This window comes from Vombatus ursinus, unplaced genomic scaffold (assembly GCF_900497805.2).
Source record: "Vombatus ursinus unplaced genomic scaffold, bare-nosed wombat genome assembly UNPS02014784.1, whole genome shotgun sequence".
Lineage (NCBI taxonomy): Eukaryota > Metazoa > Chordata > Mammalia > Diprotodontia > Vombatidae > Vombatus > Vombatus ursinus.
In genome coordinates, this window is record NW_020954562.1 from 25,574,036 (window position 1) to 25,646,124 (window position 72,089).

Genomic DNA, 72,089 nt, shown 5'->3' on the forward strand with positions numbered 1-72,089 from the left:
TAGCTGTTCTCTGAGACTGCTCTCCCTAAAGTAGTTATTGACTTCCTTTAAAGGAGCCTTTTAAAACATTTCATTCTTCTATGCACTTTTCGACACTATTGGCCATTCTCTCCTTTATAATGCTTTCTCCTTCCTTAGATTCTTCTCCACCATCGTCTTTCCTTTTTTTCTCCCCCTCCTGTGGTTACTTCTTTTGTAAATGGGTTTCTTGTTCCACCTCTTTTTGCTCCTAAACTTAGGTGAGCCCAAAGCTACTGTTTGTATCTAGTTTCAGTGCTCTCTCTATAAATGTCACTTGTTTTTTAAATTTCAATCATCCATTCTTATTTCCATCATCACCTCTATGTAGGTGATTCTCAAATCTTTTCCTGTATTCTCTACTCTATACTCCACTTCCACATTTTAAATTACCTAATAGACATCTTCCCATGAAATGCCCTGCCTCCCTCTCAAATTCAGCCTATAAAAATTGAATTCATTTCTCTCCCTCGTGAAATTTTGTGCTTCTTATCCATTTTTGCTGATACCACCATTCTCCTAGTTACCCAGACTCAAAATCACTGTCATCTTTGAGTCTTCCCTCTCCTGTACCTCCAGAATCACAACATAAGATCACAGGATATTGATTTCAAGCTTGAAGGGATCCTAGAGGTCATATAATCCAACTGCCTCATTTTCTCATTTTACAGATGAGAAAATAAAGTCCCTTTGAAGTGGAATGACTTGCCCACCATCACATAAGTAGTGGAGGCAGCTAGATAACTCTGTGGATAGAGCACTGGGCCTGGAGTCAGGAAGTTGTTGTTCTTTGTTGTTTAGTCATGTCTGACTTTCCATGACCCAATTTGGGATTTTCTTGGCAAAGATACTGGAGGGAGGAAAGGAAGGAGAGAGAGAGAGAGATAAGGAAAGAAAAGATAGGAAGGAAGGAAGGTAAGAAGGAAAAAAGGAAGGAAGAAAAAGTAAGTTGCTTTTATTTGAGAAAGAGAATAATAAAACTGAAAGGAATCTTGGATATCACTTAGTCAAAGCCTTTAATTTTTAGATAAGGAAATTGAGGGCTAGATGTAGATAAAGGATAGAGATAGAAATGATAGTGATAGATGTAGAGTCAGAAGACACATGGATATAGATAGAATATTAGGGAGGAGAGATAGAAAGAGACAGAGAAAGAGAGAATGAGATTTTGACAGTTTCAATATGATTTGAACTCTTGTCTCAGATAATTATTTTGTTTTTTTTTGTCTTGTTTCCAAGCAAAGTGGCATATTTCCTTAGAACCTTAAATGAGTGTGTGTGTGTGTATGTGTGTATAATGAAAACTTCAGTAGTATGCATCTCAAGGTACTAAGAAGAAATATTGTGTATGAATATATATATATATACACATATATAAAAGTAAATGCTAGTATTTTTCTGAAGCAATCTAATATGAATTTGAGCTATTCAGGTAGACTTGTGGCCATGTAGTTGTATATGTACTTTCTTTTTTAGATTTCCAAGTTCTTAGTGGTAATTTTTGATTCATTAAGCTAGATATTTTTATTATCTAGAATCAAAACACAGTATCAGTTAGCTCATTGTTTGAACCACAGGCTGTACACATGAACTGCTATATAACTATGTCTCTTCCATCTTACAAAGAAAATTATGAACCCAATTATAACACTTGAAGGTTGTTGTTATTAAAATTTATAATATTTTTCTAGCCAATTTTTCTAAGTTATGGAGATCTTTTCTTTAAATTTTAAATCAGTCTTCCAAAGTGTTATGATATTGACTAACTTTGTGTTCATGTGCACATTTGATATTCATATTATTTATGCCTTGAATTAAATCTTATACGCATGTTAAATAGTACAGAGCTCAGGCTATACCGTGAGATCTCTTACCTTTGAAGGTAGACTTGAAAAAGAGCGAACGGATGTTGAGGACTGAACTTTAAGCTCAACGGGTCCATAAATCCTTTTTATGACCATGATTAAAGACCTACTCAGGTACCAAGCTCATCATATTGTGGAAATAATTCTGGATTCTCAGAGACCACATCTATGGAAAAGAAGCTCTTTGCAGGTCTGTCAGAGATTTGAGTACAAGACCAGTGACACTGTATCTGTCATCTGAGGACAGAACTGGCTAATTTCATGAATGCTTATCAACAAGTTTACCATGGTATGATAAATGTTTTTTGACTTAACTGTGAACTAAGTTGCTGTAGTGAACTGATGTAGTTTACCAAAGCAACAAGTTGAAGGAGACATAATAAATAGCATTACTGAACATATCTTAGGCCATGCGAAGAGGTTGAATTCTGTTTCAGTGGAGGACCCACCTACTTTGATGAATTCATAAGTCCTTGATTGATTGATTTATCTTTTCTTGGATCTTTTATACCATCCATTTTTTATCTCTCTTATGATCTCCTGTGGTAATACAACAAACATCTAGTTTGGGTAACATTTTTTTTGCACAGAATTGGCTCAAAATATGTTTCCTTCTGCTACCAGGCAACCCCTTCCTCTATTAGAATCTTCTATTGCTGGAAACTTCTATCTTGCACACAGCCTTGACAATTGGTATCTCCATGCCTGTAATATAAGAGGTGGAGAAGCAACTAGATATGCCTGTATAAGATTCCCTCTCTTCCTCTTTCTTATGAAATCTGTGGAACACTCAAGCCTCTTTGGAATACTCAAACTTTCAAATGTATGGAGTGACCACTGACCTAGGAGTACCAAAACTTGTACCTGGGAATGAGGTGTGGTGAAAGCTTAGTGTAATGATAAACCCAAGGCCAGGTGGTAACCTCTTGTATCATGACTTCCACGTTTCTGCCATGGCCTGCACATCATTGATTCTGAAGCTCTGGTAAAATCTATGGTTTAACCTCTTCCATGACCTTCTGTTTCATTTTGGAAATACAAAATGCTGCCCCAGTTTGGAGCATTTCTTAGTGTTCATCCTTTGTTTCCTCTCTCCTCTTCCTTGCTTCCCACGGTCCCTCCTTCTTCCCAACTACATAATTTTGCCTTAATTGCACCACTTAAAATCACATTATTTTTAGTATATAATGAGAGATGTGAGTCCTCTTATGAGGTCCCCCTTAAGTTGCCTAAGCAATGAAAAACTCCTAAAATGTAATGAAAAACAAGCATTATTAATTGTCATTTAACTCTGTTTGAATCAGTTTTCTTATCTGTAAAATGTGCTAGAGAAAGAATGGCCATCCAGTCCAGTATTTTTGCTAAGAAAAGTCCAAAATTGGGTCACAGAGTCAAACTAGATGGGAAAAATGACTGAACAACATATTCCAGGCCCTGTGGTAGAAACTGGGAAAGTAAAAAAGGAAATAATTCTTGCCCTCAAGGAGACTGCATTCTAGTTGTGGAAGGCAAGTATATTGATATGTGTTTGTATCTACAAAATGGATTAAAAAATAGATGCATTGGGCCTTCAAAGGAGGAGATCATAGGAAAAGGCTTTTGTAGAAAGCAGTGGTGAGTGAGCTGAACTTTGAATGAAACTAGGAATTTGAAGTGATGCATATGAGAAAGAAATGCATTCCGGGTAGGGGAGAAGGGCAGTATAAAGGCCTGGACATGGGGAATGGAGTACATTGTATGAAGACCAGTTGAAAGGCAGTTTGGCCTGGTATAATCTATTATAAATTTTGTTGTAGTTATTTGTGCATTTGTTTTATCCCTGCTACTAGCTTATAAGCGTCATGAATGCAAGGGCAAAGTCTTGTTCCATCATTATATCCTCAGCACCTAGCACAGTGCACATACCAGGCAATTTTTAAAAAGAGATTTGTTGAAATGAACTTATTTAAATAATTATTTTAAACATTATTAATATGATATACTTGAGGGGTAAAAGCAAAATTGATTTTCCAAGCATGATTAAGTAATTTAAATATTTGCGTGAAGTCAATCACATTGGATCATGCAGACAGTATATATTTGCATAGTTTGTGTTTTTTTCACCTCCGAAAATGGAAGCTGTCAGGGAAGTCAACATTAACACTGGCTACTTCTGAGAGCATTTGCAGTAGATTGATTGTTTAGAAAAGCAAGTGTGGTATGTTGTTTGTTATGTGTTCTTCATATTGTCACCCCAAGGTTGCTGTCAGGGTCCTTGGAATGCACGATGAAAATCATTTTCCAAAAATGGAGACTCTTTCATGTTGTTAATACTCTAATCATTTGAAACTCAGAACAGCTCTTTAGACATCTGATGTGCTTGGGCCTCTTGTCCTTGTAAGAAACTAAGCTTAGGGAGTTATCCTTGTGCTTTTTTATCTGCTTTTTATTTGGGAGGTGGGGGAAAAGATGGAATTCATGAGGGCTGGAGATTGTTGAAAATGTAATTTTTTTGTTTGTTTCTGTTAACTTTTAAGTTTCAAGTACCTTGACTTTAATTATGTATTCATCTGTCTTTAAGTTTAAGTTTCATGGCATATTAGGAGATCATTGTTAGATATCTCCCTCTGATGTTTTCTGCTTGTGTGACTTTGAGAAAGTCACTTAACCTCTCTGTGCCTCATTTCCTTAACTGCAAAATGAAGGAGTTGGACCAGATAGCTTCCATTTACATTACTATGAATCTCCTTGTGCATATACATTTTGGGGTATATTTGTTTGTATTTCTGGATGTATAATTTCATTAGTATAGGGAGATATTGGTGAGGAATTTTCTTTATCATTGCAATAGGGCACCTTTTCTGCAATTTATAGTCTTAGAGAATTGCATGGGGCACTAAGAGATTATGTAACTTGCCCACTGATATATAACTAGTAGGTACTATTGGCAGGACTGGGACCCACATTGAGGCCAGTTCTCTAAGACCACCTTTCATATACCTAGAGGTCAAATAGTACATTCAAGAGTAGACTGGAGTTGTAGTCATTTAAATTACTTATATATGCTAGCTTAATTTAACAGACCCTATCACCTTGTATAATAGGATTAAAAAGTAACACATGGAAATTTAACACCAACCTCCTAACAATACAAAAGTTATTTTACAGTATACTTTATAATCAATAAAATCCTGCCCTGGGGCATTATCATGGAAGGGGGAAGTGGAACTTGGGTTGAGGAGGGATATGTGAGGGCAAGGTATAAACTCTGTTAGTTCTTTTCAAGCTAGAAAAGCTTTAATGTAGTCTCAAAGGCAGACTATGTCAGTCATCAAAGGACCGGCCTACCTCATTTGAAAGAGGTTCCTCTCCCAGTTGACCATGAGGTGATGAATGCTTTGGTCACAGCAACTCATGGACATCATCTTTTAAGTTGGAGTGCTTGTGATCTTGAATTGGTGGATGGATAACCTGCATTGACAAAATGATTGATTCTGGAGGTATTTATGTATGAATAGCAAAGAGGAAAACAGTCAGCCTTCCCAAAATAAATCATTCCTAGATGTATTCCTTTAGTGTGCACAGTACATGAAAGCAAATATTTAAACATGAGCAAAATTTAGATAACAAATACCCACATTGAAGTCATCTCCCAATGCCTCTTTATGCTATGGATATGACCCACCTTATGGTATGGCTTTTGCAAAGTTGGGAAGGATTTAAGTACATACCTAGCAAAAGACTGGGTTATCTGTCATCAGAAGGCAAGCCTGAATAAGTCTGGAGAGTCTCATTACCAGATTAGCTACAAGGTTATGATTTTTTTTTCAGCCACAAAAACTCTTCTGGACTATTTTTTTGGTAAAAGGATTGTAATGTGTCCAGCTGTAGAAGGTATCCACATAGACGAAAGCACAGCAGCTGAGCATTAAAAAGGAGCTCAAGGGCCATCTCGAGGAAGTGTGGTGCAGTGGGAAAAAGCACTGGATTAGGGATTAAAGGACTGGGGTTCAAAGTTTGTGTTAATTTCTTATTACCAGTATGAACATAGGCAAATTTATAACCTTTCTGGATGTTAGTTTTCTCATCTATAGAAATGAAAGTGTCTGACTAGATGACCATCAATCTATGGCTATGTGATTCAATCCATACGTGAAAAGGAATATGAATTATAACATTCTGAACAAGTATTCATTAAGCCTCTGTTTGAAGAATTTCAAAAAAGGAGTATGTCTACCTTTTGGGCCAACTCATTTGACTTTTGGGTAGCTTTAATTGTTAGGAAGCTTTTACTAATATCTAGCCTCAACTTTGCTCTTTGCAATTTTTTCCCATTGTTTCTGCTTCTGTGTTCTAGGGTCCAATAGAACAAAGTTAATCCTTTTTTTCCATGTAATAGCTATTCAAATACTTGAAAGCAGATTTTAGCACCTCTGAGTCTTCTCTTCTTTAAACTAAACATCCCTGGTTCCTTTGACATGGATTCTTTTCTTTTATCAAGATATTTACCCTTTTTTTGGTGGGGGAAACCCCATAACATACTGCAAGATACTACCAAATCTTTCCTTCTCTGGACATTTTAATGCCACCTTAAAAATTATTTCCTCTTCCTTTTTTTGTATTCCTCTCCCAATATAATCTATATATGCTATAATGGAAAGATGAAAAGTTCTATCAAGCTAAAGAAGCTTTACATGTATACTCAAAGACAAACCATATATTTATTATACTCAGACAATTAGGGTTCAAATCTCTGCCCTGCTACTTAATGCCTTTATGATTTTGGATAAGTTACTAAATTTTTCTGGACCTCAATTTTTCCATTTATAACATGAGAGGCTTGGACAAAGTTGACCTCTGTTTGTTTTTGTTTTTGTTTTTGTTTTTGCTTTTTTTTGTTTGGTTTTCTTAGCTCTAAATCCTTTGGTCAGATCAAAATTATATAGTGTTTGAAAGCTTACAAAGTATTTTCTGTAAAATGATTTTTGTTACAAAAATTATCATTCCCAATTCAAAGAAGAGAAACTCAGAGCTCATAGTTGTAGAATTTGGTGCTCACCATATAATTTATTCAGTTACATCTCATTGATATTGAGCTATGTCTCTTAAAGTCCAGCAGTTTGTCCCCTACATCACATCGCTTCTCAACAGCCATCCTTACCAAAAGAGCACTTTAAAAAGAAAGAAAGAGGGGAGAGAGAAACAAAGACAGAGAAGTTTTAATGATGTCTTGGTTTTTTTCAGACATTTCTAAATATAACCTTCCCAATCCCTAGAATCAAATCTAACAATTTAACAAAGAATCAAAACCAATGGATACAGTGACCATATTTGCAATTATATGCAAAATTCTGTGCCCGCTCTCACTCCATTTTTTCCAAGATTAGGGAAGTAAACTTAATATTCTACTCTCTGGGACTAATATCATTTTCTCAATTCCACAAAATTTGGCTCCTTTTTATACTGTTTTAGTAATTGTGTATGTTCTTTTGGTCCTGTTTATTTCACTTTGCATCTTACTTAATAGTCAATAAATACTTATTAAGTACCTACTATGTGCCAGACTCTGTGCTAAGTATCAATTCACATGAACCTTTCCATGTTTTTCTGTATTATTTATAATTACTGTATTACTTATAATTCTTTACTTATTTATAATTTCTTACTATAATACTTTACTTACTTATAATTCCTTACTATACAACAGTATCATAGTCAAACACTAGTATTTATTCAACTATTCTTCAAATTGAGCCTGCCTGCTTTGCTTCCAGTTTTTTGTCATCCCTCAAAAGTATTTCTATGAATTTTTTCACATGTATTGGAATTTAATGTTTTTGTATTCAACCTCCAGGGGCATATGTTCTGTGAAGAAGAGCAATTGCTAAACTATGCTTTTATGTTGCCACTTGTTTTTCTCTCATTTAATTTTAATGAATCAAAATTCAACCAAAGGCATATTATAATGTTTCATGATGGAATGGAGATGGCTCTAGATTCTTGAAAATGATTCAGGAGCACCACATACTATGTGTAATTCTACCTTGTAGGAAAGATGGTGAGTAAGGTTCTAGATGTAGATAGTGCATGCTAAGAACTAGCCTAGCTAAGTACAGAGAAGCCCATTACCAGTTGCACTAGGCCAGGGGTGGGGAACCTGTGGCCTAGGGATCATATGTGGCCCTCTATGTCCTCAAGTGCAGCCCTTTGACTGAATCCAAACTTCACAGAACAAATCCCCTTAATACAAGGATTTGTTCTGTAAAATTTGGACTCAGTCAAAAGCCTGCACTCAAGGACCTAGAAGGCCTCATGTGGCCTCAAGGCTGCAGGTTCCCCACCCCTGAAGTAAGGAATTCTTTGACTGTGACAGCCCCAGAAACAAAGAAGAATAAAAAATAGTATTTAGTTCTGTGCATCTTCCCTTTGCTTCTAGTGACAGTGGATTTATTTTACAAAGGGGAGGAGGAGGGTACTGAAAATTACATAGTTTTCAAGTCTACTATAGACATTTAGGGGCAGATAAGTGGTGTAGCAGATAGTGCCTGGATCTGCAGTCAGGAAGATCTGAGTTCAAAACTACCCACAGAGACCCTGAGCAATTCACTTCACCCTGTTTGCCCCAGTTTCCTCATCTGTAAAATGAACTGGAGAAGAAATGGCAAACCTTGAATGGAGTCATGAAGAGTCAGATGTGACTGAAATGACTGAACAATAACAATAGACATTTAACTATTGATACAATAAATAGGAGATGCTTGTCCAGCAATCAAGGTGATAAACTGAGGAATTCAGTTATAATAATATTAATTCAGTAGTCTGAGTTCTACCTAGCAGCACCAAGTTCTATAAGCCTTATCCTTCCAATTTGTCATTCTTCAAATATTTGAAGAGAACAGTTATGATCACTCAGTCTTCTTCTTCTCCAGCTAGCACCCACAGTTCCTTCTACTTCTGCTATAATATAATGATTTGAGTCTAGTCTTGTCATCATCTTGACATCCCTTCTCTGAAAGTTTCCAGCTAGTCAGTGTTCTTTATAAAATACATGATTCATAAATTGACATCTCTCAAGTCCTCAGTTTCCTCATTTTTCAGTTAAGGGAGTTGAATTATATGAAATCTAAGATTCCCTCTACCTATGAAATTCTATGATTCTAAAATCCTAGAGTAGTTAGTTTATGTAACTTCTTAAAACTTTCTTGTAAAATAAATCAGAGAAGATCTCAGCATGTGGGGAGATCTCAGAGGTCACTTTGTCTATCTTCTACCTGAAGCATGATTTTCTTCTGTTTCATCACTCTTTGAAAATTATTCTATCTGTTAAGTGGGGCAAAAAGTAGAATTTGCCTTTCCTCAATTGGCATATCCTCTTTGATAGCTCAAGATCTCTGTGAATCTGATATCTCACCAAAGAAGATTTTCCTCCAAAAATGCTGATTGTCATCTGATCTGTATGATTCTTGCTTGTGTCTCGTGTTCATGTTCACTTCTGGCAATTATCTAGGAAGTGGAGACAGCCCCAGCAGCCACTTCCTCAAATTGTAATGAAATTCTCTACTCTCCCCCCCCCCTTTTATCACATATGAAGGAATGGATGGCAGCTTGTGGCCTTGGCATTTTAAACCTGTCACTTTAACATTATTCTTTAGAAACACTTCCTGATCTCAAGGGTATGATTCTAATTGAAACTTTGACATTTTACACTAGAATTAACATATATACTATTGTTACCTCTACTCTGTAGTTAGGACAACCTAAGAGAGTTAAATGAAGGAGGGCTGCCTTCAGTGATTCTCCAGTGACTTAAAGCAAATGACTTATCATTTAGGAGTGCCAGAGGAACTACAGAGAATTGGGCATCTGGGGGCTAAGTCTTTACCATCTAAGCTAACTTGGTGAAATTCATTTGAGCATGGAGCATATGGATAGGATTGCCACCCAGTAGATATGAATAGGTTTTTAACACAACCCATCTAATCAGTTTATTATATGGTTAATCTGTTTACTATTAGGGCAAATGTAGAATTTAATGATTTGAACAATAAAAATCATTAAAATAAACCAGCTCATCCAATCTTCTTTCTCTCAATCTAACATCCTAAATATATGACACTCTTTTTTTTTCCCCTGGTGGCAATACTATTTTCTCCATACTCTTCTTTGTCATTTAAGCCCTAACTCAAGGCTTACTTATCTCTGCAAGATTTTTCCTCTCCTATAACTATATGGTTATTTTTTTAAGTGCTTGCCTGGAGTCTTTTAAAATACAGGAAACTTTTTTTCAAATAGTCTAAGAAATAGGTGGTCTTTTAAAGCATATTTTATGGATTTTCAATTACTTTCATAGAATTGGAATTGTAGAGTTTTCTACTGCTCTACCTACATTTTTATTCTAGAGGCATCTATGGTGCATAGAGTTCTGGATTTAAAGTCATAGTAAACTGGGTTCAAATTCATCCTCTAATACTGTGAAAAACTAGGCAAATCACTTAATCTTTATGAACCTCAGAGAGGGGCTTCATCTGTAAAATGGGAATATAGTATTTGTAATACTTAACCCCTTCCCCCAGTATTGTTGTAAGATTCAAATAAAATATGTATGTAAAGTATGTAAATAACTACATAAATATCAGTTTCTGTATTTTCAAGTATTTGTAAAAAAAGAAGAGAATTTTGTGAATATAACTCTCCCTTATAACAGGGACCTCAAACTAAATATTTCTCTATTTTAAAATTAGAAACAAATGCAGCACTTATGATGTTTCCACATGATATAGAAGTCCATAATCAGAGCTGAAACTGGCCTAATTAGTTTGAGAATATAACTCAGGCTTTGGAACTCCAAGTGATTAAAATATCTATTATTAAAAAGGAATGAAGTAAATAACTTTTGTGGAAGCAATATCACTGTCATGAAGAAAAAAATTCATAAATTAGGCCATCCTTCCGGGTGTCTGACATCATTAGAGGATTTCTGCAGCTCAAGATGTGGGAATAGACATACATATAAATAACACTTTACATTTGTTTAAAAGAAAACTGAAATCAAAGGAAATTTTACAGATAAAAACTTACATTCTAGCTGTTTTCATAGGATTATGTTTTCATAGATCAGACTTAGAGCTGAATGGGACCTCGGAGGTCATATAGTTGAACCCCATCATTTTGTAGCTGAGGAAACTGAGGCTAAAAATGGTTAAATTACTGGTCCAGAATAAAATAATTCATGTCAGGAGTGGGATTTGAACCTAGGTCTTCCAGGCTTCAGTTTCACTGACAAAAGCATCATCTCTCTCGCTCTTGCTCTCGCTCTCGCTCTCTCTCTCTGTCTCTGTCTCTCTCTCTGTCTCTCTCTGTCTTACATGCACACACACACACACACACACATTTTTACTCTTTCCTCTCTTCCCCTCTACCAGTCGTTGCTTGTGTAACCTTGGACAAATCACAAGCTTTTTGAGCCTCACGTTTTTCACCTGTGGAACAAAAGAGTTAAAGCAGATGGCTGAGATTGCTTTCAATTCTAGATCTAGGATTCCTTGAACTCACATTCTCTCCCTCCCTCTTTCTTTCCTTTTTTTTCTTCTTCCTCCCTTCTCTTTTCCTCTTTCCCACTTCTCTTAGAGAAATGAACTTTATTTAGAAGGTGGGAGGTCAGAAGTCAGAATCATCTATAGTTCTTGTTCCTTGGGCTTCCTTATTTCCCAGCCATAGCAGATTTGTTATTTAGAATGCATTCCTGGTTGTTAATAAATATTCAAGTTTTGACTTGTATTTTCCCTAAAAATTGTTTTCAATTTCTTCCTGGAGTGAAGTTTAAAAAAAGATGAATGAGGCATTTTCAATAGGATACTTTTGGTAGCATCATTATGTTGGGGCAAATCACATTTGAAATTGTCTTCTAGAAATAACATTCCTAAAAGAGGCTTTTTTGCCCTACTATTATAGCCAAGGACTTTATTTCTGTATCCCTCAAATGAGCTTGATGGACAAAGTTGTTCTTTTCATTTAGTTTTTGTACATTAATTGAAGAATCCTGAGTGCATGCCAAGCTTATTACTTTTTAAAGTCCTTAATGCTACAGTTAGAATATAATGAAAACATTATCCAAAATTACTTGGAATTTATGATACACTTTATGTACCTCTTGTTCACTTAATTAAATGCTGATGAAAATAATAGCTTATTATCTAAAATGTGTACCTTAGTAAACTTACACTGTTGCTATCATAGCTGATTTAAATATAATTTAATCATTTTAATAATATACTGAGAATGCCCTCCTATCTGAAAGTGAAGCATCTATCACAAAGACTTACTCAGAGCAGGCACTTGAATATCATTCTCCTCTTTATTCCCACTGCTACCAAACTAGGTCAGGTCCACAACTTCACCCAGAAGTTCTATAGTAGGCACCTAAAAGATTTTCTTCTTCCATACTCTTTCCCTACCAGTCCATGCTTTACATCACTACAAGACTTCCTTTTACAGTGACCTGGTCATGTTGGTCCTCTCCTCAATATTTTTCAGTCTCTCCTTCTTGTCCATAGGATATAGTGGCAGATTCTTAGCCTGGCATTCAGGGCCCTCAGCCATTTGGTTAAACCCAACCTTTCCTGCATTGTCACATGTAAATCCCATACAGACATTCCACTTAGCTACCCACTGTTCTTTGCTACTTCTATGACTTTCTCATGCTTTCCCTTATGCTTCCCACTGTTGAATTTCTATCCTTTAAATTCCATCTTTTATAGCCCAACACAAATGTTCTCTTCCATGAAGCTTTCCCTGATACCTATTTGGTAAATATTTTTACCTCCCTCTTGAGTTTCACTTACCACTTTGATTATACCTCTTACGTATTTCTTAGCTATTGTCGTGTTATTGTTTCTTTTGTTCGTGTTATAGTTCGTGACTAGAGAGTAAGTAAGCTTTTGGTGGAGACAGACTCATGTGATGTCCAAACTTTTTATTTTCCCAATCCTTTCTCACAGTGCTTTGTACATACTCTGGGCTTTGTAAATGTTTGTTGAATTATTTTGAATTGAATTGAATTGAATAAAAATGTTGAATGGTTTGAAGGTCTGTTCTTGGTCTAATTTCCTTAGTAACTACTTTTGTTGAGATGCTATGTTTGCTATTTATTGAGCTACAAGAAAATACTATAGCCAGGGAAATATAAAGGGATACTTAAAATTTATCTGAGGGAAGAGGACAGGAGAGGTAGGTAATTAAATTTAATTAGGCAAAGCCTTACTGGTAATTGGATTCTTGCTTGAACCCTTGCACAACAGACAGCATTACCGCTTGGCAAAAATCTGTTAATTGCCAATCAAAAGCATAAGCTCACATCATATCTTGAAAAAATGACAAATAAATTAAGCCTTGATCAGGGACCCCAGTCACAATGAAGAAGCATGGCAAACACAAAGTTTACCACAATAGTATGTCATGAGAATTGGTCACAGGAGCCACCAACTGAAGCAATAGAGGACTGAAAGCTTACTTCCAGCAAATATGGAGGGCCAGGGGAATTTTGTAATGAAGTATAGTGATTTTGCAGTGTTTCTGTTTATGTTGGTGCTGAATAACAGTTACATAGGCAGGATATGAAACTGTCTTCCTTCGAGAAACAAAAGTAAAAAGGGATAGACAAATACTGTTCTCCTCTTCAGGTTATCTGAGAGTATAAAAATGTTCCTGGAAGGAAAAGAAGTAATTTTGGGGGAAAACTAGAAAATTGATCCAAAGAAACTGAGGAAAATCCTAAACAGTGCCAAGAAGTTGCAGGGGCTTTTTTCTCTCTCTCGCTTTGGCCTCTTCCGGTCTGTGGAGTGCCTGTTAGCACAGGCTGTGGTGTAAAGATGGCTAAGTCTAAGAGCCATAGCACCCATAACCAATCATAAACATGGCACAGAAATGATATCAAGAAACCCAGGTCACGGAGATATGAGTCTCTGAAAGGGGTATGGAGAAAAAGATAGGTAGAATTCCTATGATCTAAAAGTCTATGGGAAAAATTAGGAAGTTCTCAAAAAAATGAAACTGAATATGCAAAAATAACGTATTTTATGAGAGGAAAAAGAGACATCTAAAAAGAACAATAAGTATAGACAGGGAAATTTATAAATGAACTGTATTTTTAATGTAAGTTGAATATTTAAGATGTAAGCCAGGCCATTTACCAAAAAAAATGATTTCAAGAAGATCTTGGTTCTATAAAAATAGTGCCATGAGTACCAAAACTAGATAATGGCATAGAATACTGAGGAGAGCAGTTACGGTAAGCAGAAAATTAGGGAAGGCATAGTATTCTTTCCTAGTGTGATGTTAAATGATGAAAGTCAATAAGTGATAGGACACCATTCCATATAAGGATTGGTTAAGAAAAAAAAAGAAAAAGTTCTGTGGAAGTAGAGAAGAAAATCATTTGTGTTAGAAAGTTGCAAAGTTTTTTTTTTGTTGTTGTCATTTGTTTGTTTTGCTTTGTTTTGTTTTTCCAAAAGAGGATCAGTGTAAACTTAGAGCTAAGATAAAAAGTTCTTTTTGACAAGGCAGGAGAAGAAAATTCTTGTCCTTTAAAGGAATAATGATATAGACACATAGGTGTGGTCAAGTGAAATATCTGCCAGTAAGGTCAGAAAAGTGGGGAATAAGGTCCCCTACTGAAGTACATTGAGGCAGTTATTTGATGAATTGATAACAATAAGCAATCTACTGTTTTCCAAGAGCATATATTTAAGAGGTGATGAAGGATTCCCAAGATTTGTCAAGCCAAATAACTTTTGTACACTTCCATTGATTCATAAAGGCAAAATGATACAGCCAGAAGAAATCTCAGAAACTGCTGGAGATGGCAAAGTCCTGGGGGAGAAACTGAAGACCCTGAGAACACAGGTGATGTTCTCATAACTTCAGTCCACTGAAACGGCTTCAGAGAAGAATGGTAGATTTGGGAAGTGAACATATGTTTAAGAGGATAGTATTTGAAAATGGAATCTTGAATTTTTAAACAATAACTTAATACTCAGAAATATGATCAGGCCCCAGTCCTGGGTAAGGGATGGAACGTCCCTAATGAAGGCTGGTAATTAGAGTAACTGATCTTGTTGCTGAAGTAGAAATTAAGGGGAATTTGGATGCAAGTATCTACCCAACTGAGAGTTTGTGATAGGAAAGCAAAATAAAATATACTCTAGACTTTGGTAAGATGTATGTATGCGTATATAAGTGCATATGTATGTATTGTAAACATTGTTTTATACTTTATTGTTTTATAAATCTATGTTAACATACATAATATGGATATTGTATGCATGCATATATGTATTGATAAAGTGATTGGTCAAGTTGATTAAGTTCAACTATAAGCACATTACTACCCTGAAGGAATCTTTCCTACCAATGAAGTTAAATATTGGTAAAGAAACAGTAAATCTTGCAAAAAGTGACACAGCAGGACAAGAGAGCCTCCATGCATTAAATACAATTTACTCCAGAGAAGCAAATGGAGCTATTACAACTTATTATATAATGGATGAAGATACACATTTCTATTTGTACATGTATATCTAATGTTTTACAAAGCTAATGAAAAGAGCTTTAAACTGGAAAGATGGAGGGGAGAAACCCTCCGTGTGTGTGTGTGTGTGTGTGTGTGTGTGTGTGTGTGTGTATTTCCACAAAACCAGATATCATGAATTTGTAAGGAATAGTAAGAACAGAAATAGAGTTGCCCAGAAATTCCTAGGAGACAAAATCTAAGAAGGGAGTGAGAAATAAAACCTAAAGCCTTGGATATCTATATACAAATGAAGAAAGCATCACTAACAGGAAAGTGAACAAGATATACTAAAGTAAAGAGGCTCTATGGGTATAGCAGAGAATTGATAGGATGAGAACTATGACTAGACATTTTGTCACTCAAGGCTTCATTTCTCTTTCAGTAGCTGTCCTGACTTTTCTCCCTTTGCAATCTCAATCTTATGTTAAACCAGCTCAACTACATATTGTTTACCCTGTAAGTCTTTGGGTCTTTGTCCTACACTTGTCATGCCTTGAAAAATAATAACTACAGGTTACCCCTACCTCCCTTCTTTGCTCCCACTCCCCTCTTACTGAAAAGCACCAGAGAAATCAGACAACCATATTAAGGGGCCATTACAAATTAAGTTCTTTAATTTCACTTAGTCCCTTACTGATGATTAACCATTTTTTTCTTTTAATTATTCAGAAATTTACCTTCTATTGTATAGCAGCTATATTAAATCTTCTATCTCTTCAAGTGGCATCCTTGCACCTCCCTCTCAGCCAAGGGCATTACTTCCTATTTTAATTCAATTCAATTGAATAAACATTTTTAAAGTGCCAATATAGTAAAACACCAGACGCTGTGCTAAGTCTTGATACACATAAAAAAGAAAGACAGTCATTACCCTCAAGGAACTTACAATCTAATGGGGGGGGAGGAAGGAGAAACAATGCACAAAAGGAAGCTGAAAAACAGAGCGTGGGCACTGGGAGGGGGCCTGGTAAGACAATCCCTCTTTAAATAGAGGCTTTGGGATTTATTTTATTTTATTTTATTTTTTTGCTCTGCTCTCCAGTTTTCTAGTCAGGAGAGCAGAGGCTACTAAGGGTCCTGATGAGGTGTGAGTGCTTCATGAAGAAAATAGAGACCATTAATCATAAACTCCCTCTTCTTTATTCTATAACTTAGAACCCTCTGACAATATTGCTCACTTTAGTCTCTGACAAAGAGGTGAGTCTTCTTGCTAAAGTCAGCCCTTCTACTTATGCACTTGATCTTATTCCCTCCAGTCTCTTCTGGGACCTTGTCTCTTAAACTATTCATTTCATCATCCTCTGTAAGAGCACTCTCCTTCTCTACCACAACTCCTAAAATCATCTCCCTAAATCACAAGTCTTACCATGTAACTTCCATAATCCTGGATGGTTTCCTATTGCTTCTGGAATAAAATATAAACTCCTTTTTTGTTGCCCTCACAGTTAGGCATTAGCTTATCTTTTCTAGTTTATTTTACTCCCTTTCACACAGTCTATGTTTCAGTCAAAATGGCTCAGTTGCTACATGCTTTTAGATAGTCCCCTATGCCAGGTAAAGGCAACTCTTGGAATTATTGGTGTCCTTGAAGGCTCAGCTCATGGGCTACTTCCCCAAGAAATCTTTCTTGCTCTGCCTAGTTATTGGTTCTTTTTCTCTTCTTAAAAAATTATACACTTTTCTGTGGTAATCTGTATCTCTTCCAGTTGGAGAAGGAAATCGCAAACCACTTCAGTATCTTAGCCAAGAAGACCCTAAATGGGATCACAAAGAGTGAGATATGACTGAAAATGACTGAACAACATCTCCTGTGGTAGAATATAAGTTTCTGTACACCAGGGAATTTTTTTTTTGTTTTTGTATTCCAAAAAGCTAGCTCAGTGTATTATGGACTAGAGATGCTTAATAGATGCTTTTCAGGTTAGATTGGATTGGATTGTGTACTAAGACCTAGGTTGGATCTTGTTTATATCAGCTACTTCCTCTTAGTGTTTGGAGCAATCACCAAACCTAAGAGAAAATTTCCTCCTGGGGAAGAAGGTAAAGTCCAAAGTAGGAACCAAAAATTGTGAGAACTAGAGGCAAAGTAGAAAAAAGAAACAGTTTCTCAGGGACATCAAAATCCAAGAGCTTTGATAGAAAAGTTGGAAGTGATGTGGAAGCTTTAAGCTGAGAGAGTCAGTAGGGAATCAGGATACTAATACTACCAAAGGTGACAGCAAAAGTATTGTTTGTCTACCATAATATTTTTCCTCAAAGCTCACTTTTATAGAAAGGCACTTTCCAACCCTGTTCTGACATTAAATCCCTCCTACTTTGCCCTGTGATTCTGTGGGGATCAAAAAATCAAAAGTTGTATGGGATGTAGACCCAGCCATCATATGGTTACTTTTATTGAGAAGACAAGACTAACATTAAGAAAATATTTGCAGCACTCTATAGCAGAGATGTCAAAGAGACCTCCCACCCACAACACTCTCCAGCTGCCTGAACCAAATTAAAATGTAGTTGGGGACTATGTAACAAGATGAATAAAAATACAACATAATATAGATAATGTTAATGTGTGTTTTTTTAAATCAATATGCAACCCCTAGGGATCTTCATATATGGTTTAATGGCCCTCATTCCTATTTGAGTTGGATACCACTGGTGTACAGGACTAAGTGTGTAGTTGTGGAGTATTATGATCTATAAGTGGCATAATAACAGCTCAAAATGATAAAGAACCTTTCAAGATATTTTGCTCATAATAATCTTGTCAGGTAGGTAGTCCAATTATTGTCATCTATATTTTATAGGGGAGAAAAACAGAGGTTCAGAGGGTGATTTTTCCATAGTCCTAAAGCTAGTAAATATCAGAAGAAAGACCTTAACTCCAGGCTATCTCTATAGGAGTTCAAAGAAAAAAGAGATTCATGTTGATTGATATAGTTAGAGAAAACTTTATTGAGAATTTGAGACTTATGCTGGGCCTTGGAAAAAGTGGTAAATTTAGATAGATAGCAAGGAAAGCAAAGACTATTTCAGGCCAAGAGAAACAGCTTCAGTGAAGGTATGAAGGAAGAAATAAAGACCATATATTGTAAGGACAATGAAAAAAATTTAGCTTGAATGAAGATGATGTCTGTCAGGAACTTGGGCTTCCTTGAGACGTTCTGGCTTTCAACTCATTAGGGTCATCTAATCATAGATATAAAGCTAGAAGGAATCTAGAAGCCATCTTGTTCAAGTCCTTCATTTTACTGATGAGGAAACTGTAATTCAGACACAGTAAATAACTAGTCCATGCTCACATATTTCATAAATGTCAAAGATAAAATCTGAACCTAAGTCTCCCTGACTCCCAGTGCAGTATTCTATCCTTTACCATGTTGCTTCTCTAAGTAGGCTTAAAGAAAAGGCTGAGAAATCTTTGGGGTATGTTGTGGAACAGATTAAACAAAAGGATATGTGTAAAGTGCAATTTTTATATATTAAAGGACTGAATAAATGTTTGTTAATCTCTTCATCATGATTATCAAGGAAATTTATAGTCAGTTGTGAGTTAGACTAGATGGCTTGTGAAAACCCTTTCCGACTCTAAAATTCAATGTCTCTGTGATTGTGTGACCATTGGGCACTAGGTTTAGATACCTAAAATGTGATTGGATTATAGGGAAGTTGCAAGAGTAGGGTGTGATTGGATTATGGGAGAGCTTAAAAGCTAGGTAGGTTTTAGATTTTATTTTGGAGGACCTAGAAAGCTCTTAAAATATCTTAGAGAGGATAGTGACATCAAAGGGATATTTAGGAATATCAATCAAGCAATAGCATGTGAGTAAATTGAGGGGAGAGAGACTATCATCAGTGAAAACAAATAAAAGTCGATTTTAGTAATTCAGTCAAAGGTAATGAGGGTTTAGACTAGTGGGACTGAAGAGGAAAGGATAGATATGACAGACATTTCAAATGAGAAACCCGTAGGATTTAGTAACTGATTGGATATAAGACATTAGCAAGAGAGATGAGCCAGAAATGACCCAAAGGATTTGAGTCTAGGGACCTGGGAGAATGATAGTGCCTTTGACAGAATCTGAGATGTCATAAGGGGAAGGAAGGCTGGTTTGTCTGAAAATATGATGAATTCAGTGTTTAGTTTAATTCAAGCAGCATTTATTTGGGCTGATGACATGTTTTGGACATTCTGAGCAAAATGATTGCAAGATATTCAAGTGAAAAAACCCACAAGGCAGTTGGATACTGGTCCTCAGCTGGAAGGTCAAGACTGCAGATGAATATTTGGGAGTCCTCAGCATCATGGTTTAATGAATGAAAAAGATGAGCTCTCTGATGGATAAATGTAGGCAAAGAACAGACAACTGAAAAATAATAGAAGGAAAAACTTTCTTAGAGAATTACTAAACATTAAATAATTCCTACCCCTACATAATTTCTGAGTTGGTTTCATCCTCTGTTTTGCACCCTGAACTTCAAATCTATTCTATTACTCCTCTTTGTGACTCTCCTCTCTGTTCAAACTGACCGATTTGCTGTTTCTTCTGTATAACAGTGCATCTCCCATCCTCATTCCTTTGCCCAGAGTCTCCTATGCCTGGGATACTTTTTCTCCTCACCCATACTTCATGAAATACATTGTTGTTGTTCAGTCTTTTGAGTAACATCTGACTCTTCATGAATCCATTGGGGTTTTCTTGGCAAAGATACTAGAATGGTTTGTCATCTCCTTCTCCCACTCATTTTACAGATGAGGAAACTGAGGCAAACATGGTTAAATGACTTGCCCAGGGTCACACAGCTGGTAAGTAACTGAGGCTGAATTTGAACTCAGAAAGATGAGTCTTCCTGACTTCAAGTCCAGCACTCTATCACTGAGCTGTCTTTCAAAGAATGGCTTAAGTACTACCTTATCCACCAGAACTTTCTTGTTTCCCTTCGTTCTTAGTACTCTCTACCTCTTGGAATTATTGATATATACCTTACATGCATTCACCTGTATATATATCACATCCTCCTCCCAGTTGAGGACAATATAAGTTCCTTAAGGATAGAGACTATTGTGTCTTTGTATACAAAAGATCCCTCAGTGAAAGTGGAATCTGGTACCCAGACTCCTAGATCTGGAAAGAGAAAAGAAGCTGAAGACAGCCAAAAATAGAGGGAGAGGGAAAAAGGAGGGGGAGAAAAAGATGGAGCAAGGCAAAAGCTAGACTGTAGAACACCAAAGGTCAGTATTATTGTATCATCATGCCTTCTGTGCCAAGCTTATAATGTTTCACAAACTCTTCATCTATTTTTTTCTCATGCCCAGATGGTTTATGATATTGGATCATAGTATCATAGCAACAGGATAACATTTGTTTCTTCCTCCATTGATCCTTACCCAAATGTTTTTCATTATGATTCTTGAATTCTTCACCAGATTTTATCTTCTTAACATATAATACCACTCCTCCACATCTTTTATATTTTTTCCTCCTTTTGAATAAGAGTACAGGACTTGGAGTTAGCAAGACCTGAGTTCAAATCCTGCCTCAGACACTTAACCAGTTACATGACCCTGGCCAAGTCACTTAACCTCACCATGCCTCAATTTCCCCATCTGTAAAATTGGGATAATATTAGCACTTACCTCACAGGGTTGCTGTGGGACTCAAATGAGTTAACATATATTAAGGGTATTGCAAACCTTAAAGTGCAATATAATTTTTCTTTGTTATTCAGTCACTTTCAGTCATGTCTAACTCTTCTTGGCCCCATTTGGGGTTTTCTTGACAAAGATATTGGAGTGGTTTGCCGTTTCCTATCTACCTCATTTTACAGGTGAGGAAACTGAGGCAAACAGTGTTAAGTGACTTGCTCAGGGTCACTTAGCTAGTAAGTGTCTGAGGCTGGATTTAAACTCATGAAGGTGAACTCAGGTCTTCCTGACTCCAGGCCCAGCACTCTGTCTGTGCCACATAAAAGCTATTATCATTATTATCATTATTATTATTATTATTATTATTATTATTATTATTATTATTATTATTATTACTGATAATACATTCATGCCTGGGGCACTGAAAAGTTAATTGACTTGCTCAGGGTCACATAAGCACTCATTAGCCAATACCATTTTTCCGTCCACTGCTTCAGTACCTCCAGCAAACTCTCTAAGATAACTTGTAGCACAGTTGTTGATCTGTATTGGTAGATGGAACCTTAGTACTAGTTCCTACACCAGTGAAATCTATGCTGAAAAACAAAAGCTCACCTGTCTATGGCTTTACTGTGGTCATGATGTTCCAATGAGTCCAGGTCAGTCAGTTCAGATCAATTCAATTCAATTCAGTGATGCAAAGCCTTGTTAAGTTTCTACCATGTATGTGGCAATTTGCTGGCAATAAAAGATAAAAAGGGAACAGTTTGTTTTTGAGGTATCTAGCTTTCTACTTGAAGACAGTAATCACCCTCTCTATATACATCCCTAATTTTCTTTTCTCTAGGTTAACCATCTTTAAATCTTTCAGTCAGTCCTAATATGGCAAGGATCTGAAGCCTTTCACCCTCCTTTGGTCAATCACTTTCCTAAAATGTAGTGCCCCCAAATGAGCATAAAACTGCCAGTATATACTGACCAGGGCAGAGTCCATTGTCACTGTCATATCTCTACTCTTAGACACTACAACTCCCTTAATGCAGATCTTTTTTGAAATGAATTACTATCTAGCTGTGCACCCTCACCTTGGATTTGTGAAGTTGATTTTTTGAACCCCAAAGTAAGACTTTATATTTATCTCTATTAAATTTCATTTTTATTCAATTGAGCTCAACATTCTAGTTTGTCAAGATCTTTTTTGAATCCTGACTGTCATCTAGTGTGTTAATTATCCATCCCACACCTGTGTCATTGGCAAATTTGATAAACATACCATCTATGCCAGTTCAGTTTATTTATTATGTATACACTGTTCCTTTGTGTATAGTATGCCAAGGACATAAATTTAATTGCTAGATTTTTTCCCTTATATAATGTTTCCTGTATATTAATGTTTCTTCCTCTTGCTATTCTTCTTCTCTTGTACCTGTTACTTTTTATGGTATATGTCTTGATATATACATATGTACATTTTGCTCTCTCTACATCATTTTAAAGTTTAAGGCCCTCATGATTGGATTTTCAGGAAGATAGATACATAGGTAGGTAAATAGGTAGGAAGAGAGAGACAGGCAGAGACAGAGAGAGTGAGACAGAGCGAATGGATAGCTATAAATCATTTATCATATTTGTACATGGCAAAGAGCTAGATCTGGGCTTAGAAAATATCTTCACAAATATAATGTGAGAGAGGTATGGTTAAACAGTATTTCATATAAAAAAGAACTGATTGAAAGACATATATAATATATATGCATAGAACTGTACAAAATCATGCATATATGTGTGTATATATATGTGAGAGACATATATCAGTCCTCACTAGGTTTACTTTGTCCCTAAGAACACCTCATTCTTCTAAGTGATTGTTCCAAACCACTTTTCTGAGAAATCATCTTATTTCTATGTCATGTCAACACAGAGCTGAGGTGGCCAACCTCTACATATCATCTTTTCATCCTGTAACCATTACTACGTAGCCTCCTTCATAATAACTGTGGATCCACATCTTCATTCTTATCACTTCAATAAGCTGTCCTCTCCTTAGAAAAATATCCTAAATGAGCCTCAGTCCTGAATCCCTTTCCCTTTTCCTATAATTCTTCCTCTCGGTGATCTCATTTGCTTTGATGGATTTGATTATTGTTGTTGTTCAGTCACTTTTCAGTTGTGCCCAAATCTTTGTGACTCCATTTGGGGTTTTCTTGGCAAAGATACTTGACTAGTTATATAAGCATCTTCTAAATCTACAATTCAGACTTTAATCTTTCTCTTCAACTCTGCTCCTGAATCACCAACTGCCTTGTTTTCCATTTCTACTTAGATATTCCATTAGTAATTCAAACTCAATATACAGTATCCTAAACAAAATTGATTAACTTTCTCCCTACACCTGACCCTCCTCCAAAATTCTCTCTTTCTCTTACCTATCACCCAAGTTTGTGATATTGGAGTCATTCTTGCCTCTTCCTTTCCATTAACCTGAAATAGCCATTTAGTAGTGGACTTACTGATTCTGATTCCTTAGCACTGCTCAGATACTTACCTCCTCAATTGTTCGCATCCTAATAGAGTTCCTTATCACCTCTCACATTTGCTGTTTTAATATCTTCTTACTGGGTCTCCCTGCTTCCATTTTCTCCCTTCTCCAGTCCATCCCCCACAAAACAGCCAAAGTCAGATCTGATTGCATCACTCTCTTGCTCAAAAACTGTTAATGGTTTGCTATTGCTTCTAGCCTGTCATTTAAGGCTTTCCACAATCTTGACCCGACCAACCTTTCTGGCTTTATTTCATATGTTCCAGACAGGCTGGATTGCTTGATGGAATTATATCTCCTACCTTCAAGCCATCGCATAAACCATCCAACCATGCCTAGAATGTACTCCATCTTCACCTCTGTCTCTCAGAATCCTTATTCTCTTTTTTTCCCTTTTCTGATTCTTTTTCTTTTTTTTCTCAAAGCAATCATTCCATACTTCAAAGGGACATTTCATTTCCCCTGATAACCTGGCAAATAGAAAAGAATTCCACAAGCCATTTCTCCTTTTCCTTTGGGAGAAAGACCAACAAGTACTTTGTGTATTTATGACTGTTATTTGGTGCTGGCAATAACACAAAATAGCAACACTCTCTGAAACCCACTGCAACATTCCCCTTGCTCTCTGAACTTACTGGAAGTGAAATCTTTGCCCCTTTACCATTCTTGTTTATTGCTTTCCTGATTAACTCTCCTAGAAACTACTATGGCAAACTGCCATACATTTATTGCATTAGGAGCTAGGTCAATAGGGTCTCTCAAGAAAAGCAAAACTAATCTACCATAAGCTTTCTGACTTTCTTGACAAAAATATACTAATTGTTCAACTGGTTAGAAATTAACAGATGCCTTAAAAACCTGATGCAAAAAAAAAAGAATCTCCCTTTTTCTATTCTCTATGGGAAGACCTCAAACAATAATCCAAGCAAAGTTTTATCTAATTAACCTAATTCTGTGGCTTTTAGGTACTTCCTTGTGCTGAATGGGTAAGATCAATGTAGATCTCATGCTCACCATATTCTTTCTTTTTTTTAGTTTTTCTTTATGTCTTTTCATGAATTCTGCCCATGATGATTTCCTCTAAATATTTTCATATCTTGTAGGTTCCAACGTAAGCTCATGTCTGTCAACATGACCATCTCTTCCTACTTTTTCAGTCATAAATGTTCTTGGTAAAGTATGGCATACCACTTTTAAGGTGGAAGTCATTTTTGGTAACATATTACAATGTATCTTCACCAGTCTCTCTGTCTACTGAACTTTAGATTACTTGTAATTTTGAATATTTCAAGATTCTAGTCTTCCATAATTTGCAGTCATATAGCATTATCAGTTAGCTATTTATGTTAAAGAGATGGGCTTTTGTGGCAGCAGGCAGTTTGGAATCAGTCCAAGTGCTATACAATTTTCCAAATGATATATAGCCTCATTGCCTACTACTTCATTCTGGTATCTGCACATTGTCCATCTGTAGCACCTGTTCAAGATATTTGCATACATATGTGTATGATATATGTGTATGTATATGTGTGTATACACATACATATATATCACATATACATAGATACACATATGTGTGTTCATTATATATACAACTATACATTTTGTATGTATGTGTATTATGTGTGGTGATTGTATACATATATACACATTTATACACAAAAACATACAGATATGGGGTATCTGTCTAGATTCATGTTATAATTTCCATAATATGCATTGTAAATGCACTATGATTTTCCAGTACCATTCTTAGGATCATAAGCTTATAGAATTAGAGCTAGAAGGGACATTCTTTAAAGTTACCTAATCCAAACTCTTCATTTTATACATGGGGAAACTGAGGCCCATTGAGATTAAGTGTCTTATTCAAGGTCTCTCAAGTAGTAAGTAACAGAATCTGGGCATTATCTAAGTTCCCGTGACTTCAGATCCAATCTACTGAATCATGTCACATTGCACAGTTTTCAGTGATTATAGATCAGTCTCTTTCCTAGTACTCTGAATATCACTTTGTATTTTTACTTTATATTTCAGGAATTCATGTAGTTCCTACAATGTCTGTTAATAGGAACATTTGAAGACCCTCACCATCAAAAAGTGAGGTATCATGCTATAGTCAGATACAGATAGAGAACAAAACAAGCAGCTTGGGTTCAAATACTGGGTCTCATACTTATCATATGTGTTCCTAAGCAATTCACTTAACTACTCTGGTACTCAGTTTCCTCATCTATAAAATAGAAATATAATAATACCTCCTTCACAGTGTTGTGAAGATCATGAAATGTAGTGCCTATAAAGTACTTTGCAAACCTTTGAGTGTTACGTAAGTACTAACAATTAGTATTACCATCATAAAATTTGATCACATTGACTTCAGGCTAGCATTCTATCCCATCAAAATAGTTTTGAATCTCATTTCTATTGCTTTTTCATATTGCCTGCCTCTTGTAGATTTATTTTATCTGCACATTCAAAAATGATCCCTCCTACCTCCTTAAACAGCAAACAAATTCCTTCTATAGACCTCTGCTTTACAAAAATCACTTTGGCAGCTCTGTTAAGAATGGATTGGAGATGCGAGAAACTTGAGATGGGGAAAACAATCTGAAGACTCTTCATAGTTCAAGCAAGAGGTTATAAGGGCCTCAAAAGTAGGGTGGTGGCAAACAAATGCAAAAGATGTTGTTGAAGTAGAGAAGGCAGTATTTAGCAACTGGTTATGGTTATTGCTTATGTGTGGTGAGTGAGGATGAAGAGTTAAAACTGACACAAAGACTGCTCACCTGGGTGTTGGAAAGCACGGCGATTCTCTCAGTAATATTAGAGAAGCTTAAAAGAGGGGCAATTTGGGAGGTGGAGAAAATATATTCCCTTTGTGACATATTAAGTTTAAAATAAGTATGAGACATCCAGTTGGAAATTTCCAATAGATAGTTGATGTAAGGTTAGAATTTGCAAGAGAGATTTGGACAGAATGTATAGCACTGGGAATGCTCATTATAAAAATGGTAATTTAAGCCATGGGAGTTGATGAGAAGTAAGAGAAAAGGATCCAGGGCAGAGGTTTGGGGTACATTCAGATTCTGGTGGTATGCTTTACAGCAAAGCAGACTTAAGCATAATTAGACAGATAAGAGAAGCAATAAAGAGCAATGGAACAAAAATCCAGAGAGAAGAGAGTATCCAGGAACAGAGCATGGTCCACAGTGGCAAATACAAGGTTATAAAGGAGAAAGATTGAGAAAAGTCCATTAGATTTGGAAATTAAGAGATCACCAGTATATAGGTTATGTGGCCAACAAGACAGTGGACTAAACATTTTCTTCAGTCCTCACCTCTAAAACTTCCCTAGAGTAGAAATTATGCACAAGTGATGAAATAATTTCAGCTATCTCCATTGTCTAAGATACCAAGAACCTGACTGTGGTTTTAAAAAAACATTGAACTAACAACAGAGAAGGCTAATGCCTAATCCTTAATAGACTCACCCCATATCCCACAACATCACCATGGTGCACAAGCAAATTGACAGGCTCATGAAAGGTCTGACCTTTACCCACATCCTTCTTCCCAGTGCTGTAGAAAACTGAGAGGCAAAAGTTTATTCTGGCTGGGACAAAATCATGGCAGCACTCTCGCTGCAACAGAACTTAGCCAGAGAGCTGAGGAATGGAAGGAAATGGGATACAACATGTATATGTGGCTGTGTTACACTTCATTAAGCCTGAAGGAAAGAATACAATTTGCAGGTGGAGCCAGTTTTTCCCCTCCTAACACTCTTACCCTACCCCCACAGGGAGCAGAAATGGGGCAGAAACTGAGGCCAGTGTGAAAGTAAACTGAGATAACTTTGAAGACCAGCCCCCAGAGAAATTGTAGTCAGTGGAAAAATAGCCAGCAAGTAAACAACAGGCAAATGCAAGAAAATTAGGCTGAGGGGCAGCTAGGTTGCACAGTGGATAGAACACTGACCCTGGAGTCAGGAGGACCTGAGTTCAAATTCAGCCTCAGACCAGACACTTGACACTTACTAGTTGTGTGACCCTGGGCAAGTCACTTAACCCCAACTGCCTCACAAAAATAACAAAGAGAAAAAAATCATGAGAGGTGCTAAAAAAAAAAAAAAGAAAAGAAAATTAGATTGAAATTTGCCAAAGATCTCAGGAGTAAGAAAATTCTGTCAAAAACCTTGATCTTAAAAATTACATGTAATAAAGGGCCATGGAAAGATCAATAATGAGACAACATACCAAAACATATGGGATGCAGCAAAAGCAGTTCTTAGGGGAAATTTTATTTTTTTTTCTTTCAGCCAAAGACAAGGTTTATTAGAACATCCACCATATTGGCCAGACTCTTAAGGAATCTGAACATTACTGAGCTATTGGCTAGATCATAAGAATCTTAGCAGTGGCTAGATTTTAAGAATCTGAGCACTTTAATGGAGACAAGATGGACCTGTGAGAGGGACCTAGAAGTGGCCAAGTAGTTTGGGGCAACTGGAGGAGGGGTCTCAGGAAGATCTGGAGGGGAGTGGCCAGTAAAGCTGGGGTGAACAGAACACCTGGGACCTGGACCACTTGGCCAAGGGAAAATAGAGTCTAGATATGATTAAGGGTGGGAAGTGGCCAGGAGCCATCTGGAGGTAATAGACAATGGAGAGCTAGGAAATAGAACTGGGAGAATGGGCATAGGTGATAATGAAAGGCCAGTTGCTAGGATTATAGCCTCAGGCTAATGCCAGAGATTTGGCCAGGTGGGAAAGTCCAGGGTTTTTCCTTTTTGGGGTCCAGATCCCATCCTCATCATTGCCCCCTTAAACAAATGAGACCCAGATTCTTTTGGGGTAAGGGGTGCAGATCTTGGCTTCTGAAACAGCTTCCTGCTGACAAGGGGAGTAGAGTTGTCCCTGACTCCAGGGAGTCCCAAAGAGGAGCTGACTGGAACCAAACACAGGCTGTATCCAGGGAATGATGGGGGGGGGGGGATATTGACTGGTACCCACTGTTTGCTACCAACTGTAGGTGAACGGCTTGTAGGAAAACTATCAGCATAATTGATCATATCAATAACAAAACTAACAGAAATCATGTAATTATCTCAATAGATGCAGAAAAAACATTTCACAAAATACAACACCCATTCCTATTAAAAACACTAGAAAGCATAGGAATAAATAGAGTATTCCTTAAAATGATAGGTGGCACCTATCTAAAACCATTAGCAAGCATTAAATGTAGTAGGGATAAGCTGGAAGCATTTCCAATAAGATCAGGGGTGAAACAAGGATGTCCATTAGTACCACTGTTATTCAATATTGTACAAGAAATGTTAGCTTTAGCAATTAGAGAAGAAAAATAAATCGAAGGAATTAGAATAGTCAAAGAAGAAACAAAACTATCACTCTTTAGAGATGATATGATGGTATACTTAGAGAATCCTAGAGAATCAAGTAAAAAATCACTTGAAATAATAAACAAATTTAGCAAAGTTACAGGATATAAAATAAAGCCACATAAATCATTGGCATTTGTATTAATAACAAAGCCCAAAATAAAGAGATAGAAAGAGAAATTTCATTTAAAGTTACTAGACATTATAAAATATTTGGGAGTCTACCTACTGAAACAATCCCAGGAACTATATGAACACAATTACAAAACACTTATCACACAAATAAAGTCATATCTAAGCAATAGGAAAATATCAGTTGCTCATATTATAAGCCAAGCTAATATAATAAAAATGACAATTCTACCTAAATTAATTTACTTATTCAGTGCTATACCAATCAAACTACTAAAAATTACTTTATAGAGCTAGAAAAAACAATAACAAAATTCATCTGGAAGAACTAAAGATCCAGAATATCAAGGGAATGGATGAAAAGAAATGCAAGGGAAGGTGGCCTAGCCAGATCAGATCTTAAATTGTATTATAAAGCAGCAATCATCAAAACTACTTGGTACTGGCTAAGAAATAGAGTGATGGATCAGTGGAGTAGGTTAAGTACACAAGACACAACAGTCAAATGACTATACTAATCTACTATTTGATAAATCCAAAGACCCTAGCTTCTGGGATAAGAAATCACTATTTAACAAAAACTGCTGGGAAAACTGGAAAATGGTTTGGCAGAAACTAGGTATAGACCAACATTTTACACCCTATACCAAGATAAAGTCAAAATGGGTACATGATTTAGATATAAAGACTGATACCATAAGCAAACTGAGACAACAAGGAATAGTTTACCTATCAGATCTATGTAGAAGGGAATACTTTATGACCAAACAAGAGATAGAGAACATTATGAAATGCAAAATGGATGACTTTCATTACATTGAATTGAAAAGTTTTTGCACAAAGCCAACACAAGCAAGATTAGAAGGAAAGCAGAAAACTGGGAAACAATTTTTTACAACCAGTGTCTCTGATAAAGGCCTCATTTCTAAAATATGTAGAGAACTGAGTCAAACTGATAAGAATACAAGTCATTCCCTAATTAATAAATGGTCAAAAGATATAAATAGGCAGTTTTTAGAGGAAGAAATTAAAGCTATCTATAGTCTTAATCAAATCAAAAGGTAATAATTAAAGTGTAATAATCCCTATAGTCTCTCAGGAGGAAAAGATCCTAGAGGAGAATGGATGAGGTAACAAAATGAAGGATTGAAACAGGAAGAAAGGGGAAAATCTTGTTTCAGTGGTAGGAGAGGATACCACTGATGAATACTCCCACAGGGAAAGAGAAATAGTCTGTTAAGGGAAAATAGGACCTTACAATAAGCATAACCTTCAAGGATTTTGTATTTAGAGAGACCATTCATTCTGCTTTAGGAGAGGGGGGATCAGAGTTCCTGGGGGCAAATGATAGCCAGGAGAATGGGAGGGCATGGACTGAGGGAAGATATTGCATAACAAATAAGGGGAAATTATTATGGGGAAAATAAAGGTTAATCATGAACTGCATAATCAAAGACATAGGAATATTCCTACCATGGGGCAATATCCTTTCTTTCATCTGCAGGAACTGGTATTTCTAAGAGTGAGGCACAACAGAAACTGGAGACTGGGGGTAGGTTCAAAATCTACAAGGCAATAGCATAGAAATTATTTAGAAGAGGGAAGCCAAAATATGTACCTTAGAAGTTTTAATTTCATGAAAAATACAGAAACTAAATAAGATATATGTAAAAACATTCCCAGCAGATCCCTTTGCAGAGATTGGAGGTCCATAAGTATATGTTGCACATATTTTTAAATGTTTATTAAAAAATCAGTTATGGGGCAGCTACGTGGTGCAGAGGATAGAGCACCGGCCCTGAAGTCAGGAGGACCTGAGTTCAAATACGGCTTCAGACCAAACACTTGACACTTACTAGCTGTGTGACCCTGGGCAAGTCTCATAACCCCAATTGCCTAAAAAAACTAAAAAAATCAGTAATGCTGATTTTTTCCACTTCTTTTTTTTTCTTTAAATATATTATTTGTCCCATGAAATGACTTTCTGGGAGGAGAAGGGAAAAAGATACTGGGAAAAATTGTGGTGGTATAAAAAAGAGACATCAATAAAAACTTATTAAAAATAAAAATCAATTAGAGGAGTGGAAGGATTGCCTTGCTCAAATAATAAGGGCCCAGTTGAGATTAAATAACACAAATGTGTAGTAGAACCATTCAGCACAATTTAAGAACTTTTCCCAGATCTGTTTTGCAGATGGCGAATAACAGCAGAGGTGATGAATGATATAGGAGTAATCTAGGATTGGGGTTGGCATTAAGTGGTGATATGATAAAAGAGAAAGGGATATAAGGATACAACCCAGTGTCAAGTTGAACTGCCTAAATAAAGGGTTGAGAATGAGAAGGAACAAAGGTGAAGCCAGAGCAAGTGTGATGGCCTGGGAGAATACTAGAGGATAGAAGGATTTTACATCACCGTGAGATAAAGGTTTAATAAGAATGTGGAATAGAGAGGGAATTATAAGAGGTTCTGAGCAAAATAAAGTAATTTCAGAGTTCTTGATCATGGAAATAGAACAGTTTTATGCAATGGCAAGATCAAGGTTTGTGATCCCTGTCCATAGCTGAGATGGAAAGAAGGAGAAGGTCATGAGAGTTAAGTACATTGAAGAAACTGAGATTTAGGATATTTGAGGGAACATGGATATCTATACTAAAATGCTCTATTATGAAAGCAGTAGTTGTGGAGGAGAGTTTGACTGTGAGTCAGATACCAAAATCCTTGAGAAAGGACTTAGGTGGCAAAGTAGCTAGAATGTTAAGCTGAGTTCAAATCTAGCCTCAGAAACTTACTAGCTATGTGATCTTGGATAAGTCACTTAATCTTTGTCTGTATGCTTTAGTTCCCTCAAATATAAAATGGGGATCATTATAGCACCTACCTCATCTTGTTCTGAAGATAAAATGAGATAATATTTGCAAAGTGCTTAGCATAGTGCCTGAAACATAGTATATGTTTTATAAATAATAGCTGTTATTACTGTGAGGATGTCAAAGTTAAAAGGAAAGGTTTTATAAATTTCCTTATATGTATGTATGTACAGCAATACTTTCTACAGTAGCAAAGAATTAGAAGGAAATGTGGTGTCCATCAATTAAATAATTACTGGATAACTTGCAGTTTATAGGTATAATGAGTATTATTGTACCACTAGAGAGTAAATATGAAGAATCTAGAGAAAGTTGGAAAAACTGGTGTAAACTGCTACAAAATAAATAAGAAAAATTTGCACCGTAGCCATAATAAAGAAATAAAGAAAGAAATAATAAAGAAAATTACATTGAAAACCTTCAGAATTCTGAGGTTATGCACTCAATCAAAAAGTATTTATTAAGAGTCTACTATATGCCAGGTACCATGCTAAATGTTGGGGATACAAAGAAAGACAAAAGATAGTCCCAGTTAACTAAGAGTTTATAGTCCAATGAGGTGACCAATTGTGACAATAATATTAATAATGAAGCATGTTTCCCATCTCTCATGAGTGAGGTAATAGAATACGGGTGGAAAATACATTATCAGATATAGCCCAATGTGTTGATTTTTTTTTATTAGTCATACTTCTTTGCTAACGGGGAAGATTTTATTTGTGGGATTGAGTCATCTTGGTGTTAATGAAGACTTTTGAGAGTCTGTAAGACAGCAAGGAGATCAAATCAATCTCAACAAATAAATTAATTCAGGTTATTCATTGGCAAGTCAGATACTGAAGCTGAAGCTTAAATACTTTGGCCACATAATGAGAAGATGGAACTTATTGGAAAAGACCCTGATGTTGGGAAGGATTGAAGGCAAATGGAAGAGGGGAATGCAGAAGATGAGGTGGATAGATAGTGTCATAGAAACAATGACCATGAACCTGGACAGACTTTCAGAGAGAATGGGGATAGAAGGGCCTGGTGTACTGTGGTCTGTAGGGTTCACAAATAGTTGAACACATCTGGATGACTGTAGAACAACAAAATATCTCCACCCTATCATGAACAAAACAAAAAATCATTTTCCCTCCAATCCTACCTCTATTCTAAACTTCTCTGTTCCTATAGAGAGCAAAAAAAATCCTTCTAGCCTTCCAAATTCCCTCCAAATGACCCACCCTCAACTCCTTGCTCTCTCTTACCCTTCATAAAGTGCTAGTTCCTGGAATCAGGAAGATCTTGGACTCAAATCCCACTTCCTACATGAATAAATCACACACGCATATATGTATGTATGTATGTACATGTATATATTTGCATATGTATATTTACATGTATGAGCAAGTATATGTACAGGTATGTATGTATATGTGTATATGCACATGTATACATATATATTCATATGTGTATATATATTATATATAGTCAGAGACAAATTACTTCTATTAGCCTCTGTTTCTTCATCAAGAAAATGGAGATACTAATATCGGCACGCCACAGAGATACTTTTGAGGCTCAAATGAGATAATGCATATATACATAGCAATTTACAAATTTTAAAGTGATATGTTATACATATGTATATATATATATGTTTGTATGGGTAGATAACATATATATATATATAAAATCAGTTATTATTGCTTGAAGTAAATGTGGAAGTTTTGCCTAAAGAAAAGCTTTAAGAAGGGCATTATAGTTGTCTTTGTGTATTTGATAGGCTGTCCTATGGAAGAAAGATTGTTTAGTTTTATCCCAGATGTCAGATCTAGAAGCAATGGGTAGAATTTACAGAAGTTACAAAGGGGCAGATTTAAATTTTAAGTAAGGAAAAACTACATAACTATTAGAGCTGTTTGAAAGTGGAATGGATTGTTTGAAGCAATAGTAGACCTCTTTCTCTAGGGGTCTTCAAGTAGAGGGTGAGTCAGGGATACAGTTGGGGAAATCATGTGCAGGTACTAGTTAGATTTGATCTCTGAGGTCCATTCCTACTTTGAGATTTTTTAATTCTAGGAGGATCCCTAGTGCCACGAGCAATGTATGTGTAAACCAAAGGTAGATGATGTCTGACAGAATAAACTTCATCCATTTCATGTTGGTTCTCATCACTGTCACTCATAGAAATTGACATTTTGTGACCTTACCTCTCAGTTCTGAATATCCACCATATTTGGGGTCTGCGGCTCTGTCTTTGCTAACAGCAACCTACATGAAGGTCATTATTGCAATTTCCTTGACTGTTATTGATTATGTTATAATATCCCACTATCCAGAGACTACCTTTCTTGTGCAAGCAACTTTATGCTAATCCTTCATCTCATCTTCTAGAAGAACCAAATGTCTTTCACAGCAATGTTAGTGGCAGTATGTTCAATGAGCATGACATTCTCCCTCTCAACTGTATCATTTGTCAATAACAAGTCTGAGCAGTATCTGTATTCTTTCCTCTATAACTGCTAGTGGCTTCAATAGAAAAGCCTCAGATTACACATTCGCAGTGTTTTTTCCCTTTTTTATGTGGTTCCCCAAAGCCTGATCTTATTATCATTGGGAAGTAAGGAAGTAAGGAAAAAGATATTCTGCCCATATAATGAATAAGTAGGCACGTTCTGCCCTGAAGACTGCTATCATCAACATCCAGTGTACCATTTTCCTCTGTTATTTCTTCTGTCCTCTCCTACTCCACTCTGTTATACTCTAGGCAAGCACATCCTCTATCTATTCACTTGTGCTCTCACTAAACTATAGCTGTTTTCCTATTCTTTTTTAGGAACAGAGTGGACCTCAATACACAAGACTCATTATCACAGCATTGAGTGTTTGTTGATTTCTTTTGCTTTTATTTATTTATTTATTTATTTATTTATTTATTTATTTATTTATTTATTTATTTATTTATTTAATTTATTTATTTATTTTCTGGTGCCACCAGTCTCAGTATCCCATGTGATAATAGGATGCATTCACATCCTATTGGTGGTAGTGGTAGTTAGTTGGTCGGGAGGGGCAGTTTGTGATTGCAAAGCAAAACATAGCAAATTGACTTTATGTCCTTAGGCTTTTAAGCCCTGCAGTCAAAACAACTGAACTACACAGTTTCCTCAAAACATGATTGTTCTCAAAAGCTTTTCAAGGTCCACTGTAGAAGTTCCTGATGGTGTCGATTCAATGCCCACTCTATCCTTATATTTTGTCAATTCATGCCAACCAAATAGACTAGAATTCTCTGAGAAGAGAGCATGTCAGATATGCTATATTTCAAATTGTATTTACTGAATTATGTTTACTCAATGAGTCAAATTCTCTCTAATTCCTGTAATTGCCTCATGTATGTCACTCTGTTGGAAAGGCAGCTGTATTCTTTAAGGACCCTAATTCATTTTATTATACATTTGTTAAGCCCCTATTATTTGTCAAACACTTGACTTGACTTTGGGAATACAAAGACAAAAATGTAAAAGTCCATGCCTTCATGGAGTGAATATTCTACTGGGAACATTGTGGTGTGTGTTGGGGGGAACAACATAAAAAGATACCATTATACCATATATGAAAAATAAATTAAAATGCATAAATTTTCACTTGGAGCAAATTGTAGACTCATTTGGAGATTCCCGCACAGAATTTAAGAGTTTGGAAGGGACCACCATTCTGTCCAACATATACTTATATAAAAATTTCTTCTACATTACAAAATGCTGTTTTGAGTGTTTATTCAGCCTTTGCTTACAAATCTCTAATGACTGGGAGACCACTACTTCCTATGGTATCCCATTGTACTTTTGGAGGGTTCTAAATTTTAGAAAGGTTTTCCTTAACTCATACATAAATATGCTTTCCTGCAACTTTCCTCCATTGCTTCTGGGTCTGTCCTCTGTGACTAAGCAAAACAAGCCTAATTCCCTATTCCATATACCAACACTTTAAATTCTTTAAGATGGTCTTATTCCTTCTAAGTCTCCTTAGTTTAGCCTAAAGAGATTCCATTCCTTCAACTGGTCTTCAGATAAATAGCATGAATTTTCATCATCCTGGTTTCCCTTTTCTGGTCACTCACCAATGTTGTTGTTGTTGTTGAGGTTTTTACTTTTTAATTTTGTAGTAGAGAACTGGTATAGTAGAAAGTGTAATAGATTTTTAATCAGAAGACCTGTTTTTCAATGCCTCTGCCACTTCTTTCCTTTGTGATATTGGGCAACTCACTTAACCTCTCTAGGTCTCAGTTCCCTATATCAGTAAAATGGAGTTGAGTATGTTGATCTCTAAGATCCCTTCTAGCTCTAAACCCTTAATTTTATAGTCCTACAATTCATCATCACCGTACTTTTCAAGTCTTATAGTCCAGTGAATACAGATTCTTTATAATACTTGCTTCCTTAATTAACCTCACCTACTTGAAACCATTTCAGGACCAAGGATAGAAGGGATGAGGTGGAAGGGCAGGTAGACCACCCTATCTTTTTCACACTCTTTCCTCCATCAACTCTTATTTATTTTACCCTCATCCCCTCCCATTTAAAAGATTGACAAGGGATGAATATGCTCTCCTGCCCTCTTCCTTTTCTCACAGGGGAAGAAATGGAAATCAGATAGGAAGACACTGGTATGAAATGGTGGGACAGGACTGATGATAGTGCTGACTTGGAAGATACCAGTTTGTTGTCTTCTAAATTAGTCTGTGTGCTGTAGTTAGGTGGTAGGGAGAGGAGCACTGGATTTAAATTCAGGGAGCTTGGCTTCAAATCCCAACTCTGATGCTTACTCTCTGTGAGATCTCAGACAAGTCACTACACCTCACTGAGTCTCAATTTCTCCTCTGTAAAGTATTTGGAATAGGTGACCTACTTAATTATTCCACTAGGAAGAAAAGAACAACACCTAAGATACTTTCTGTTCCCTTCTTTCTGCCCCCCCCACTTCATTTTTAACAAGTAACCCCATGGGACTCAGCAAATCAAAGCAGTATCACCCTGGATAGGTGCTCTATTCTGAAAATATTTAAAACCATAAATAAAAAACCCAAAAATCAGGAGGGTTTTCTGTATAACATTTTTGTACATTGCTCTAAATGATGTCTTCCTGGCTTGCAAAAGTTCCGGTCCCTCCGTAAGCAGCTAATTTATTACAGAGGTTCTTCCTAAAATAGAGCCCATTAAACATAATGGAATCCTAATGGAACTAACAACACCCACAAAAGTGTAGTTGTGGGAAAAAAATAATTAAAAGCACAGGAAATTTGTAAGATGAAAAAGCACAAATGAAATTCCATTCAAGGTGGCAGACTCGGAAGAAAGATTTTATCCACTTTAAAATATGCACAATTCCTAGTCTGAGAAGCCAGCCCTATGAGGTGGAAAGAACATTGGCCTGAGAGTCAGGAGACCTGGTTTATAGACTTCATTTTGCTACTGACTCTATGATCTCAAGTAAGTTACTTTCTACCTCTGGATTCCAGTTTTATTATCTGTAAAATGAAGGAAGGGGACTCCTGTAAGATCCTCTCCAGCTCTCCTAGTCTGTAAAACCTGGATGGTGAACCTGTTAGTGAACCTGATATTAGTTTGCCTTTCCTCCAAACTTTTCAAACTGGAACAAATGACTAACTTTTCCAGCCCCCTACCAGGTATCTTTCAAAGGCGTTGATAAGAAGTGAGTGTTAAATTGAACTGAATTAAGTAGAGACAAAGAGAATGGACCAATCCTCCTCCTCACCATCATATGCCATCTGTTGGTGACCCTCAAAGCCATCTGTTAGTGGGTCTGATGACTACTGTTGCTTCCCAACTTTTTGTGGCTGTTTTGTCAAATGGAAATGACTCCCCCATCTCCAACTCAACCCAACCTATTGCGCTATTTAATAGCCCAGAAAAAAAAAAAACCAAACATTCCCCTTTGGCTGAGAATGATTCATTTATAGCTTCCCTTTGAAGGGGACATTTGGACTAAGAATTTTGGCTGCATAATCACCATAAACATTGGCTGTGATTATGACACATGCATAACCATTTGTAAGCCCTTCAACCATTTATTTAACTTGGAAGAAAAAAACACCTTCTACCTCAATATCCTCTTGTCTTATGCATGTAACTCCCATTAAAGTCATTGAAAATTTCATGGAAAAGAGAATAAGACCTATTTTGCACTGTTTCTAAAGGCTCATTTTATCAAAGTAGGGTGATTTTCTTGTTTTAAAATAAATTAGGTTTCAACTCTGGAGAGTCAATATTAACTCTGAATTGCATGGATGGTATTATTATTATTATTATTATCATCATCATCATCATCATTATTACTATTACTTTTGTTATCCAAAGTCCCCTGCTTCTGTGACATGGTAGAAATTGAGGAGGGACTCTAATGTTTAAATCCTCCATGCCACCCCCATTGTAATTAGCTATAATCGAAACCTATGTGTCACTCAGGTTCAAAAAGGGCTGATGCTGTGCAAATTGCCAGCAGTTATTTTCACACAATTTGAGTGGGTGTGTTAGCCAGCAATATATGTGCAATCATTTCTCTGGCATTCAAAGCACCATGGAACCCAATTAAAATAAAAATGTTTTCAGTGCCAATGTTTTCAATTACCAAAGCCCCACACCCTTGCTAATATATTAATGAATTTTGTTATAATTGTTCCAATATCTCCTTGTCAACTTTGTAGTTCAAGAATATTTTAAATGTCATTTGAATCTCTATCTAGAGAGTTTGAATGATGCTTTATTCTACATTCACTTTGGTTATATTTTCCATTATGTAGCTAAGGCCAGCTAACCAGATTTTTAAAAAAAAATGTTTAAATTAGGTCACAACTTTCTGATTCTTCCTGTTGCTAAGGTTTTAATTCACATATTGGTATATTGTCCACTGAGTGGGCCATTTTAATTAGTTATTTCCTGAGCTTCTTGCTTGGCTTCAGTAATCTATATAAAAACTCAAGATTTAGTTCCATTATTTATCCAAGATCATGACCACCATGTAATGGTTGTTTGCCAGGATGAAGTAGTTCTAATGAGTTCAATTCTCTTGTCTCTCCTTGGTGTGGGGAGATGGGAAGCTGTCAGAAGGACAAGTAAGTCTGTCTCTGGGTCCCTCTGTGATATTTTAAGGGAATTAGAATTATTCTTCCTACTCACAGGCAGCAAGGGCTTCACATAAAGCAAGAAGATAAATAAGAGTTGATATAAGAAAGTAAGAAGGTAAAGAAAAAAGTAGGAAATGATTTTACTGGAGACTTAGCAATGCCCAAAGGATTGGTTGAAAGAAGTTATAATCTTATCAGGTTAATAGAACTAGCTGATGGCCTGGAGGCAACCTGAGCAATTGGTGTTGGGTTTCTTGAAGAATACTAGAGAAGGAACTTCTTTGGGAAATACAGGTTTGTGAAGTATTGGATTACAGTGGAAAGAACTCAGGCTCAGAGGATTATAGAGATAGAGCTGGAAGGGAAAGTCCATCTTGTCCAACCCCCTCATAGCACAGAAGAGAAAACTGAGGCACTTTGAGGTTAAGTGTATTGCCCAAGGCTCTGCTAAAGCAAGAGCCAGAATTAAAATGCAAGTTTTCTGACTCCAAACCCACCAATCTTTCCACTACATCATGCTACCTAACACTGAGCACTTACTATGTGTGAGACAGCATGCATTAAGTTAATGAAGAATTTTATTGATTTAATAATCTGTGTATCTATCAAGTTCAATGTATATTCTTCTGGGTGATTTTCTATTTCATGACCACAAATAGTCATTCATTCAATAATTACAGAATCAAAGAATTGGAAGGGACTTCAGTACCCATCTAGCTCAACCTACACCTGAAAAAGAATTCCCTCTCTAATGCATCTAACAAGTGGTACTCCAGCCTTTGCTTTCAGACCTCAAATGAAAAGGAACACACTGTTTTCTGCAATGCATTCCACTTTGGGGTAGCTTAAATTGTTAAGAAAGTTTTCTTTACATCAAGTCTAACTGCCTTTTCCCCCGCCAAGTGCCCTTCCATAATTGAGTGTCTATTATGTGCAAGGTATGATGCCAGGCACAATAATACTCTTGCCTTACCTTTACATGATTACAGTTGAATAGTTATTCTTCATAGTTTACAAAAGACTTTCACATATAATCTTATTCAGTCTTCACAACAACACTGTGAAAGAAGCAGGGTAGGCTTTGTTATCACCATTTGAGATATGAGGGACCAAGTTCAGAGAATTTTTCAGCTTCATAAAACTAGTAATTATCAGCAATGAGACCTGAAACAATGTCTTCTAATTCTAAGTCTGGAGCACTTTCCAGTTCCCACCTGCCTCCCTGTGCATCCTTATTCACAGACCTATTTTATTGGTGTGATAAGCTAAAACTACAAGCCATGTCTTCTGATTCATAGTCCTGGCTTTTTTCACTATTCCGCATGGACTCCATATGTCATAAATTTCTAACATTGAAGAAAAAAACCACTATTGACTTTGGGAAACAAACATCTCTCAAACTATATGAATTTGAGTGGGTCACTTATCCTCTCTGAAACTCAATGTCTTGTTTCTAAAATGAGGTTGTTGAACCAGATAATCTCTGAGGCCTCTTCCAGCTCTAAAATCCTATGATTCTGTGATTCTTATTGTGTGATGTTTTATAACAATCACAAACCTCAAGCCAACTTTTTTCACATTTGGGACCATTTCTTCTTTCATTTTCAAAGTTATAAAATTATCAAGGTCTCCACTAGCTTTTGAGAATTTGTTTTTTACAGTTGGGTTATAGAAGCAGTAAATGTGTTTTATGAATGTATCACAAACTTAAAAAAATTACTTTGGGGGTAAAAAGCTTATAAAAAAACAAAAGAAGGTGATATCTGCAAAAACAGTAGCTAGCTTACATGTGGTGATTATATCCTTGTGCTTTCTAAAATGTGATAAGTTGCTTGACAATGGCTACATTTATGAAGATAAATATAAATTCAAGGCAGAATAATTTATTCTTGCCTCTGAGGAAAATATCTAGCTACTAGTAACATATCTAGGTTAGGAATATTTTGATATTAATCTATTCAAGAAAGCCAAAAAACTGTATTTTAAATCACCTCTCCTAATAGTTAATATATAGGAATATCACCCCCCACTGACAAAATCAAATATGTCACATTTCTATGTACTCAACCTTCTAGAATAACCACAAACCTGAAAGTACTTTAAAATTTTTCTGAGCCCAACAAAAATAGCTTTCACAAAGCCCATGCATTTTGCTTCATTCTATACACAATAAATTATCCACTTTCACTTGACAATCTTCAGTTTTACCCCAGGTTACAATCAAAGATCAAATGAATAGGAGAAGTTACTGAGAAGAGATTAAAAGAGAGATCTGGGAGGGCAGTAGCAACATATAGACTCACAGCTGTGAAAACTGATAGCTGAGAAGTTAGGCAGCAGCCACAGTGGAGGACACAGCTGAACTATCAACTGGAACATCACAGTCTACCAGACTTAACATCTCTGGGCAAACAGCCCTCTACAATTCAATAGGCCCATAGGTCACCAGTGTTCAGAAAGACAGCCAAGAAGGCGATTTCACAATAAAAAAAAAAGTCCAAGGGAATTCAGTAAAATGGGAAACTAAGTCCTACAAATTTACTACAACTCTATGCCATCTCTTGAGGGATGAGAACAAAATACAATAACTGATGTTTATAATAATGATGCTGAGTTATCAAGAAAACCTTAAACAATGTTCAGTAGGTACTAGACTGGAAAGTATGTAATGCAATTATGAAGGTTTCCATTTTTTAAATGGTTAAAGCAAAAACAAAGTATTACATTTCAGTTGTCTGGAAAACCCATTTATCTAGAACATCTAATGTTAGATAACTGGATACTTAATAATGTTGGATAAATGAGGGGTGACTATAATTCCTTGGGACTTTGAAAGGGCTATAGATTTGGAAAAGACCTTAACAATTATAAAACTTATTAATTTCATTTTACAAATGGAGAGATTAAAGCTCTGAGAAGAGAAATACTTTGTTCAAGGCAGCATAATCTAAAAGTGGTAGAATTTGGACAAGAACTCACATCTTTGAAATCTTTGTCTAGTGAGCTTTTTGCAACATGAAGGTATTTCCCCTTAACTAGTGATTATATAGTGATATATACATTATATTATATATATGTGTGTATATAAGTATATATTTGCATGTATGTATCACATTTATATAACTCATTAAAGCTTTCAAAGCACTTTATATATAATATTTTGCTTAATTTTCACAACAACCTGAGGTAGGTGCTGTTATTATACCCACTTTATAAGTGAGGAAACTCGGGCTCAGAGAGTACAAATGAGTTATCCAGCTTCATAAAACTATTAAGTGTCCTAAGCAAGATATGAATTTGTAGCATCTTGATTCCTAGTCCAGCACCTTATCTGCTAAACCATGTAGAGTGAAGGCAGTTTAGAAACAGTTTACTATGACCCAAGACCAATTGAATGTGGTTTCATGAGGGGGAAGGAAAGGGAAGGGAATAAATATTTTATAGTTCCTACTATCTGCCAGACAGTGTGCAATATGCTTTACAAATATTATCTCTGACTTTTCCACATGATCAAAAGCAAAGTAGTAATCAAGACTGCTACTGCTAGTTGAAAGTCTCTCTGACTTTCTATAAGCTGTATAAAGTTCCTTAACTTCCATCTCTTAATAGGGAGAAGGTTGCAGTAAGGCTTTCTTGGCACCAAAGGTTAATGGAAAGAAAATTGCTACATTAGCCCACTGCTTCTACATCTTCAATAGGCAACATGAAGAGAATATTGGCCATAGCTAATCGTAACATGGAGTTGCATGGAGGTTTCAACAGAGAAGCACAGAATCTCAGAGTTAGAAGAGACCTCAAGACCAATTATTCCAACTTGCATCTGAATACAAATTCCCTCTAGAACCTCCTTAACAAATGATCATCCAGTCTCTTTCTGAAAACCTCCAGTGTGTGAGATTCCAGTACCTCCAGTCACAGTCTACTCCAGTTTGCATAGCTCTAATTGTTAGGAAGTTTTTCTTTATGTCATTCTGCAATTTCCATACAGTATTCTGGGTCTGCCTCTGGGAACTAAAAGAACAAGTCTGGTCTCTCCTTTATCTGACCACCCTTCAAATACTTGAAGATAGCTATCTTATCCCCACCAAATCTTCTCTTCTCCAAGTATTACATACTTAATACCTTCTCTTCTCCAAATATTACATACTTAATACCTTCAACTAATCCTTTTTAGATTGAGCCTTACCAATCCTCATCATCTTCCTCAGGATACACTCCAAATTTTCAATATATTCCTAAAATATGACATCCAGAACTGAACTCAAAGTAGGTTGGTAGCAAGGAAGAGCACAATAACTTCATTGTGGACTCTGTACTATGCCTTAACACAGCTTACAATCAAGTTAACTTCCTTGGTTGTAGAATCACACTGTTGACTGAAAAGAACTTGAATATTCTAAAACTTACAAGTCTATTTCACATGAACTCATTTATCCATTGCTTCCCATCCTCTACCATTGTGGTTGATTCCTTGAACTCAAGTGTAGGATGTAACATTTATCCACATTACATGTCAGCTCATAGGAACCCTCCAGTCAAGATAATTTTAGTCTCTGATTCTCTGATCCTACAGATGTTTCCTATCATTTAGTTTCATGTCATTTGCAATTTTGAGAAGTGTCCAATCTATCTCTTCATCCAAGTCACTCACAGAAATGTTGAACAACACTAGGTGAAGCATAGATCCCTAGCACCCAATCCAAATAGACATCAACTCATTAATGACTACACTTTGGGTCTTATTTTACTAATAGTTACAAACCCATTTAACAAAATGCTCTTCTAGCACTTATCTCTCTACCTTATCCAGATGGCATGAGAAAAATTGTCAAAATCTTTTCTGAGTTATGTCTCTTCTGTGTCAATAGCATCTACCTAGATCTATAAAACTATTCTTGCCAGTAAGAACAGAAAAAGCATTGCATGTTTGTATAATTAATTCCTGTTTAGTTAGTTTGGTTATCCAACAGGTTTTTAATCTACCTATAATTTTCTGAGATGTCTCAATGCCTTGAAATTCAGCCTTTTTTTAAATTATGGAGATCTTTTGTTTTTATGTCTTTTTTGTTTCCAAATCTTCCCCCTTTCTATCCTTGTCCACTGAGCCATCTCTTGTAATATAAAATGAAAAAAGGGAGGAAAAAGCAATTCAGCAAAGTTAACCTACACATCAACCATGTCTGACAATATACACAGTGTTCCAAACCCATAGTGACTCACCCTTTCAAAGGAGGGAAGGGAGTGCCTTCTCTTGTCTCTTGGCCAAGGTTGGTCATCACTGGAATTTAGTCTTTCTAAAATATTTCCAAATGAACAAAAAAACTTCATCTTATTGTTTATTAGAATTTGATCCTCGGTACATTATATTGTATGACATGTTATATTTTAGTGTAAGATAGTGTAGTGCAGCGGATAGAATTCTGGATTTGGAATCAAGGTTACCTGAGTTCAGTTCCTGAATCTGACATTTAATAGATGTGGGATCATGATTGGAAAAATCACTTCACTTCTCTGAGTCTTAGTTCCTCATCTATAAAATGGGAACAATGTAACTATAGTATCTATCTGAAAGGGTTACTGTGAGCTTTGTGTAAGATGACATATCTAAAGTGTTGTATAAAAGACTACTTTTTATTATCATTTAGTGTCCTAAGTAATATAACACAGCCACTGCTCTGGCAATCTTTTTTGCCTCTTTTCTACATATGTATTTTCTTCAGACTAAATGTGCCTTTGAAATATGTCATTTTCTGGGACCAACATAAAGCTATCTGATTCCTCTCGGGAAAATGTATTATGTGATTTAAAGGTATTTTTCTTTAAGAAACATAGTAAGACTTTTTTGCAGAGTTTGTTGACTTAGAAAAACAATATACCACCTGATTTAATCAAGTCTGTTTTTAAAAGGTTAAATGTCATTCTGAACTGTGCTCTTCCTGCACTGAATTATCTTATTTTGAAGATGTGGGACTAGCATCGATAAGCAGGTTTTCATCAAGCAGCTTATAATACCCATGTAAAGCTAGAAGCACAGGGATATGAACTGGGCTGCTTCTGGGGAAAAGACAATTCAACTTGTGAGATGGCCAGCATATCACCTCAGCTTATGTGCAATGGGAAAATGACAGCTATGTACCACTTTCACTCTACATAAAGAGTATTCTTGTTAGTAACAATGATAATCTTTACTTTGGGGAGGGGTGAGGAATGAAAAGTAACCAAAGCATAGTCCAGACTTCAGGGAAAAAAATCTCATTTTGTCCAGATGCATTGAGAAACTTGGTTATTTATACATATGAGGTATTGATAAAAGATCAGGCAATGTTCATCCCTTATGCATCTCCCTCCCTGTCTCTGCCCCCACCCCTCAGGATTGAAAATGAAAAACCAATGTTGCCGACCACTCTCACAGTTTCTTATTGGTTCTGTATCTCGGTGGGGAAGCTGAAATGTTGCTCAGCTGAAATCCTAATAATAGCTTCTAAAAAGTAGTATGTGCAGTGGCAAGTGGCAGATTGCCTGAAACCTGTGGTGTCTTTGCCAGTAATCTGATGTCAGAAATATTAAGGTGATGTTTACTTTGATAGGTAAGGGTAAGACACAGTTTGGTACAGAAAGCTTCTTTGAATCTCTGAATCATTCTCTGTAGGGATTCATAATTGTTTGCAATACTCTACCTAAGAAATCACTGTTCCTTGCAAAGTAGTTAAGAAATCCCATTTTAATAAAAGTGAATTGGGGAGTTGGGTAGAAGTAGGACAAAAATGCTTTTCTTTTTTTCTCCTCTTTGTGAAACAGGATGATTAGAATGGAAAGTGTGTGGATCTTCAGGTAAAAAAGAACCAGATTGAAAGTATGCCTTTGATATTTTCTTTTAGTTTTGAGGTCATAGGCAAATCATTTAAACTATTTGAACCTCATTTTTCTTTTTTTTTAATAGATGACTGGGAGAAAGATCTCTGAGTTCTGTGATTTCCAAGTGTGGAAACTCTCTCTACCAGCAAAAATCTCAATCACTCCATCTCCCTTCTCCATGCCTTTCATTAGGTTCTTCTTCATGTGTGAAATTCACTCCCTTCTCACCTACACCTCTCTAAGTCCCTAGTTTCTTTCAAAATTCAGGTTAATAGTCACCTTTTCTAATTAGCTCCTGCTCCCAAATACTAATGTTTTCCCTCCAAAAAAACATTTTGTTTTGATGTCTTTATTGTGTCTATGTTATATTTATACCTATATGTGTACAGGCCATCTCTCCCAAAGAAGGTAAGCTGCTTGAGGATGGAGGGACATTTCTTTTTTTGTTATTATGTCCTCAGCTCTAACACAGATCCTGGCTAAACATTTAAGAATAAATAATAAAAAAACTTGTTGATTACTAGACCATGACTTAGTAGAATCAGGGCAGATTATAGAAGTTAAATGAGTTGCCCACAATCCCAAAGCTAGTTAAGTGTCAAAGGCAGGTTTTAAATGCACATTTTCCTGACTCCAAATCCAACATTCCATCCATGACATCAAACTTCCCCATCATTCAAATAAGGTTAGTAATATCTGAGGGTACTCATTCCTCAGACTTTTAATAAGGACCAAAACAGGTAATATAGATAAAACATTTTGAAGACTTCCAAGTGTTTTGCCAACTTTCAAACTTAAAATATCAGCTATTGTTATTCATTATTGATGCCTACCCTGATTACCAGAACATATGTACCCTATCATTCCATCATTGAAAATTATGCACTTGAGAACATATCTGGTGTCTGTGGTTTTGCCTACAGTTTTCTGCCACTGGAAGGGGAAGGAAATAGCTTGGAAATAAGCAGGAATAGTTTAGAGAATTGGAGCAAATGGGAGCAAAAAGATCGTTAGGGATTCTGAAATAGTCTGGGATAACCTTGTAGGTATGTATCCATTTGTTCATTCTTTAAAGAACAACAAATTTTTGTATCAACTGAAGATACAATGATGAATGACTTCAATAAGAATTGTTATTTATATGGCACTTTAAGAACTACAAAGCACTATGTAAACTCTCTTTGAGTGGGCAATAGATATATTATTACTCCCATTTTACAGCTAAAGAAAAAAGGTACCATTACTTAATAGAGTTTTGGAGTTAGAATCAGGAAGAATTGAGTTCAATTCCTGCCACCCCTGACCACATTTAAGTCATTTCTATTTCTCTGAGCCTAAGCAACTCTCTTAGATTGTCTTGTAAACCACAGTGCCGGGAAGGAATTCCCACATCAAGAAAATTTTAAATCTTTGAAACAACGGCTCAAGAAGTTTGAGGGATTTTTCTATGGATATTCAGTTAATACGTTCCAGAAGTAGAACTCAAACTCAGGTCTTCTGATTCTGAAACAATGATCATTTCCCTAAAACATATTACAGTGTAAAGTCATGCACAAATAACTCTAACCCTAAGAGAAAATAAAATTATTTACAGGCTCTTTCAGAGGTCTTAGAATCCTACCCATACCATACCAAACAAATAGTCATTCACCCTTGGTGTAAAGACCTCTAGAAAGTGAAAATTTACTATCACTAGAAGCAGGCCATTTCATTATTTTTTGTTTTATAACTCTAATATGGATAACTTTTTCACTTATCTAGCTTAAATCTGAATGCTCTGGTTCTGCATTAAAAACATTATTCTTGATTGTATAGATTGCCTGGAATCAAGCAACACAAAACCTTCTTCCACGTGATAACGCCCCAGATACTGTATATACAGCTGCACTGCCTCTCTGAAGTCTTCTCAGTTTTAAGCATTCCCAGTGCTTTCAACTAACATTGCATGATATAGGAGCACTTCAACATTCTGGTTGTCTTCCAAAAATGTCTCTTCATTTTGTCAATTTCATTCCTAAACTGTGTTTCCCTGAACAAAATATAGTGGCCCTGTAGGGCTACCACCTCCTTCTTTGTAGATATTTTTTCAGGGATTTCTTTTTTATTTCTTTTTTCTTTTTTTTTTTTTTTAGTTAGGCAATGGGGTTAAGTGACTTGCACAGGGTCACACAGCTAGTGAGTGTTCTGTGTCTGAGGTCAGATTTGAACTCAGGTCCTCCTGAATCCAGGGCCAGTGCTTTATCCACTGTGCCACCTAGATGCCCCAGGATTTCTTTTTTATAAGAAACCTCCTATGAAAAAACTCCCAATTAACAAATTGGGAAATTAACAAATTGGTCAACAAGTATTTATTACTTTTTATGCTCCAGACACTTCACTAGGCACGAGGATACAGACACAAAGACTAAATAATCTCTAATTACAAGATTACATTCAAATAGAGGAAGAATTCAAGTACATATAAAATATATACAGCATAAATATAAACTGGATAAATACAATGTGTCCCAAAAGTCTTAGTGCAATTTTAAGCATTAATAACTTCAGAAGTATGTTATAAACTTCCAAAAAACTAAAATTTGACACTCAATTACTGAATTTTTAAAATTCTTGATATGTTTCTATGAGAATCCTCTTTCTTATAAGGGGGATTTTCTTCTTCCTGCTGTTGTGGACTTGAGGTTAGCTAACCAAAGAATGCAGTTCACTTTCAATGTTTCCCATCTTGAATCAGAAGTATTGGGAAAAATTAAAATTAATTTTAATTCAAAATTCATAAAACTAAAAAAGTATACAAAAATTACATAGTTAAACTTTCAAATGATGTTTTTAGGTTTGTAGAATTTACATTTCTGAAGTTATTAAAGCTTAAAACTGCACTAAGACTTTTGGGATACCCTTCCCATGTACAAAATACTTAAATATAAGGTAGCTTAAGAGGACATGAACAGTGAGAGATATCAGGAAATGTTTCATGCAAAATATGGTTCTTGAGCTGCATCACAAAGAAGAGAAGGACTCTAAGGTAGAAGGAGAGACTATAATCCAGGTATGAGGGAATGGTCAGTGCAAAGAAACTGAGGCAAAAGATGCAGTATCCTATGAGAGGAACAGAGAAAAGGCCAATCTGGATATTACATTATATAAGAGAGAAAATAATGTGCAAGGGGGGACTTTTGGATGGGATCAGGTTTAGATGTTCAACAGAGAAGTTTAAATTTTATCCTAAGAGGCAATAGGAAGACATTGGAATAAGTTGAGAAAAGGAATCATATAATCAGATCTGCATTTAAGAATAATTACTTTGGCAGCCAACATGATGGACTAGAGTGGTGAGTAACTTGAGGCAGGGAGACCAGTTAGGAGGTTCTTGCAAAATCTAGGTGAGAAATAACAAGGGGCTGAACTGAGGTGGTAGCTGTGTGAGTCAAGAGAAGGAGTAGGATGAAAGAAATGTTATGTAGGTAAAATGTAAGATTTAGCAATTAATTGAATGTGTAGAATGAGGGATATTTAATGAGTTGAGAATAATACCGATATTTTAACCCTGAGACCCTAGAAATAGACTTAATGGGTTCTAGAAGGTAAACCCCGAGTAAAAGGATAAAAGGGGAAGCCAACATGGGGTCGTTATTCCAGTGGAAGTGGGTGTTCACGTTAGCCCACCCATAATGAGTTCTGGGACAGCCTAAACCTGGCCAGGGAGTAAGGAGGAAGAGTTAAAAGGGAAAGCCTCTAGGCAGCTGAAGATAATGAGCTCTGGTATGGTTTAGGGCACAAGGGGTGACAGGTAAAACAAGAAGAGAAGAGTGCTTATCTCTACATTTTTCAAGGAAACTTATATGATTTTGACATGCTCATAAAACCAGCTTGTTGGCAAGCTTTTAAGATGGCATTTCACTGTAATGAATATAGATAGATAGATATAAAGATATATAGATACATACACCATAGTTAACAAACAATAAGCACAGCAAAATCTCATATATTCTATATCTTTCAATCAATTATATACTATAAATATGTATTCTGCTTTTGAATACAATTTGCAACAGCCTGATTATTCATTTCTCAATGGTCAAGGATGTTCTCAATGCTTATCCTCTTAAAGATGTTGTTGAGATAGGAAGGTAAGTGTATTGGTTGATAATATATTCTGTCACCATTTTGCCAATAACAAGGGCCAAAAAAAAGTTTTCCCCAAGACTTTTCTGTGCCTTTCTCATTCAGATACCTTAAAAATAATTTCCTCAAAGCCCAAACAATTTTGTCATGGGAGGTACAGACTTCCTGTGTATACTTGGTCCATTCTAGCTGCTCTTTGCATGTTTGTTTTCTTTAATGACATTTTCACTTCCTCATATAGCCCATATGAGACTGTGATGTTAAAGTCCAAATGTGGTGGCTCTATGACATTGATGGAAAAAAGGCATTTAGTAAAAAAAAATCCTTACAAATCTTGCCCATTTTGCATTCATTGTCCATCCAGTTTCATCTTTTAATACCCCTGGGAAAACTCTGCTTAGTTTGGCCTCTTGCCAAGCTTTCTCTAAACTTATTTTCTCACCAATATTTCTTACTATTTTATGGGACATAGTGTCCATAATCTCCCACCATTCTCCTCTGTCAGATTTTTAAACTGGTTAAAATTCTAAATTTTCATTGCCATTGATTGCCATATCTCTCTGCTATATGAGCATATTGAATGTTTACTGGATTATTTGGTTTCTGGGCTCTTTTGTTCTCATTTGTCATTTCTTTTAAGTGGGTTAAACTCAAAAAATTGTCATAGTTTGTCTCAGTATCAGTCCTTTTCTCTATTTCTTGTTTTTCAGTGCAAATAACTTGTAGGTCAGTTTGTAGTCGCCTTAATTTCATAATCTATCTTCTAACTTTCATTCTTATTTCTAATTTGGTCTTGATTTTGATCTTTGTTTTTAAAAGCAGGTAATTTTACTGAACAAAAATGGCTGATGTAGATATGATTTCTCTATCAGTAACTTGTTATTTCCTTCCATTAAAGTGGAATTGAATTCACTTAAATGATGTCTTTTGGTGATGATGATGATGAGGATAAATAGGTGAGAAGCTTCAGTATCATCTATGAATCTTTGGTCTCTCTAATTATCCTGAATTGTATTTTCTAGTATTTTTTCCCACCTTCCCCTATGCCTCCCTTGCATTGAGGCCACCAAGTATTAAATTGTATCTAATATACTTTGGGTTATCTTTCCTAGTTCTTTATAGAATTCATCTACCTATTCATCTCTTTCAAATTGCATTGGTGCTTAAGCTTCAGTTATATTCTTTGTAGTCTTTTTTAAAAATACTTATTATGAGTACTATTGTACAAGATGTACAAGTGTCCCATGAAATTCTATTGCCTTTGTATAAACGGTTAAATATATTCAACCAAATGCCTTACTTTCTAAAGCAAGGAAAATCTATAAGCCATTCTTTCAATTAAAAAACTCCTTTTTTCTATATTAATTTATTGCAAGAATGTCAGATTGATATGATTCAGTTCATCCAGTAGTTTGTCCTCTCATTGATCAGTGAATAAGCATCTCCCATTTAAAATACCAAAGGCTCAATTAGTGTTTACATATGAATTAAAAACAAGTAATTCTTAGCACCTTCCTGCCCCCATTTCCATGGCTTCATTGTCATCATGCAGAAGTAAAAGGGTAATAACTAGCTAGCATTTATGTAGAAATAAAAGGGCACCACAGAGGAAGGCAGTCTAGTTAGTACTTTTCTTTATTTCACGGGTTGTCATGACCTAAGAATTCTTCACCAAATGGCTAGCCTAATGATGATGTTTCTCCATATTTTAAAAATAAAATTTTATTGATATCTTTTTTCTTTTATCACTTAAATTTCCTACTGTATTCTTCCCTCTACAATCTCCCATAGAGGCAGCTCACACAATAAAGATGTATAAAAATAAGAGAGGAATAAGAGGGGGGGAAATCACAAAACTGATAAATTTGCAGTAGTCCAGATGTGAAGTGATGAGGGCCTCCACCAGAGTGCTGGCAGTGTCAGAAGAGAAAAGTGGACATATACAAGAGCTATTTTGAAGGTAAAATCAACAAGCATTGGCAACAAATTAAATATACTCTCACAGCTGGGCAAATATGACTCCAACTCTATTTACTCAAGCAGAAAATTAACTAATTGATATTGTGGTAAGGAAACTTTTTAACCTTATTTTCACTTACCCTCAAAAATGTTGCTCTATTCTATGCAAATAGCAGTGGTTGAGCTGGCTAGAGAAGGCTGAAAATTCTAATAACTTTGTCCCCTTTTCTCCCCAAAATATGTCATAGTTTTTTTCTCTTCTAGGTCTCTGCATTTCTATTGTGTTTTTCATTTGATTTTCATGGAAAGTTTAGTCTTAGGGGATATTCTGAGAGTGAATGCTATAAGTTGATACTCCTATTCTCTTATCTCCATTGGACATCAGTACCCTAAGGAGTTTACAGGCAATGTCAGAAGGGTCACAGAGATAGGAATTATCCACTGGCCATTGTAGAGAACTTTCTATAATGATTTCAAAATCCACAACACAGCTCTTTCCTCTTCCTGGTCTCCTATCCACTTAAATAAGAAAATTAAAAAAAGGGCTTTTTGTGGGTTAACTCTATGTTGTTTACATAGGATCAGGAATGTACTCTAAATAGTTCCCATTTCTTAATAATATCTTGTGGATCAATTAATCAATTTACTCTTAAACTCTTTAAAAATCTATTTAGATTTTCAACCTCTACATTCTCTTGGCATATTAGCCATCATTGTACTCAATTAAGTCCAAGAAATATTTATTAATGCCTTCTATGTGCTTGGAATACCATGCCAAAAATGAGAGTACTTGCTCTCAAAGACTGACATTCTGGGGGACAGAGTACAACTTGTACACAAATAAATATACTGTAAGGAAATTGAGGAGCAAGAAGGATTCAGTAATTGCAATGGGGAAGAAAGGAGAATTTACAAAGGAGTTCACTCCTGAACTGAGTCTTCAAAGAAGACAAGGATTCTGAGAACTGGCTAGGGCTACACTTGCTCTAAAGTGCACCTTACCTCCAGTGGAACCTGCCTCTTCCCCTTCTTATCATGGGACCAATCTGCTAGACACCTAAACTTTCTCTTTCTTTTGCTCTCCTAGGCAGATGATCTGAGGAGAAAACACAACCTACTACATTTGGAGCCTAGGGAAATCCCCTAGTTATTCCACTCTGGTTATAGCTCTAGGTATACTCCTTACTCATTACTACAACTTCCAGACTTTCTCTTTATTAACATGCTATACCAAAAATTTAAAGACTTCAATCATACCACCTGTCACCTTCTTATATTTTTCTGTCACCTTCTATACCCTCTTAACACCTATTCTCTATCTAGTCTTTCCTATCAATTTATTACCTCTTCTCTAATGAACCTTGGATATTCTCTGGCAAAAGAAAGAGCCTAGTTATTTATGAAATAGGAAGAAACAAAGGAAAGATATTAGAAGATCTAACTTCATTTCAATTGAACAAATATATGTTGATAGTCTGTCATCTACATTACAAGATGTTTCATGGAATACAGTGATTTTAAAAAAAGACATCATTTGTGCCTCCAAAGGACTTCCAATCAAATAAAAGGAATTACACAGGTACATAGATACATAATGTGAAATAGAACATAATATATTAGGTGTGATGTGATAAGTGGTACAAAAATGTCAAAAATTTAATTTGAGCTAACTGAAAACTATCCAAAAGTGAGATAATCTGCTATGGAGGTAGTGAGTTCCCCATCACAAGAGGTCTTCAAACGGAGGATGAATGCTCACTTGTCAAGGAGAATACAGTTTTCCTATTCAGGTACAATTTGAACTGAGATCTTTTCAAGCTCTGATTTGCTATTATTCAATGTATCTATATTTGATGCAAACCCAAGTTGCTTTGCGTGATTTGTGAAATTTTGTTTTTGTTTTTGTTTTTTAACAGAGCTGACTTTCTTATAAAGGAGCTTCATTAATAGCAAATATAGAGGATTCATTAATCAAAGTATCACAGTAACAGAGAGGGATTTTTGTGTTGGCAGGGAAATGACAAAAGGAAATGTGCTAAGCTATGACTTCCAAGAGAGGGGGATTGCTGAAATGTTGTTTCTGGGTGCAGGAGTTCTCCTGGTTCCTCAGGCAGTCCTCCCTCCTGCAAAATTCTGTTGATTATTGTTGTCAATCTTTTGATTGACTTCAGTAGGCTAGAAAGTTTGGTGTGTTAAATGGGATAACTACAGACAAGGGAGACAGAAGAGATGTTTTGAAAAATCTCACAGACCAACTTCAAGCCTTAGCATATTCCTTTTGTGCTGGGAAGCAATAAACAAAGAAACATGGTATGTGGTGATGAAGAGTTAGGTAGCTTGTTTTAAGCAAAGGCATCAAGTAGCCTTGGAGGGAAAACATTAGGACTCTCAGTAGTAACTAACCCTGCCACAAGTGGTTAACACCAATAATTGCCTCATGACACCAGATCAGAAAATTGCAGAATTGGAAGGGATCTCAGAAGTCATAGATTTCTACTTGGTCTGGAGGCATGAATTCTTTCTATAATATGCCTTCTAAGTGGTCAGTAGGCTTCTGCTTAAGAAACCTCCAGTGTCAAAGAATTTATTGTCTCCTAAGGCAGACCATTTCACTTTTGAACAGCTTTAATTATTAATTCCAATTCTGTTTCCCAAATTCTGCCTCCCTCTAGCTTCCACCTGTTGGCCTTACCCTCTTCAACATGGTATCTCTTCATGTATTTGAAGACCAATATCATGGTCCCTCTAAGTCTCTTTTTCTCTAGGCTATAAATTTCTAGTTTCTTCATTATATATAAATAGAATGTATAATTTTTTTTTGTCCTCTGACTTCTTTGATTCCACATATAGCACAATGATATTTTCAGTTGAGGACAAGTTGAATTTGAGGTGTTGGAGAGATAGCCAAGTAAAGTTCATTAGCAGGTAGTTTGGAAGTCAAGTAGGAACTCTAGAAGAGTGGCCAATCTGAAGCACCAATGTTTAGCACCAATTAAAACCATGTATAGTTGAAAACACAGGAATGGATGGTATCTACATAGTAGAGAGCGTAGAAGGTTTGAAGAAGATCAAAACAAAATCTTGGAAGACACCTGCATTTAGGGGGCAGAAAAAGGATAAGTAGCTAACAAAAATGAAAGGAAGATCAAGGAAGAGTGCTCAGAGAGTAGAGAAGAAAACCTACTTAAGTGCTATGCTGTAGAAGCCAAGAGAGACTAGAGTTACTTAAATGTTTCAGGAGTGAAAAGAAAGTTCAAGAAAAGGCCATTGAATTTGGTAATGAGGAAGTGATGAGTAACTTTTCAGTGATCAGTGTAAATGAAACAGAAGGAATGGAAACCAGATTTTAAGTACCCAAAAAGTGAATGGGTAATAAGCATGAGAAGGCAGTGAGTTTAGATTACTCTTTTGGGGAAGTTTATCAATGAAAGTAAGGCTAGAAATAGGGTCATAGTTTAAGATTATAGCAGGTGAATGGAAGACATTTTAAGGATAAAAGCTTTAAACATGTCTGTCAGTATAAAACAAATCTGCCTTCTTGGAGTAGACATTGAGGATAGGAAAGAGAGAAGTGATCTGTTAAGAAGTAAAAACTTAGAGATGGAAAGGGATAGATAGGGCTTAGAATCTGGACCTTGGGTTGTGGGGGTAGTTAGCATTGGAAAAAAGAAGGGGTGCATTTTCCTCTGAGAAAGGAAAAAAAAACAAAGAAATTATCAAGATACAATGATACAAGATACAATGGGTTACATTTGACAGTCGAAGTTAAAACAGAGCCCTAGTCCATGAGTATGTTCACTCCTTTCTTTTTGTTATCTATAAGCATTAGTCCATCCATTTAATAATAACCAACATTTGTCTAGCACATTAAACTTTATATGTTTTCTTCAGAATGCCCCCTCTGAAGTAGGGACTACAAAGATTATGTGGTTCTTTAAATGATTTTAGAACTCAATTGTTCAAACATTAAGCATTTATTAAATACCTACTATGTGCCACATACTGTGTTAGGTGCTGGGGATACAAAGACAAAATAAAATATTCCCTGCTGTCCAAGAGCAGACATCAAGGAAGGCAACATGTAGACATTCAGTAGGTCCCCAAAGTCTTAATGTAGGTTTTAAACTCACAAAGCTCTAGGGAAATCCTCAATAAATATAAATAAAAGAAATATGCATGCATGCATGAGAGAGAGAGAAAGAGAGAGAGAGAGAGAGAGAGAGAGAGAGAGAGAGAGGCAATATAATTACAAGGTTGTTTTGAGATGGAAGCACTAATACCTGGAGGGAGCAGAAAAACTTTGTAGAAGACAGCATTTGAACTAAACTTTGAAGGAAACTAGGAATCATAAAAGGTGGAGATGACAAGGTGGTGAATTCCAACTATAGAGGACAGCTGGTACAAATTCATGGAAGCAGAAGATGGAATGATGTCTGTTTGGAAAGTGCAAAAAGCCAATTTGGCTTGATCATAAAGTGCACAAAAGGAAGGAATGTGTAACAGTGCTATAAAGGTAAACTGGTGCCACTGCATGAAGAATTTTGAATGCCAAAAAGGAAAAGTTGTATTTTATCTCGGAAATTATAACAGGAAGTCATTGGAGCTTATGAAGCAAGGCCTTGATAAGATCAAACTTCAGGAATTCTTTAAGAAAATCACTTTGACAATTTTGTGAAAGAGGGAATGGAGGGAGGGAGAAAGAGACAGAGAGAGACAGAGAGAGAGAGAGAGAGACTTGAGGAATGGAGACCAACTATTGTAAGGCTAATGTAAGAGTCAAGGAAAGAAGTGATGAGGGTCTGAATGAGGTTAGTGGTATATTTAAATAGGGAAAAGTGATATGGTATTAGAATAGATAACATTCTGCAACTGTTTGGATATGTAGGATAAGAGAGAGAGTGAGGAGTTGAGGATAGTTCCAATGTTGTGAATTTGGGTGAGTAGAAGGAAATAGAAATAAGGAAAATTGAATGAGTAATGAGTTTTTATAGAAAGATAATGAGATTGGAAATGTTGAATTTAAGATATCTACAGGACATCCAGTCTAAAATACCCAATAAGTAGCTGGTGATACAAAACTGGAGCTCAGGAGAGAGACTGGGATTAGATATATAGACCTTTCAGGTCATCTGCATAAAGATCATAACTATACCCATGAGATCAGGTGAGGTCACCCAGAGAGAATATGTAGAGAGACAAGAGAAAAAGCTCTAGGACAGAGCTTTTGTGTCGACTCACAACGGTGGCAGGTTATGGATAATAATATTGCAAAGGAACTGATGAATGTTGGAGAGGTGGGAGGAGAAGCAAGAGGAACCTACATGACAAATCTCAAAGAAGAGAAGTGGAGCCAAGATGGCAGAGAAAAGGCAGGAATTCACCTGAGGTCTCCCCCAAACCCCTCCAAATACCTTTAAAAATGACTCTAAACAAATAGAGCAAAAGAACCCACAAAAAGACACAGTGAAACAAATTTCCAGCCCAAGACAACTTGGAAGGTTGTCAGAAAAAGTCTGTTGCACGAAGGTGAGAGAGGAGTGCAGTCTGCAGACTGGGTCCCAGCAAATCTGGAGCAGTCCTCAGGGCTACTAAATCACAGGCAGCAGTGGTGGTTTCCAGACTTCTCAGCCCACAGATGCCAAAGATAACTTAGAAAGTCAGCAGGAAAGGTCTGTCACACCTGGGTGAGAGTGGAGCACAGTCCAGGGCAGGCAGTTCCAGCATAGCCTCTGTCCCAGGAAACTAGGAGCAGGCCTTGCGAGTGACTGAATCAGAAGTGGCAGTGGCAGTGGCAGCAACAGTGGGTGCTTACAGATGGTAAGGGGGTCAGAAGGAGACTATAGAGGTCTTTTTGCTAGCGCTGAGGCAAGATTCTGTTGCTTTGGCCATACTCAGAACCGAGTCCCAGTGTGAGGAGGAACATTGGCATAGCAGAGCTTGCAGCAACATTGGGGTTGGGGGGACCCTCCTCACAGTTCTAGGGAAGAAAAGTGTGCCTGTAGTCACTCACAGACCAGAGCACAGGCCAGGGGAGTGGTAAACACCTCTCCTTAGATCATACCACCTTGGAAGAACTAAAAACTTACAGGTCCCTAGAAATATCCCTGGAAACAGCTGCACAAAACCCTTGAAGTCTGGGACAGTATGCCTTCCACCCTTGAAGCAGAGCCCTACTTTAACAAAGAGTTAAGAGTCAAATAATGGGCTGGGAAAATGAGCAAACAACAGAAAAAAAAACTCTGACCATAGAAAGTTACTATGGTGGCAGGGAAGATAAAAACCTACATTCAGAAGAAGAAACAAAGTCAACTCCTACATCCAAAGCTTCCAAGAAAAATATGAATTGGTCTCTGGTCATGTAAGAACTCAAAAAGGATTTTGAAAATAAGAGAGGTAAAGGAAAAATTGGGAAGATAAATGAAAGCGATGCAAGTAAATCATGAGAAAAGAGTCAACAACTTGGTAAAGGAGACATAAAAAAATACTCAAGAAAATAACACCTTAAAAACAGACTAGGCCAAATGGTAAAAGAGGTCCAAAAAGCCAAGGAGGAAAAGAATGCCTTAGAAGCAGAATTGGCCAAATGGAAAAAGAGGTCAAAAGGCTCACTGAAGAAACTAATTCCTTAAAATTTAGAATAGAGCAAATAAAGTCATGACTTTATGAGAAATCAAGAAACAATAAAATAAAACCAAAAGAATGAAAAAAATAGATGACAATGTAAAACACCTGGGAGAGATAATTTTAAAATTATTGGACTACCTGAAAGCCATGAGGTCAAAAAGAGCCTAGACATCATCTTTCAAGAAATCATCAATAAATCCCAGAGAAGAAAGAATACTCAGGAGGAAGGCATGTCTAATGGAATAAAACCCTTCAAAGGGGTCAAGAAGGATGAGAGATCACTGGTAATTTTGAAGAAAGCCATTTCCCTAGAACGGTTAAGTCAGAAGCTAGAATTCAAAGAGTTGAGAATTAGTGAGAGGAAAGAAAGTAGAGACCATGGATATAGAAAGATTTCTCTAGGAATTTGGCTGAAAAAAAAAAGAATAGATAAAGAAAGATAACTTGAAAGGATAGTAGGATCAATTGAGAATGTTTTAAGGATGAGGGAAATATAGGTGTATTTTAGGCAACAATGAATGAAGAATCAAATAAAGAGAAGTGTAAGAAGAAAGAGAGGGAATGAATAAGGAAATAATCTTCTGAGACTAGAGAGGATGAAATCAAAGATAAACATGGAAAAGGTGGCCTTGGCAAGGAGAAAGGAAACCTCTATATCAGAAACTATCATAAAGGAGGAGAAAATGGGAGATAGGGATGTCAATGGGTTTGTAAGATGGAGAATAAGGGAGAAGGAGCTCCCAGGATAAAAAGCTTCTATATTCTTTATGAGAGGTGGTCCTTTGCTGAGAGAGTGGTTTGGGAGGCTTGAGGAGAGAAGAGATTTGAAACAGCCACTTTGGAGAGAGGGACAAAGAATGCATTGTTGTTGTTCAGTCATTTCAATTGTACCCAATTCTTTGTGACCCCATTCGGGGTTTTCTTGGCAAAGGTACTGGAGTGGTTTGCTATTTCTTCTCCAGTTCATTTTACAGAGGAGGAAACTGAGGCAAACAGGGTTAAGTGACTTGTCCAGGATCATACAACCTGGCACTGTCCACCTAAGCTGGATCAAAAGAATCCATTAGAGAAGACTAAATAAACTACCTCATTAGAGTGAGGACACACTAGAATCGAGGAAATAAAAGTTCTGAAAACTTAATCAATTTGCCCATGATCACACAGCTAGAAAACTGTTTTGAGGCAGGTTTTCAAACCAGGCCTTCTAACTCCCAGTCCAGTTTTCTATATACCAGTACTGCTTCTCAAGATATACATTAGCACACTGAGTCATTTATAAAGACTAAATGCTAACTCAAGTCTGCTGCAGAGAATAATAATTAGCAAATTGTTAAATTGTTTCTTTTCTTCCCAATGCTAATTGTTTAAGTAACACCTTTTGCTTTGATTATGACCAGTGTTTTATGAATTCATTCCCTCCTGTGAAATCTAAGACCTAGGCAATTCAAACATATGTGAAGTGGAAACATACGTTCTAAGGGCAAAACACTTTACTTAATCAAACCAATAATTACTGTTGAGAATGATGCCTTAGACAAAAAGAAAATGTACAAATTTACTATACATCAAATCTCATGATAATTATTGCCATTGGGGATTCTTTGAATTTCTTTGCCATGAGGTATTTTCTTTTTTTGGAGGAGGGGACATTAAAATTGCCTGAAATAATTGTGCCACAGCTTTCTGCTTGAAAATTCTTTTTGTTTGTTTGTTTTGTTTTGTTTTTAAATACAAAAAAATTCATCCTAATGGCATTTTTAATGAGATTTGGCTTGTAATTGTTGTTTCCTGTTGAGAACATAAGCCTGAGTTCAGCTTTTAGTCATTAACATATTGAATACATATTGAAAGCTAAAAGTTACCATTATCATGTTATTTCTCATGACAGAACCTAAAAGACTTATTCTGAGGGAAAAAAAAAACTTAGAAAAGGACAGAAGTTCCAGGATGTCCATACCAACAGAAATTAAAGAAACAAGGCAACTTCCCAGTTAGGAATGACCACAAAGGGAAAATGATGTGAATGTCAATTTCCTTTTGCCTTCCACACAATGCTCAACCTTCAGTGACCACCAAGATGCTGGGGCAGTATGAGTGGTCCTTCAAGAGATCCTCATTTCCACTCTCTGGGTAGTGAAGTGCATTGTCATGGACTGTACTCGCCCCCAAATGAATGCTTTCATTGGTATGCTCAAGATCCTTTAAAATCATAACAGGTCACCTTTATATGGCACTTCAGTCTATAAAATATTTTCTTATGAGATAGTTCTGTGAGGGAGGTAGTGTCCCTGATTTCTCCATTCTACAGAAGAGGAAACTAAAGCTAAGAGAAGCTAGGTGACTTACTTAAGGCTATACAGGTAAGAAAGCATCCAAGCTGAGATAGGGACCTGGTCCCCTGATGCCAGATTGAAGTGTCTTCCCATCACACAATATTGCCTTCACTGTTCTTTTGGTAAAGAGAGATTTAACATTTTTTTTCTCTTTTAGACAAGCAAAAACAATAAGTCAGAACTCAGGTTTTCAAAGCAGTTACCTACATTAAAATACAGTTTCTCTTCCCTAGCCAGATGGCTAAATGTCTCTGGAAAGCTCTAATCTACTGTTTCTTGCTTTCCCTTGGGTGTTAGAAATGCTTTTTGAGTGACTTTTTGAAAACATAACTTTTCAGGAGTCAAAAGAGGACAATCAATGCCTTGTAACAGACAGAAATCCATGTACAAAATGATCAAGTCGTCTGATTAAGAGATAAATGAAAACTGCAAAAAAAAATTACATTTAATTTTCCATTTTGTAATTGTGGTACTGGATTTATACAAAATGCTCTTAGAGCAGGGACTGCTTAGACTTTGAAATTGTTATTCAGATGCATTAAGCATATTATTATGAATACTGATATTGTCATCTGGATGATGGGTGATCTTTTTGTGACTGCATATTGTTTGTGACAAAAGATTCATTAGCTCTAAGATTATCTTATTTAAAGAAGCAAAGAGCCTGACCTCTGACCCACCTTAACCACAGGGCAAGTTGTTGTGCTCTTCACAGCTAGAACAGAAGTGAGCAGAAGATTAAATAGGTTAAATATCCAAATTAGAATTTAGATAAAGTATGTCTCACAAATCATTATTTGAATAAGATTTGCTTGATTTTTAGAAGTTCAACCAAAAGAAAAAAGCCCTTTGCTCTTTTATTGATTCTGAATTTTGAAAAACCAAAAGGAATGTAACTTGGCAAATGTCTCAGGCCATAGGTTATCTTAGTTGTTTCAAGGATGACACTAAGGCTATGAGGCAATCATTTTGCTCATGTTCACCAGTTAGATTTTCTTGATCCCAGGTAACTAACTATACTGTTAAGAAATGCACCATTGATTTCAGGAGAAGTGGCAAGATCTGGTAGAGATGAATTGGGTTCAAGTGGACTTGGCTGTGGAACCTGCTTTAAGCATTGAATAGCTATCTGATCCCAGGCAAATCACATAACTTCTCTGAATCTCAGTTTCCGCATCTGCACAAACAATACCTGAAGCATTCCCCTTTACAGGGACTGAGCTGCCAGTGAAGTAAATGTTAGGTCAGGCACTTTGTAAACTTTAAAAGTATCCTGTAGAGTAATATTATTCATAATGATAATATTAGATAACACTTAATAATTAGATAACATCGAGTAATACTATTCATAATGATAACAAATTAAATACTACGTAAGCACTATAATGTATAAGCATTGTAACATTAACAAATTACCTTGTGTTCATTATCTCATAGGTGCCACAGATACTATCCAGATGAAGAACCTGAGGTTAAGAAAGGTTAATGGCTTAAAAACTAAGATCTAGATCTATGAGGGACCTCACAGGCTATGAAACACAACCTACTTATTATAAAGATGAGGAAACTGAGGCACAAGGAGGATATGGGGCTTGTCCAGGATCACAAAGATTGTGACAGAAGCAAGATGTGAGCCACAGTCTTCCTGACCATGAACTCTCTCTCCATCATGCCATAACAATGTCTCAGGATAGAATGAGAGAATGGGAACGGGTTGACCGCAATATCCATCGCTGCTATTGGAAAAACAACTCCAAAGTCCAATTTTGATTTGGCATTGTCATCCAAGGATAGTACATTTTTTTTTGCCATCTTTATAAATCAAATACTTAATTCAACAACCCATGACATGGAAAGTCTCCCTTTGAAATATGTTTTAACTTGAAAGAACTCTGTTCAACTTTGAATCTACCCTTTTTATTCCATCTCCCATACCAAGATGTCTCTTGTGTTACTGAGCTAAGCTGCACTTTAACCCTCATAATCTACAATAGCCTCCATTTTCTTATTCTCTTCCCTTTGCCTCATGCCCTAAGTTTAACTTTCTTACTCTTTCTCATTTGAAGGGTACGCCAGAAAGAAGAGTATATTAAGGCATAATAGTATCAGATTTATCATTCAAACCCAGGTTGCTTAATTACAGTTCTGGTTCTCTTTCCCCTATAGCACATGACTATACTTGCTATCATATTTTTCATCCCATATTATAGTTCTGAGGAGATGTAACTAGGGTATGACAAAAGTGGCTTTGGCCCAGAGCACAAAACTTTAAAATGTATTCTGTGTAAATAAGAAAAGAAAAGAAAAACATTTCATCAAGTTAACATGATTAATTAATTAAAAATTGAAAGCTATCAAGGGTGGAGCCAAGATGGCAGAGTGAAAGCAATGACTTGCTTGAGCTCTCTCCCAAATCCCTCCAAACACCTGTAAAAAATGGCTCTAAACAAATTCTAGAGCAACAGAACCACAAAAATACAGAGTGAAACAAATTTCCAGCCCAAATCAACCTGAATGGTTGATTGGAAAGGTCTGTTGTGCCAGGCTGGGAGAGGAGTGCAGTTCAGCATGGGTCATGCAAGCAAAGACAGGGCCTCAGTGAACATGGAACAGCCCTTAAAGGACTGAATCAAGGGGAGCTGTGGTGGTTTCCAGATTTCTCAACCCACAAACACCAAAGATAACTAAGAAGGTGAGTAGGAAAGATCTGTCAGACTGTGGTGAGAGAAGGGCTCTGTCCAGCCCCAGTCCCAGTGCAGCCCTAGGGCAGCAGCTGCTTCAGAGCTCTCAGCCCACAGATAGGGAATGCAGGGATCTCTTTGCTGATGACAGTGGATGGAAAGTGAGGGAAGGTGAGAGGGAATGAGTGAATCTTATTCTCATTGGATTTGGCTTAAGGAGGGAATAACATACACACTCAATTGGGTATGAAAATCTATCTTACCCTACAGGAAAATAGGTGGGGAAGGGGACAAGAGAGCAGGGGGATGATAGAGGGGAGAGCAGATTGGGGGAGGGGGTAATCAGAATCAAACACTTCTAAGGAGGTACAGGGTCAAAAGAGAGAACCGAATAAATGGGGAATGGGATAGGATTGAGGGAAACATACTTAGTTTTTCACTATTATGGAAGTGTTTTGCATGACTACATATATATAACCTGTATTTGGTTGCTTGCCTTCTCAATCAGGGTGGGTGGGGAGGGAGGAAGGGAGAAAATTTGGAACCCAAAGTTTTAAAAACAAGTGTTAAAAATTATTTTCACATGCAACTGGGAAACAAGATATACAGGAAATGGGGTATAGAAATCTATCCTGCCCTACAGGAAACTAGAAGGGGAAGAGAATAAGAGGTGGGGGCATGATAGAAGGGAGGGCAGATTAGAAGAAGGGATATTCAGAATGCATGCCATCTTGGGGTGGGGGGAAGGATGAGATGAGGAGAAAATTTGGAGCTCAAAATCTGGTAGAAATGAATGTTGAAAACTAAAAATACATAAATTATCTTTGGGAAAAATTTTTAAAAAAAATTGAAAGCTTCCTTCATTGCAGGTGAATTCCTCCCTAGTTCTGCCCTACACTACTCTCATCCTTTCTCCAATGGCCTTCCTGGAGTATCTGCCACAGTCTTTGTGTCTCTCTCCCCCCACAGGACATTCTGTCCCAGAGTCTCTTTCCACTTTCAACTGAATTTGTCTTTAAAATAGACATATTTGTGACTTATTTTTTTATGCTTCTTGTTCCTAGGTATTTTGTGAACCATGTCCCTGATGTCCAAAGTACTAAGTATAGTTCTGGTTAACTGTATATTTGTCATATCTCATTATAGACTGGTTGTTGTCCTCCTCAAAAAGAACCAAAATGACATCACTATGTTAGAGTCAAATTGCTGTGTATCTGACTGTGGCTGATCAGACCAATATGAGCTTGAAATGCACTACCACAGGTCGGGCACAAATAGTCCATGTGAACATTTGGGGTGGGTTCTCTAAATTTGTGCATTTGCATTTCTTTTGAGCTATTTCAATTCTGCTTTGCTCATAGAGCACACACCTTCTCTGATGAGGGCATGCTGTGCTGAACAGTCCTGTGCTAGTGTCACACAATCAATTCCACAGTTCTTCAGAGAGACCTTGAGAGTGTCTTTGTATCACTTTTTATGACCACCACATGAATACTTGCCTGTGTGAGTTCTCCATAAAATAGTCTTTTCGTAAAACTATATTTGGCATTGGAACAACATGGCCATAAGCTTCTTGAGGGCAGGAATATTTTCTTATCTAAGCTTTTTTTTTTCTTCCCTGGTAGCTAAGCTATACTTGCTTAATATGCATTGGTCACTGGAACTGAATACACTGCAGATTTAAGATCAAGGTGTCCTCAGGGTCCCTGCCCTGTAGATATTTTAAGTTTGCAATCATCGTACAATGAGGTTTTTTGTTACTTTCATAATAACCTCTCTGGTTGGGGTTCAAGACAGAAATGCTTTTTACAATCCTATTTTCTAGTGATGAGTGCTTAGAGAGATTCAAATAAATATTGAGTCTTTTGTGTTTGTCTCTGAGTTTGGGCCTTATTAACTTAGTGAATGTGCAGATGCTTCAGGTATCATTTGACATCCCAGGGATAGATAACAGAACATAATAAATTCTGCATATTATTCAGTGATGATATATAATCGCTGGTTGTGTCTTCTCAATAAAAAATAAATGAGAGGGTTCTTGTAGTCTGTGTTTAAGACACTTCTCTTTTATTACCATTGGAAAAAAATTGCCCTTTGAAAGTACACTCCACATTCTGTTCCGCCCCTCCCCACCAAGCTACTGCAAATGCAAGACGGTACTTGGTAAATAGAAGCTGTATAATTAGAGACCTTCTTAGGAATGTGAGAGTTTCAGGGCAAGTCTTTTCCAGCAAAGAACTTAATCAAAAGTCAGAATTATTCTCCCAGTGGCTTTGCGAATAAGCTTGAAAGCAGAGAGGCGGTGTGGCCCAGTGGAAAGAGCAATGAATGGGGAGTCGTGAAATCCTGAGTTTGAAACTCTGATTTACCACTTATTACCTAGATTACTTTGGGAAGTTTTCCACCTTCGTTTCCTCATCGTAAAATGAGAGGGGGTGGACTAGGAAGTACCTCCGGTTGCTTCCAGTCTAGATCTATGATACTATGTTCTTCTCCATGCTTAGCCCTCACTTATGCCTTTCATAAAGGGAGGAAGTATGCCATTAAACAAGACAGCAATATAATCAGTCTTAAGCTGTGGGGCATCTGCAATTCTGCCCCCTCTCCTTTTCCACATCAGGGCAAGAGGGGGGAAGTAATTATTGCCCCTGCAAATTCCATTCACTGGCCTACACAGAGAAATTTCTTGTTGTACCTTCAAAGAGTTGATAGAAACTCTTCAAACAGTGGGTACTGGATGAGTCAGACTCTCCTGATGCAGAAGTTACTCCAGAGTAGTGAGGCAAGTAATTCGGGAATCTGCATTAACTCCTCAGGCTTCTAGGGTACCATTAATAAAGTATTATTTCATGCACTAAATTTGTAGTTCTCTAGTGAAGTGAAATTTTTAAAGTTTGCCTTCCCAAGGCATTATGTTACTTCGGGTTCTATCTTACACACTAGGACAATCTGTCTCAAATATTTATTTGTTATTGGATTACTTATATTGAATTTCTATACTTATCCTTACTCCAGAGACCTCACAGTGCTATACAGAGAACCCCAAGTACTGTAAATTATTGAAAGGGACAGAAGGATAGAGAGTAAAAGAGAGACAAAGAGAGGGGCAAGAAAGGCAAGACAAGGGGTGAAAGCGACTGGGAGAAATTGAAAGAAGACCCCCACAGATGAATAACCTAAAGAACCCCAAGTGTTTTACTTCATCCCTCAGTGACCTCAGTTTTACCTGTTTCTCAATCTTTTCATTTTCTTTTCAGTCACTTACAGAAGAGCAATGCCTGTTTTTATATGGTCCACCAGTTTATATCCCTCCTGGCACCAAGAATTTTACTTCTTTTTCAGAAGGCAATTCAATCTTTGAAAGGAGAAATGGAGAAAGAGAGAGCCTTTTCAAATGAACAGAAAGATAGATGTCAATAGCTCAGCAGTGTGAGTCTAGTCTTTCTCCCTGACATTTAACCAAGGGGTTCTAGCCACAGCCCTCAGTGGCCTAGAGAATTTCAGTCATCTGTGTCTTTGAATGTTAGCTTAAATCTCTCTGCCTCTTTGTCTCTCTTTGTCTTTCTCTCTCTCGCTCGCTCTCTCTCTCTGTGTCTCTATGTCTCTCTCTCTGTCTCTTTCTGTCTCTGTCTCTCTCTCTTTCTCTGTCTCTCTGTCTCTCTCTTGCTTAGCTCACTCTCACTCTCTTTCTCTGTCTCCAACCCTATTCCCAGAGATTTGTGATCTATCATAGCTCTTTATCATCTCAGAATCTAATTTGCTTACTCCTTCCTTTCTCTTCCAGATCAATCGTTAAAACATCCAAAATGACTCAGTAAAGACACAATTATAGGACCCCTCACTTGACTCCAAGTTGACATTGTACCAGCAAAATTACCTACTGTTCATTCTGCAGCCCATATGCCTTCATATCTAATAACAGTGTTTGAAATGTCATAGAGAGCCTCATCAGACTGCTCTTAATTTATGTAGCCAATGCATGTTCTTTATAAAGACCACACTGACCTTTTAAAAACTTGGGAAAAGAATTCTCATCACAAGTTAGCTCTGGGAAGTTGTACCTTCTCATTCTAGTTTACTTGATATTTGTACTTTGGGAATTGTTTCATTTAGCACCAATGGAAGCCTCTTCTTTTTGTGGTTGACATCAAAGCTGCCCACCTGCTTGTTGCAGTGGCCGCTGGGCTGGCCATTTGGAAATGTGATACAGTGACAGGCATTTCTTTCTTTTCTCATTTCCCCACTCTTTCAGGAGGCAATTCAATCTTTGAAAGGAGGAGGAATGGAGAGAAAGAACCTTTTTTTTTCAAATTGACAGAGAGATAGATGATGATAGTCTCACTGTGTGAGAGTTGAGTTCTTTCCCTGAGATGCCTAACATCTTACCCAGATAGAAACAGGAGCTGCAATCACATAAAAGCTAGACAGCTGAAATTGTTTTCCATTATTGGATGACCAATATATGAATATATATATATATATATATATACATATATATATATGTAAATTATTTGTGTACCAATATCAACTTAGGACCAGTCATTAAGCCCTTGGCCATTCCATTTAAAGCACATGGTTCTGATTTTTTCCTGTAGCGATAATAATTCCGATCTGCCTCCCTCCAGGAGGTTGCAATATAAGATAGTTAATAATATTGACAGGGAAAACATATGTAAACATGTGCAGATAGATTCAGAAAATTATAATTTATCACAAATGAATTAAATATGCAGAATATTTACATATTTGTTTCTTTTTTAATTAAAGAATAAATGACTTCCAAGTATATGAGTGTTGCATATATACTCATAGGCTAATTGTAATTTAACACATCGGAAAAGACCTACTTAGAGTGTGAACTCCTTGAAAGCTGAGACTGTCTAAATTTTTCTACTTGTATCCCCAGGGTTTAACAGAGTGCTTGGCACTTAGTAAGTGCTTTTAAATAATTTTTAAAAATTAATTTATTCAATTTTGTGGTAGGATGCAAAAATGTATAAAACCAACTTGTCTCACATAGAAAATAAACTCCTTGGTAGCAGAATATATTTCATTTTCATCTTTATATCCCAGGACCTACAGTGTGCCTGGAATATCATAGACCTTAATAAATGCATATTAATTGATGGATAGTTTGTCACAGATGGTCTCCTCTGGACTGTATATTTTTAAAAATTAGAGAAAAATAATAAACTATATTAGGTGGTGATGATGGTTTGATCTTACCAATGGGAGTTTGCTCCTCAGATCATCTCCTCTCTCACCTTCAGTCTCTCCTTATTCTCTGCTGCCTACAAGCCTAGACAAGTTTCACCCATTCTCAAGAAACAAAAACAAAAACAAAAAATTAATTTAGCACAGTCATCATCTCTAACCACTTTATACTGTCCTTTTTCTTTTCCCTTTTTTTCTTTCTTTTTTCATTAACTAATACCTAGAAAACATCTTCTATACTTCATTGCCTCCAATTCCTCACTATCTCCTGCCTTCATATCTCACTGTAATCTGACTTCTGCCATCACTGAGAGTGAAACTGCTCTCCCCAAGATTATTCAAGATATCAACTACTAAGTGGGTTGTTCTATTTTCAGCTTTTGACTTTTCTGCAACTTTTGACACTGTCAACCATATTTGTTTTCAGAATCCTTGCTTTCATCAAAGCTCAGCTCAGGTTATTCCTCTTTCATGAAGCTTTTTTCTGATACCACCAATCCCTTCTAACCCCACTGGCTAGTGCTTTCTCAAATTACCTTGTATGTATTAATATATTGTGTTCCCAGGTAGAATATCAGCTCTTTAAGGGCAAGAACTGTTTTTTTTAATTTTCCTATCCCAGGAATACTATTCAAAAATATTTAAGGCATAGATTTAAAAACATATTTAGAAAAGAAATGATGTACAAAGTAGGGGAGGGATTTAAATATATTCAGTGCTTCTATTTTTTTAGTGTTTTTTTCACATTTCAATTTACGTTATTTAGTATTTTTCATTAGTATATGTGTAATGTTATAAAATATTATTCCTAAAATTGAATAACTTCACATCTTTTTATAGTGCTCATCCTCCAAAATGCAATCAATATGCAGTTGTGTTTTCAGTCGTGTCTAACACTTCATGACCCCATTTGGGATTTTATTGGCAAAGATACTGGAGTGGTTTGCCCTTTTCTTCTCAAGCCCATTTTATAGATGAGGAAGCTGAGACAAACAGAGTTAAGTGACTTGCCCAGGGTCATACAGCTAGTGTCTGAGGCCAGATTTGAGCTCGGGAAGAGGAGCCTTCCTGACTCTAAGCCAGGTACTCTATCCACTGTGCCACCTACCTGCCCCAATCAATCAATAAGCATCTTTTAAAGTACCCACTGTATTCTAAGCACCATGCTCAAGTATTAAGGATGAAAATTAAGAGAAAAACAGTCCCTTACCTTAAGGAGTTTACATTCTGAGGGACAAAACATATAAATTACTAAAACATATAAATATTATTTTATGTACAAATAACTTGTACATACAAGATACATATATGTATATGTATGTATGTGTATATATGTGTGTGTATATATACACACATATATGCATACAATGTGAGTATAAACACACACACACACATATATATATACACATATAAAACTGTCATTATTTTGTTTAAAGTCACCGAGTATGGTGAAATGGACCTATAGTAGTTACTGCTAGAAAGACCTAGGCTGGTGGATTGCTTGAGTTCAGGAGTTCTCAGCTGCAGTAGGGTATTCTTCTAAGTTCGGCACCAATATAGCAAGTCTCCTTCTCCCAATTCCCCCTACCCAGGGACCAAGGGACTGTCAGGATGCTTAAGGAAGAGTAAACTGGCTCAGGTTAGAAACAGAGCAGGTCTAAGCTTCTTTACAGATGAGCACTGAGACAGAATGGTCACTGTTCTTCCAGCCTTTTCATGCTTCTCTTGAGTCTTGTATTTGAAAGTCAATTTTTCTATTTATCTCTGGCTTCTCAAGAACGCATTAAATTCCTCTACATCATTGAATATCAATTTTTCCCCCTCATTGATTACACTCAGTTTTGCTGAGTAGGTGATTCTTGGTTGTAATCCTATCTCCTTTGACCTCCAGAATGTCATATTCCAAGCCCTCTGGTCCCTTAATGTAGAAGCTGCTAAATCTTGTATTATCTTGATTGTGTTTCCGCAATACTTGAAATGTTTCTTTCTGGCTGCCTGCAATATTTTCTACTTGACCTGGGAACTCTGGAATTTGACTGTAATATTCCTGGGAGTTTTCCTTTTGGGATCCCTTTCAGGAGGTGATCCGTGGATTTGTTCCTATTTTTATTCTACACTCTGGTTCAAGAATATCAGGGCAGTTTTCCTTGATAATTTCTTGAAAGATGATGTCTAGGCTCTTTTTTTGTTCATGACTTTCAGGTAGTCCAATAATTTTTAAATTATTTCTCCTGGATCTATTTTCCAGGTCAGTTGTTTTTCAAATGAGATATTTCACATTGTCTTCTATTTTTTTCATTCTTGTGGTTTTATTTCATAATTTCTTAATTTCTCATAGAGTCATTAGCTTCCATTTGCTCCATTCTAAATTTTAAGGAATTATTTTCTTCAGTGAGCCTTTTGGACCTCCTTTTCCATTTGCCAAGTTCTGCTTTTGAAGGCATTCTTCTCTTCATTGGCTTTTTGGACCTCTTTTGCCATTTGGTCTAGTCTATTTTTTAAGGTATTATTTTCTTCAGCATTTTTTGAGGGGTTTCCTTTAGCAAGCTGTTGACTTGATTTTCATGACTTTCTTGCATCACTCTCATTTCTCTTCCCAGTTTTTCCTCTACTTCTCTCACTTGCTTTTCAAAATCCTTTTCTGACCTCTTCGTGGCCTGAGATCTATTCGTATTTTTCTTGGGGGATCTGAATGTAGGAGCTTTGACTTTGTTGTCTTCTTCTGGCTGTATGTTTTGATCTTCCTTGTCACCAAAGTTAGATTCTATAGTCTGGATTTTTTTATGCTATTTGTTCATGATCCCAGCCAATTATTTGACTTTTAAACTCTTTGTTAAGGTAGGGGGTCTGCTTCCATCATGGAGGGCATACTGTCCCAAGCTACAGGGGTTTTGTGCAGCTGTTTTCAGAGATACTTCTAGGGATCTGTAATTTTTCAGTTCTTCCAAGGTCATATGATCTAAGGAGAGGTATTTTCTCCTCTCCTGCACTGTGCTCTGGTCTATGAGTGACCACAAGCACTCTTTTCTGCCCTGGAAATAAGAGGAGGGTTTCCTCTCCACTGCTGCCACAAACTCTGCTATGCCAGTGCTCCTCCTCATCCCAGGACTGACACCCAGTCCTGGACCCAGATAAAAGCACAGGCAAAGCAAGA